General features: G+C 46.3%; 1 pseudogene; it reads left to right on the top strand.

Annotated features, from left to right (window-relative positions):
- Positions 1–5,085: 5,085 nt before the first annotated feature.
- On the top strand, positions 5,086–58,645 carry LOC147098150 (scavenger receptor cysteine-rich domain-containing protein DMBT1-like; annotated as a pseudogene).
- The last annotated feature ends 13,444 nt before the right edge of the window (positions 58,646–72,089 follow it).

Raw genomic sequence — 72,089 nt, forward strand, 5'->3', positions numbered from 1 at the left:
GGATCAGGGGATTTATGTCTGTATGTGGGGGTCAGAGAAGGTCTGCCCCACAGGCATATTCATCATTTTCCACTGGCAATGCCAAGATGCCGGGATGGGGTTGGAGTGGGATTCCAGCCTGAATGCGTGCGCAGTCCCATACTCCCCGATCCCAGTGATAGCCACTGAAATTGTTACCCGCTCCGGAAAGCCCCTGCCCACGACTCAGGCAGCAAGGACACACAGGGAGGGGTGCCCCGCCATCACCAAGTGACCAGGGAATGGGCTGGTACTAGTGTCGGCAGATCAGGATCTGTACCAGGGGGTACACTACGCGGTAGCCTCCGTGATTTTAAATCTCACCGAGGTACATTTACCGGAGTGGTGCTCCAGAGAAATGGAACAACTATACCAGGTCAAGTTAAAGGAGATGTTTAGAAAATTTTATGGGTTCGACTTTGCTAATGTAGACAAAACCGAGCTGTACACCACACACCGTGAGTTTTTGGGTAATAAAGGGAGACAAAGAAGGGGAGCTTGGAATTATGTTTTTACTGCGTTTAACACAGGGTCTTCTGTCATCAACAGTTTAGATGACATAGAATTGCAAACCCAAATAAACGGTTTAAAAACACAGTTAAAGAAAATCTTGATGGATGAGAACAGGGTAGTAGGCTCAGGGTTGCATGAGGACCAGGCCATGATGGTCCATTTAAAAGAGAATATAGCCGAGCTGGAAAGGCACGCGAAGACCGTAAATGCCCTCATGAGAGAGGACAGAAATGCTTCGGATCAGGCTGCACAGAATGAGGTGTGCATGCTGTACAGGGCATGGTTGCTGGGCGAGGGCCGCAGTAATCTGGAGGATTTAATACATGGTTTAGTCCCACCCTGGATCAGCAACAAACACCTCGCATCTCTCCATCCATTTGGGAATGCATTAAGCCCATGTCAACTCCGGCTAGCTTCTGAGGCCTACCCAGTCCCAGTAGATTGTGGGTGGTCCAACCACACGATCATAGGTATAGTAGAGAGAATGCCGGTCATGGGTAGGACAGCCTGACCCGCGCTGGTATACAGGGTAGAGAACATTGGACTCATTCTAGGGGGTGCACACGTCCGTTTCACAGCAGTCCCACCTTATGTCATAAAGTGGGAGCACGCTATGACAGGTACAGACCTCTCTGGTTGCCAGAGCCAGGGAGCACACAATACTGTGTCCCCAGCACATGAACGCCTATTCAAAACCACAGTGCAGGTTTAAAGCTGTTGGCGCAAAACCTATAAATTGTACCATGGAGTTAATGGCACAGGACCATGTTCCCCCACAGGTAGCATATATAGGAGATGGGACATATTGTGTCACCATAGGTGCGCCCCACTACCAGCATGGACAGCATAGCTGGTGTCCGGTAAGTGAGAGCAGTTTCAGCTTTAAACACGAGGCAGAAGTTCCAGTGGCCCAGGAACGAATTGTCCCCATTCCTGAACCCTCCACTGTTCACCTGACTGTAAAAGAGAATCTCACAACTTGCAAAAGTACATAGTGCATTTCGGCAGCGAAATCCCCCCTCTCCCAGAACACCTTACCAAAATAATCAAAGCAGTAATAGTCTTCCAGAAACATTTCAACACTCTGGAGCAGGAAACAGTAGAGATAGGGACTAAGATATTTGATATTGTAGTTCCACCCTGGTGGGATATTTTGAAAACATAGAGGCCCCTTCGTGGTTTAGACTGGCTTCACACATTCTCGTGGTTTGCCAGCTGGGAATAGCATTTTACCTAGTATGCACTCAGTGCAAGGGAAAAGGTCAGATACTAGAATTCCGAAACCAAAGGACCTGGAAGGAACATTATGTTAAGGTGGAGGGAGATACACCTGAATGAATTTGAGTTTTTGTATTTCTGATTAAAGATTGTTTTTTTGTGTTCTTTTATTGTTTCTTTAATAAAGATTTTTGACGTGTTGTTTTAATAAAGATGTATGTGCACCAAGTGGTGCAGGGTTGTTGGACAACCTCCATGCTTGGGTGAGTGTAAAAGACTGTAATTATTCTATGTATGCTTATGTACACTACATTTTTACAGACTGGGAAGTGCATGTGCCATGGGTATCATTAGTGTAGGTAATTACAGGGGAAGATTGACTATGGAGGGTTGGAAATTTTGCTCATCTTGTCAGGATGATACTTAAAGCGAGTTTAGTATCAACAGGGGGGAGTGTAGGGTTCTCAACATTCCCACATTCCCCAAAAGTTATGAATAAAGGGACCCTGCATGGACAAGTTATTAAAAAAGGGTACCCAAAATGGATTCTGAAACCTTGTGACCAAAATGGACAGAATTTTAAACGCAAGGCCCTGCAAAATGGCAGGCCCTGAAGCGAAACATAACATGCATAAAGCTGTGGAGAGATTTTGTAAAGCCAGACAGCTAGGGAAACACAGAATGTGCATCCTACATCTTGGAACAGAAGAAGTAAGAACGGACCTAATCAACCTTTTTGCATACATAATCAGTAAAAGCTCACAGGCAGCTGCCGAGCCAGGAAACCCGATTATTTTTCATAAATAACACACAACCAGGATATTGAAGCCATTAACACAAGGAGACCACCCCCCCCCCAGAAGGTGTTAACATAAATGACTGTAATCATTTAGACGAGCCCACCAAAAGTTAGACAAAGAATTGACCTGATTTGGCACGCAGATAAGGGGTGAAGAACCGAGTATCACTATAGGCCCATCGGTAGTGATCACTCTCTTAGTTCTTCTCTCGGTCTGTCACTTCAACCGGCTGCAACCGGCCAGACAAGACGAGATGAATCAAATGGTAAACCGGTAAAGGCAGAGAAGGGCAGCGGAAATACGCATTGGGGGACAAACAGCCTAGGTATAAGCTGGCGTTTGTGAGAATAAGTTGGCGTTCAAAGCCTTTGAGAATAACCTAGCATTTAAAGCCAGGACAGAAAAATTGGACAGTCAAGCCCATTTAAGGTTATGATGGTGTTCGAAGCATAGGTAGTGAAATCTATTTGACAATATAAACCGCCACCCGAGCCCCAATTGTCGTAAAACCCGTCGGAAACCAAACTGCCCGAGGAAGAAGAAGAAGACCCATCGCGAATCAACAAAGACATTAACGGAGGAGAAGAAAAGGGGTAATTTACTCAGATGACTCCATCGCCGTGCCCTGCGACCAAGTGACTATGGTGAACCCCAACGGACAACACGAGTGAACCTCAAATCCCATTACCAGTTAAATCAACAGGTTTCGAATTGGTGAGCATGAATTCCTGGCCCCTCATAGCTTAATCTAGTTAGGTAGTGGGGGTGGGATAAGGTTAAGGGGATTTAATGCATTTGTTTCCCTCGATGTGCCATGTGTTCCCCATTCCCATCTAAGTGTAATTGTTTTATGCCTGTAACTATATCAGTAATTCTCAGTAAGATTGTGTTGCATTGTTTTTCAATAAAATTCACGGTTTTCTTGTACCAAACCACTTTTCTACTCGATTTTCTGTATCGCTGCCTGTACCTAAGTCTGGTGTCTAGAACCCAGGGGTGTGGGAGCAATTCGAATCACTCAGGGACAGTCAGGGGCAGGGCTGACTGGGCACATGCCACCCCCCCTACAAATCCTAAGTTGATAAGGGAAGCTAGGCTGGAAATAACAGACACACTGACCACAAGCGGTCAATCTCCTTGGACATTGGAGTGGTGCCAGAGGAATGGTGGATTGCAAATGCCACACACCTGTTCAAAAAAGCAGAGTGGAATGAACCAGGAAACTACAGGCCTGGCAGTCTAAAGTCAGTGCTGGTTGGAAAAAACTACTAGAGACCATTGTCAAGACAAAATTAATTCTCATTTGGAGAAGCATAGCTTAATAACGGACAGCCATCATTTAATAGTTAAACTTAATTCACGTCTGAATAACCTGAGTTCTTTGATGAAGTAACAGAGTTGACTGATGAAGGTACTGCAGTACATGTTGTATCTATGGACTTTCAAAAGTGCCTCACCGAAGATTAATTCCGAAAATAGATGCTCATGATATTGAAGGGACGGTGGTAACTTCCGTAGTACATTGGCTAACGAATAGGAGGCAGAGACTAGTGGTGAATGGATTTTTCTGTGACTGGATAGAATATTGAAATTGTGTACACCAGGTGTCGGTATTAGGACCATTGCTTTTCTTGCAGTCTATAAATGAACTGGACTTGGGTATAGGGAATACAATTTCAAATATTGCGGGCAATATAAATTAACACAACATATTAAATAGTGACCATTATAGTAGCAGAATTCCGAAAGACATAGACATACTGGTGAAATGTGCAGACACAAGGAAAATGCAATTTAACGTGGCTATGTATGAAATGTTGGTCTTTGAGAGGAATAATATGGAGAGACAGTACAATCTAAATTGTACTATTTTGAGGGTGTGCAAGAACAGAGGGAACTGGGGTGCATATTGACTAATATTTGAAGGTGACTGGGTAAGTTGAGATGGTAGTTTAGAAAGCGTATGGGTAATTGGCTTTGTTAATAGGGGCATTGATTATATAAAAAATTAGAAAATAATGCTAAAACTTTACAAATCTCTGGTTATGCCTCGGCTGGAGTATTGGATACAATTCTGTGCACCACACTTTAGAAAGTATTATCGGGTTATAGGCAAAAAGCAGGAACATGAAACTAAATTGAACAGCTCTTTCAAAGAGCCGGCACAGGTGTAATGGGCCGAATGGCCTCCTTCTGTTCTGTATGATTATGTGATCCAGATGCGGGGTCGGTGATGCATTTCGCTTATCAGACTCACACAGCTCAACAGCAGTGGATGGAACCTGGGCTGTTTTCTTCTATTAATGGGCAGGTTCCTTCTCATTGGTGTATTTTACCAGACTGCAATTCACGGTTAACACCTTTCAAAATCTATTGGTTATTTTGAAAGAAACGTTGATTTCTGTACAAACTGTTTTCAAAGAACTAAGTTCCAGTTCTGTCGGGGTGTCGGAAGGTGCTGGAGGGTCGGCTCGGTATCTGCAAACAACATTCGGTTAATGTTCAGGTCCCGTCACTGTAACCAGCACCGGCGACGATGCCCCGGTCCTTCATGACTCTCTTTTTACTGCAGCTTCTCAAATGTGAGTCATCGTTGATTATTATTATAATATGTGCCTCATTAATATAATTATTGGTCTTTACTACTGAACACATTGAGGTGATGTGCAAAGTATATGTTGTTGTCTTGAATTTTAATCGTGTCATGTGGAGTTTTATGAGATATCGGGACTGGTTTCTCAAACGCCTTCCACCTGCAGCACTTGTACAGACAGAGCAGATTGGAGTTGTAAATCTAATTGGATTATTTAAACTGAGACTTTTAGAAGTAGAGCGCGTTCACTGATAGAATAGAGTGTATCGGAGTCTGGGGTGTAAGTGAACTCATTGAGTGTAGAACACCAGTCAAAGCTGCACCTACTGCCGACTGAACACACACACACATTTCGGTCACAGATATTTTTCACTAGAAGTGCTGTCTGACCCGGTGTGATAGAGTGAACTGAAATACTTAAAAACGTTTTTAGCAGCATTAGAATTTTGGATGAGGTTTATAAATATTGTATAAGAAAATATTAACTACTGGTGGAACCAATATTGTAACAATTAGCATTAACCATTAGAATAATTACAATTAAATACATTCTCCAAATGTTAATGTTAGTAACATTTCCTAAATCTTTGGAAAATTTGCTGTGTGAGTTTTGTTGTTTAGTTAGTGGTTATCTTCAAAGTTATGAACTTTTAATATTAAACTATTTTTTCAATTTAATACATGAATATGTACAGTCTGATGTAATAATGATGCTTTCTCAGTCTCCCTCCACCTGCTCCATTCTTTTTATACAGTGTCATGTAGAATTTAATGAGATTTTGGGACTTCTTTCTCAATCTCCTTAAACATGTTCCATAGTTTTTGCTGAGATTTTTGGTCGGTGACTCCGTTCAGTATCTTTCTGTTTCCAGTGCGTGTTTGGTTATATTTATCAACATCTATCAATAACAAATGCTGGTTTACTGACAGGGAAACGTTATCGCACTGTTATCAGATAATTTGTGAGTTTAACAAAATATATTTCTGTGGTTTAATTTATTTTATTTTATAAAACTGATTGGATTCTAAAATCCTGTTTTGTAGATAATTTAAAGAACATTTTCTACAAATCATAGAATGGAGAAAAAAATATGAAATGTATATCACTCCCTGAATCATTTTCACAAATCGCCTGCTGATCAAATTCAATCTGAAGAAAACGGGCATATTTTCTTCAAATTTGTCATTCATTGGGATCGCATGAAGTGTATATTGAAATTATTACTTAATTTGTAGAATATTCATTTGATATATATTTTCAGCTGTTTGTTTGATTTTAAGTTCCATCAACTTGAAATAGGGAATCAATTATCAATTTCTGTTGTTGACAATCAGCGCGTTCAGAATATTGTTCATCTGATTAACACTTACTTTAAATTCCCAGTCGAGATTTGTGTCAATCTTAGATTTAAATCCGAAATCGGTCACAATAACGCGGCAATTTTGCTTTATTTTGTCCCCTGCGGCTCTTGTACAGACAGAGCAGACTGGAGTTGAAATTCTATCCGGATTATTTAAACCAAGCCTACTGGAAGTAGAGCGCTTTCACTGATAGAATAGAATGTATCGGAATCTGGGGTGTGAGTGAACTCACTGAGTGTAGAACACCAGGCAAAGCTACACCTACTGCCGACTGAACCCACACATACATTTCGGTCACAGATATTTCTCACTAGAAGTGATGTCTGACCCCAGTGTTTTGCCGAGTCTGGAATTATCATGTTAGGCTGTTGAGCATTAGAGTGCTGTACAAGGTCTTTAATATTGTATAATAAGTATTAACTAGAGGTGAACCAATATTGTTTCAATTAGCATGCATGTTTAGTATTTTTAACTACACTATCCAAAAAGAATATATCACTAAAACTTCCTTCATCTCTGGGGAATTTACTGTGTGGGTGCTGTTGTTTAGTTTATCTATGGATAAGCTTTTTTCTCATAATATGTACCTCATTAATAAAATTACTGTTCTTTACTACGCATTGAAGTGATGTGGAATGTAAATGTTGTTTTCTTGAATTTTAATAGCGTCATGTAGCGTTTAATGAGATATCGGGACTGGGTTCTCCATCGCCTTCAGCCTGCAGCTCCTGTATAGACAGAGCAGACTGTAGTTGAAATTCTAATAGGATTATGTAAACTGAGTCTGTTGGAAGTTGAGCGCGTTCACTGTTAGAATAGAGTGTATCGGAGTCTGGGGTGTGAGTGAACTCACTGAGTGTAGAGCACCAGTCAAAGCTGCACCTACTGCCGACTGAACCCACACACATTTCTGTCACAGATATTTCTCACTAGAAGTGCTGTCTGACCCCCGTGTGAGAGAGTGAACTGATCTATTTAAAAAATCTTTATTGAGCATTAGCATGTTGGATAAGGTTTACAAATATTGTATAATAAAATAGTAACTAGTGGCGGAACCAATAGTGTATCAATTAGCATCAACCATTATTACAATTATAATTAAATAAAGTCTCCAAATATTGTTGTTCGTAATATTCCCTAAATCATTGCAGAAATTGTTCTGTGAGTGTTGTTGTTTAGTTAGTGAATATCTTCAAAATTATGAGCTTTTAATGTTAAACTATTTTTTGTACATTTACATGCACAGACTGATGTAATAATGACGCTTTCTCAGTCTCCGTCCACATGCCCCATACTTTTCATACAGAATCATGTAGAATGTAATGAGATATTGGAACTTGTTTCTCAATTTCCCTCCACCTGCTCCATACTATTTTTTCAGTGTCATGTAAGGTTTAATGATATTTCGGGATTTGTTTTTCAATCTCCTGCCAGATGCTCGATATTTTTTGCTGAGGTTTTTGGTCGGTGAATCCGTTCATTTTCTCTCTGTTTCCAGTGTGTGTTTGGTTATATTTATTAATCTCCACCAATAACAAATGCTGGTTCACTGACAGGGAAACGTTATCTCACTGTTATCAGATACTTTGTGAGTTTAACGAAATATATTTCTGTGGCTAAATTTATTATTTTATAAAACTGATTGGATACTAAAATCCTGTTTTGTAGATAATTTAAAGAACATTGTCTGCAAATCATAGAACGGAGAATAAAGCATGAAATGAATCTCACTCCCTGAATCATTTTCACAAATCGCCTGCTGATCAAATTCAATCTGAAATAAACAGTCATATTTTATTCAAATGTGTCATTCATTGGGATCGTATGAAGTGAATATTGAAATGCTTTATGCAAATCGAAGAATTCTCATTTAAAACATATTTTGGGTTGATTCATTTTAAATTCCATCAACTACAAATAGGGAAACTTTACCCATTTCTGTCAATGTCATTCTATTCAGATGTAAGAATATTTTACATCTGAATAGCACTTATTTTAAATTCCCAGCTGAGTCTTGAGTAAAATTTAGTTTTTAAACAGAAACCAAGACACTACCGCAGCAGTTTTGTTTTGTTTTGTCCCCCTAGGCTCCTGCACAGACAGAGCAGACTGGAGTTAAAATTCTAATCGGATTATTTATACAAAGCCTGCTAGAAGTAGAGCGCATTCACTGTTAGAATAGAGTGTATCAGAGTCTGGGGTGTAAGTGAACTCACTGAGTTTAGAATACCAGTCAAAGCTGCACTTACTGCCGACTGAACCCACATACACATTTCTGTCACAAATATTTCTCACCAGAAGTGCTGTCTGACCCCGTGTGTTTCAGTGAACTGAACTATTTTAAATAGTTTATTCAGTATTAGAACGTTGGAGAATTAATTTCAATATTGTTAAATACTAACTAGACGTGGAACCAATATTGTTTCAATTTGCATTAATTAACAGTATAATCATTGTTAAGTTTACCCTCCAAAAAATGTTACTGAAATTTCCAAACTCTCTGGGATTGTGCATATTGTTGTTTAGTCAGTGATGATCTTCAAAATTATGAACTTTTATCTGAAATTAATCATTCTATTTCATATATTTATATGTAGTGTTTAATGAGATTTCGGGACTGGTTTCTCAATCTCCTTCCTACTGCTCGATACCTTTTGCTGAGTTTGTCGGTCGATTACTTCAGTCATTTTCTCGCTGTTTCCAGTGTGTGTTTAGTTATATTTATTAATCTCCTTCTTTAACAAAATCTGGTTTACTGACAGGGAAACCTTCTCGCACTGTTATCAGATACATTTTACATTTAAAGAAATATGTTACCGTGATTCATTTTATTTGATATAATAAAACTGATTGGATACTAAAATTCTGTTTTGTAGATTTAAAGAACATTTTCTGCAAATCATAGAACGGAGAAAAAACATGAAATGTACATCACTCCCTGAATCATTTTCACAAATCGCGTGCTGATCAAATTCAATTTACAGATAATGGTGCATATTAATGTGTCATTCATTGGGATCGTATGAAGTGAATATTGCAATGTGTTATTTAATTTGTACAATTTTAATTTAATATATATTTTGGGTTGTTCATTGATTTGAAAGTTCCATCAACTTCAAATTGCAAACAATTGTTCAACTCTGTCTGTGTCAATAAACAGGTGTATTATATATTGCATCTGATTAACACTTACTTTAATTTTCAGAGGAGATTTGTGCCAAATTTAGATTTAAAATCGAAATCGAGCACAAATTCCACACCAGTTTGCTTTATTTTGTTCCCTGCGGCTCCCGTATAGACAGAGCAGACTGGAGTTGATATTCCAGTGGGGTTTAAAACCGAGCCTATTGGAAGCAGAGCGCATTCACTGTTAGAATAGAATGTATCGGAGTCTGGGGTGTAAGTGAACTCTCTGAGTGTAGAACACCAGTCAAAGCTGCACCTACTGCCGACTGAACACACACACACATTTCTGTCACAGATATTTCTCACTAGAAGTGCTGTCTGACCGCATGTGATACAGAGAATTGACCTATTTTTTCAAAGATAATTTGTTCAGCGTTGGAGTGTTGGACAAGGACTATATATATTGTAAAGTTAGATATTAACTAGAGGTGAAACCTATATTGCTTCAGTTAGTAATCATTATTAATTGAGCTCTTTTCAAGTACACTCGTCAAAAATGATGCTATTGAAATATCCTAAACCTCCCTAGGATTTGCTGTATGAGTATTTTTGTTTAGTTAATGAGGATCGTCTAAGCTATGAGCTTTTTATATTAAATTAAGCTTTCTATTTCATACATTTGGATGAACAATGTCAAGTAATAATTAATGTTTCTCAGTCTCTTTCCAAATGGTCCATAACTTTTCTACAGAATCATGTAGTGTTTAATGAGATAACGGGATATATTTCTCAATCTCCTTCCACATGTCCCATACTTTATATGCTGTGTCATGTTTTGTTTAATGAGTTATAGGGACTTGTTTCTTATTATTCCTCCAATTGCTCCATAGATTTATAAAGTGTCATGTAGTATTTAATGAGATAGCGGGATTGTTTCTCTATCTCATTCCACATGTCCCATGCTCTGGTAGCTTTGTGTAACAAATCCTGATTTTGTTTGTATATTTAACTACGGCAGATAGCGATCAGAGCACTTTGTCCTGTTCTTGTCAATATTCGATGCGTCTTTGTTGATTTTCTAACCATGGTAACTTATATCCAGGCACTAGTTAAGGGCTATGGAGATATTTTGTTAGAAATTACTCTTTGCGCTGTTGATGCTCAGAGTCGGGATTGTTTGGTGTGAGCTCCCTCTGGTGTTTTACTGGATGTTTTAACGTGCAATTAAAGATTTTCAATTCATTTGCTTCATAAACCCAACGGGAACTCATTTAATTGTGAATGTTGTTCAAGTTGGACTTGATATAGTTTAATATAAAATAATTTTTTTGTAATTCTCGACACACCTGATAATCTGACAGGAGAAGAACTTTCATATAAACGCTGTGTATTGACTCTATTTTGTAATCTCACAATCACCAATTCTAACAGAAGCGTTGAGTTTTTAAAGTTTTTGAGTAAATACAGAAAGATTATTCCCACTTGTCTGTCAATGGATAACAATAAATGATGAATGTGCAGGACAGGAGAGTGTTGGTCAGGACTGCTGAGGCTCTCCTGGAGTGGAAGCTTGTAATGCTCTGTCAACTTTTCAGAACCCGGACTTGAACGAGACCAGAGAGATTCTGTTTGGAAACTGCTCTCAATCAAGAATCCTTGACAAACGCAGCTGAGGACAAGAATCGGTGTCACGTTGTCTGTAATATATAACCTAGGGAATAGAAAGAGACCAGGTGATCTGGAGGGCAAAATATCATCAGCGGGATGGGGAGCAGGTCAACACACTGTCTCTAGTATATAACATTTAGAATAGAAAGAGACCTGGAGAACCGTGGGACACAATTTCATCAGGGGGGCTGGGAGCAGGTCAACGCACTCTCTCTAGTATATAACATTTAGAATAGAAAGAGACCTGGAGATCTGTGGGACACAGTATCATCAGGGGCTGGGAGCAGGTCAACACACTGTCTCTATTATATAACATTTAGAATAGAAAGAGACCTGGAGATCTGTGGGACACAATATCATCAGGGGGATTGAGAGCAGGTCAACACACTGTCTCTAGTATATAACATTTAGAATAGAAAGAGACCTGGAGATCTGTGGGACACAGTATCATCAGGGGGGCTGGGAGCAGGTCAACATATTGGCTGCATTTTAAAAAGGAGCAAAGATTAACCAGTAAATGAGAGGACCATTAACCGAACATCATTAACGGGTAAAATGATGGACCAATCGGTGAGGACAGGTTACAAGAGAATTCGCTCAGCTGGAACTTAATGAGGAACAGCTAGCACGGAGATAGAAGGTGTGAGCCTGTCTAACCAACGGTTCATTTTGATTTGTTTCAGGAATTTAGAAATAAAATAGGTAACAGAAACTTCCAATTACAACTTTATGGAAGCTTTGACATTTCCACATGGAAAACATTGAATTAAACTAAAAGGCTCTAAAACTCATCACACAATAGCATAATCTATAATTTAATTTAAATTATACTAATATTCCATCCTGAACTTGGCATGGGAATCCTATACTTCGCTACTTAAAATCACTGTGAGAGCGCCTTCAAATTTGGCTGCACCCAAAAGTTTGTCACCATCCCCCGCATAATTCATGATGACATGCAAGGCGTTACACTGACCAATGGATCCAACACAAACCCAATTCACGTATGGATCGGTATCAAGCAAGGCTGTGTTATGGCAACAACGTTCTTCTCAATCTTCCTTGCGGCAATGCTCCATCCCACCCTCAGTAAGTTCCCTGCTGGAGTGGAGCTAATCTACAGAACAAACGGGAAACTGTTCAACCTCCGTCACCTCTAGTCCAGATCCAAAGTTGACCCATCCCCTGTCATTGAGTTACAGTATGCAGACGATGCTTGCGTCTGCGCGCACTCGGAGGTCGACCTCCAAACCATTGTGAACACCTTCACTGAAGCTTACGAGAGCATTGACCTTACACTAAACATCCATAAGACAAAGGTCCTCTACCAAGCTGCCCCCGCCACACAGTACTGCTCCCCGATTATCAAAATCGATGACGAGGCCTTGGACAATGTGGAACACTTTCTATACCTCGGAAGCCTACTGTCAACAAAGGCAGATGTCGATAACGAAGTCCAACACTGCCAGTGTGCCAGCGCCGCCTTCGGTCGCCTGAGGAAGTGAGTGTTTGATGACCAGGACCTCAAACACAGCACCAAGCTCATGGTCTACAGAGCAGTAGTGATACCTGCCCTCCTGTAAGCTTCAGAGACATGCACCATGTACAGGAGGCACCTCAAATCCCTGGAGAGATAAAACCAATGCTGCCTCCGCAAGATCCTGCCAATCCATTGGCAGCATAGACACACCAAAGTCAGTGTTCTCGCTCAGGCCAACATCCCCAGCATCGAAGCTTTGACCATGTTTGATCAGCTCTGATGGATGGGCCACATCGTCCGCATGCCTGATACGAAACTCCCAAAGCAAGCGCTCTACTCGGAGCTCCGACACGGCAAGAGAGCCCCAGGACACCCTCAAAGCCTCCTTGAAAAAGTGCAACATCTCCACTGACAATTGGGAATCCCTGGCACAAGACCGCACAAAGTGGAGGAGAAGCATTCGGGAAATCACCGAACACCTCGAGTCTCTTTGCCAGGAGCAAACAGAAGCGAAGCACAAGCAGTGGAAGGAGCGCACGTCAACCCGAGAACTACACCCACCTGCCCCTTCAACCATCGTCGGCCCCACCTATGACAGAGACTGTAGGTCCATAATTGGACTAAGCAGTCACCTGAGAACTCATTTTTAGTGCGGAACCAAGTCATCCTCAGTTCCGAGGGACTACCTAATATGAAGATGAAGAGCACTGCAGCTGTTAAAAGAGCTGCAATGCTCATCATCACCACCGCCTGCTCAGGGCAACTACACACGGGTAAAAAATTGTCAGAGCACCGTCACCACTAATTTTCAGGGCGAAGGGGAAAGGGCAGGGGACAGGGATTAATTGGATCGCATTTCAAAGAGCCAACACAGGCAGGATGGGCCGAAAGTCCTCCATCTGTGCTGTGTCATTCTATGATTCTACGAGGAGCAGGTCCATCACCACCGCCTTCTCTGGGCACCTAAGCACTGGTAATATATAGGGCCCGTGCACTGTCACCACAAGGAGAGAGTGTGCCCAGGTGTCAGTGTGTGTTTGTGTGAAAACAATTCTCGATAAACTGTTGGCACTTTACAAATGTCAGCTTGCTACATAGATTGTATTTGAGGCTTTATAAGTAATGATGAACAGATGAAATCACAGGCCCCGTTTCAGATTTTCACAACGAGACTGGAATTGTTACCCCACAGTTCATTGTATGTGTGCGTTTTCTTTCTGACATTTTTATTAATTTCTTGCCCCAGCGAACTCTAATTCTCAATGTCTCATTTCAGGCAGACCTGGGAACAGTCAGGCTGACCCGTCAGGTAATCGCTTTTCATTTTTACTTTATCTGGTATCTCTCTGCTCTGATCCATCCCATTGAATATTAAGGCTGGGTGACAATCTCAGCGTCTTTTCGATCACCGATTAACCAGCTCCTCGTGTGTCCATCGGACGGGAAGATTGTTTCCCGTGGACTGTTACTAAAGATCTTTAATTCCAGCTGAGAGGCGGCTGCTCCCTTCATGCAGAGCGACAATAAACGGGGCCCTGAAGGGCAGAGTGTGAAGGACCGGCTCCACTGACACTGCTGCCGGTCCCACAGCAGCTCTCACTTTCCACCTCACCAATCAGTGCTGACATTAGGATCACATGACCATCCAGCCCCGCCTCTTCCTCTATTGTCTCCGGGGATTGGGGGGAATTTCTTCCAATCCTCACTGGGGCTGAGCTCGCACTACCTTGGCCAATCGGTACTGATCATGATGGACAGCTGACCATTGCAGCCACGCCTTTTTCTCAACCTCTGGAGGCTGGAATATATTCTGAGCCAATCGCCACCCCGACCCCGTGGGAGCCGCTCTGCTGCTGGGAACTTCCCGCTGACTCCCGGTTCCCTGCTCGTTTACACCGTTAATTAGTATTTTCCTCTCCCTTTTGCCATGTTTAATATTTACTCCGGGTTTTATTCGGGGCCTGGGCACAGCCTGATGTTCCCACTGATTCCTCACATGGTCCCTCTTGCCTGGTGAATGGGGGCGGTGCGTGCGCTGGGAGACTGTGGGTTTAATACACTCTAACCGCTTGATGTTATTTTTGATATTTTACAGAGACGGTGAAGCTGAGACTGGTGAATGGGGGCAGTCCGTGCGCTGGGAGACTGGAGATTCACTACAGGGGACAGTGGGGGACTGTGTATGGTGGTCTCTGGGACCTATGGGACGCCGCTGTTGTGTGCCAGGAGCTGGGCTGTGGGGCCGCGCTGTCAAGACCGGGCGGGGCTCACTTTGGGGAAGGGTCCGGACCCATTGTGACGTGGAATGTTCACTGCGGCGGGACCGAGGCCACTCTGCGGAAGTGTGATTCAGCTCAATGGGGTCACTATTCCTTGTCACACTCCTGGGATGCCGGCGTCATCTGCGCAGGTAAAAATCTTTCTTCTGTCTCTCATCTCCCACCGCCTCTGATCGTTTACGGAAGAAAGCGGAAGTAATATAAACAGTGTCTGTCCATCCCCGGAAAGCGAGAGATTATAATTCCAGTATTCCCTGGTTATTATTAAATTTATATTATTAATATTAGGATTACTGTTTGTGTTAAATTATATTACTTATCTATATATATAAATCGGTACATCTGTCTGTCTGTCTGTCTGTCTGTCTGTCTGTCATTCTGTCATTCTGTCTGTCATTCTGTCTGTCATCGCCTGTGCATCTGTCGGGCTATGCGCTTGAAAGTTACAGGGCGTACCTACGCGTGCGTTACCTCCAAAGAAAGCTTACGCTTCTGAGACGATTTTAAGCGTATTTACATTTCGGCCGGGCTAAAATCGCGCCCGCGGCATCTGAAAAACCTTCAACGTTCCGCTCATTAGCATCTCATTATCCGCTCATTAGCGACAGAGTGACCTCGAGGTCGACCAATCGTACGGCGGCTTGCTGCCGCGTGCGGCTGGGACGATTGACCAATCCTACGCTTTGGTCACCTGACGGTCGACCAATCAGTGCGTGTGTGGGCGGGCCTTATCGTTCTGAACCGAGGTGAGTAGCCGCCATCTTGCTTCCATTCTTTTTCGTGCTTTCTGCGTCTTTCTTTTCAAATATACATTTCCAGCAAAATAAAATTCAATTTATTAAATTCTTTTAAAATAAATCACTCATTGGTAAATATTTTATCTCACCTGAACATTCTTTTTCCTACCTTTGCCCGATTTTTTCTTAGGCCTGGAAGCCTGGGCCTTTCTTGCCCAGCCAGGCCCGAGCTAGGTAACTGGGCTGCTACTAAGCTCCTCACCACACCGCTCCCACCCCCCCCCCGCGTCACGTTACCTGGGGCAATGGCGTCAGCCACGAGGGTCAGGGTGCGCGCGCAGCAGGAGCAGGTGAGACTCTGTTCCGCGCTTGGCTCGGGCGGGGGGGGGGGGCGGGGACGGGGGGGCGGGGCTTGGAGAGCGCGGCTCTCGGCCGGGGGGGCGAGGCTTGGAGAGCGCGGCTCTCGGCCGGGGGGGCGGTGGCTTGTAGAGCGCGGCTCCTGGCCGGGGGGGCGGGCTTGGAGAGCGCGGCTCTCGGCTGGGGGGGCGGGGCTTGGAGAGCGCGGCTCTCGGCCGGGGGGGGCGGGGCTTGGAGAGCGCGGCGCTCGGCCGGTGGGGGCGGGGCTCGGAGAGCGCGGCTCTCGGCCGGGGGGGGCGGGGCTCGGAGAGCTGGGCTCTCGGCAGTGCGGGGCGGCACGGCAGGGTTACCCCGGCAACTGGGCGTGGCCGTGCCTGTCTCTCAGCCTCAAGCCCTCCCTTCCTCCCTCCTCCCCCGCCCTCCCTCCCCCCTCCCTTCCCCCCCGCCCCCCCCGCCCCCCTTCCCCCTTCCCTTCCCCCCCGCCCTCCCTTCCCCTGCCACCCCCTTCCCCCCGCCCTTCCTTCCCCCCCTTCCCTCCCTCCCTTCTCCCCCCGCCCTCCGTTCCCCCCACCCGCGCTCTCTACCCCGCAGTCGCTCTCTCTCTACCCCCCAGTCGCTCTCTCTCTTCCCCCCCCAGTCGCGCTCTCTCTCTCTCTCTCTCTCTCCCCCCCAGTTGCTCTCTCTCTCTCTCTTCCAACAACAACATGCCCTCGAAAAAGCCTTGGCACCGCCGGGCACTTCAGCTAATCTATATATATTAAAGGATACATCTGCCTTTCTGTCTGTCTGTCCTTTGGTGTGTCTGTCCGGCTATACACTGTAAAGTTATAGAGCATACCTACACGTGCGTTACATCAAAAGAAAGCTTACGATTCCGGAACGGTCGTAAGGGTATTTATGTTTCAGCGAGAAAAAAATTGCACCCGCGGTATCCAAAAAACTTTCAAAATTCCTCTCATTAGCATCTCATTATCCGCTCATTAGCATCGAGTGACGTCGAGGTCGACCAATCGTACGGTCGAGCGACCCGACGGTCGACCAATCACTGCGTGGTGGGGGCGGGTTCTTGGCACGTGCGGGCGGGCCCTCTTAGATTCGAGTGACGGGACGATTGACCAAACCTACGCTTCGGTGACCTGACGGTCGACCAATCAGTGCATGTGTGGGCGGGCCTTTTCGTTCTGAACCGAGGTGAGTCGCCACCATCGTGATTCCAAACTTTTCATTTCTTTTTCCCGCTTTCTGCATCTATAAAAAAAAAGATGCTTTTAAAACACATATTGTTTTTAAAAAAAGTTAATTACTTTCGAATCTTTTATCTAATCTCTTTAATTTTCCTACCTTTCCCCGTTTTTGCAGGTAGGCCTCGAAGCCTGGGTGTCTGTTGCCCGCCATGCTGGACGCTAGGCAATTGTTTTCTGGCAAGCTCCCAACACCCCTCACACACCACCCCCCCGCCCCCACCGATGGGCCCGATTTCGAATCAGTGGCCAGCCATCTTGGGAAAGGCTGGCTGGGCTCAATGCAAGCTCCTAGCGCTTCATTCGGGGTGGGGGGCGGGGCTCGGGAGGGGAGGGGGAGCGGAGAGGGTTAGCCCGGCAACTGGGCTCACCAGCCGTAATCGACCATCTCAAGCCGCTCAGGCCCAGTCCTGGAGATCGGGAGGCGGAGAGGGGAGGAGGGTTACCAAGGCAACCAGGCCCGGACAGCCGCAATCGGCCATCTCAAGCTGACTGGCCCGGCCTCGGGAGCGCGGGGCTCGGGCTGACCGGGGCGCTGCGCTCGGCATGTCAGTGTGTGGGGCGGCACGGAGCTCAGCGGAGCCATCGCCAGCAGAGGGGAGAGCCCCCTCCCTCTCCCCCACCCCCCCCTTTCCCCCCCTTTCCCCCTCCCCCCCTTTCCCACATTTCCCCCTCTCCCATCCCATTTTCCCCCATTCCCCCCCTTTCCACACCTCTCCCCCCCTTTCCCCCTCCCTTCCCACCCCTCCCCCCTTTCCCCCCTCCCCACATTTCCTCCCCCTCCCAACCCTTTCCACCCTCCCCCATTCCCCTCCTCCACCCCATTTCCCCCAACTCCCCTCCCCTTTCCCAACGCCTCCCCCCATTTCCCCCCTCCCCCCTTTCCCCCTCTCCCCTCCCCTCCCCTTTTCCCCCTCCCCTTTCCCCCTGACACTTTCCCCCCTTCCCCGCCCCTTTCTCCCCCTCCCCTATCCACCCTTCCCGCCCTCCCCTCCCTTTTCCCCCCCTTCCCCTTCCCCCCTCCCCTTCCCTTTCCCTCCCCTTCCCCCCATTCCACCCCCTCCCCCCTTTCCCCCGCTCCACTCCCCTTTCCCCCCTCCCATCCACTTTCACCCCCTCCCCTCCCCTTTCTCACCCCCTCCCCCCTTTCCCCTCCCCTCCCCTTTCCCCCTCCCCTTTCCCCCTCCCCTTTCCCCCTCCCCTTTCCCCCCTCCCCTTTCCCACCTCCCCTTTCCCACCTCCCCTTCCCTTTCCCGCCTTCCCCTTCCCCCCTCCCCTTTCCCCCTTCCCTTCCCTTTCCCTCCCCTTCCCCCCTCCGCTTCCCCCTTTCCCCCCCTTCCCCCCAGTCGCGCTCTCTCTTCCCCCCAGTCGCGCTCTCTCTTCCCCCCAGTCAAGCTCTCTCTTCCCCCCAGTCGCGCTCTCTCTTCCCCCCAGTCGCTCTCTCTCTTCCCCCCAGTCAGTCTCTCTTCCCCCCAGTCACTCTCTCTCTTCCCCCCGTCGCTCTCTCTCTTCCCCCCAGTCACTCTCTCTCTTCCCCCCAGTCGCTCTCTCTCTTCCCCCCTGTCGCTCGCTCTCTTCCCCCCAGTCGCTCTCTCTCTCTCTTCCCCCAGTCACTCTCTCTCTCTTCCCCCCCAGTCGCTCTCTCTCTCTTCCCCCCAGTCGCTCTCTCTCTTCCCCCCAGTCGCTCTCTCTCTTCCCCCAGTCGCTCTCTCTCTTCCCCCAGTCGCTCTCTCTCTTCCCCCCCAGTCGCTCTCTCTCTTCCCCCAAGTCGCTCTCTCTCTTCCCCCCAGTCGCTCTCTCTCTTCCCCCCAGTCGCTCTCTCTCTCTCTTCCCCCCAGTCACTCTCTCTCTCTTCCCCCCCAGTCGCTCTCTCTCTCTTCCCCCAGTCGCTCTGTCTCACTCTTCCCCCGAGCCGCTCTCTCTCTCTCTTCCCCCCAGTCGCTCTCTGTCTTCCCCCCAGTCACTCTCTGTCTTCCCCCCAGTCGCTCTCTGTCTTCGCCCCAGTCGCTCTCTCTCTTCGCCCCAGTCGCTCTCTCTCTTCGCCCCAGTCGCTCTCTCTCTTCGCCCCAGTCGCTCTCTCTCTTCGCCCCAGTCGCTCTCTCTCTTCGCCCCAGTCACTCTCTCTCTTCGCCCCAGTCGTTCTCACTCTATCCCCGAGTCGCTCTCTCTCTTCTCCCCAGTCGCTCTCTCTCTTCCCCCCAGTCGCGCTCTCTCTTCCCCCCAGTCGCTCTCTCTTCCCCCCAGTCGCTCTCTCTCTTCCCCCCAGTCGCTCTCTCTCGTCCCCCCAGTCATTCTCTCTCTTCCCCCCCAGTTGCTCTCTCTCACAATTCCAACAACAACATGCCCTCTCAAAAGCCTCGGCACCGCCGGGCATCTATATATATATAAAAGGATAGATCTGTCTGTCTGTCCTTCGGTGTGTCTGTCCAGCTACACACTCTAAAGTTATAGAGCATACCGACACGTGCGTTGCATCAAAAGATAGCTTACGATTTCGGTACGGTCATAAGCGTATTTACTTTTCGGCGAGACAGCAATTGCGGCCGTGGTATCAAAAAAAGTCCAAACTCCGCTCATTAGCATCTTATTATCCACTCATTAGCATAGAGTGACATTAAGGTCGACCAATTGTACGGTCGAGCGACCCGATGGTCGACCAATCGCTGCGTGGCGGGGGCGGTTTCATCGCGCATGCGGGCGGGCCCTCCTAGTGTCAAGTGACAGGACGATTGACCAATCCTACCCTTCGGTGACCTGATGGTCGACCAATCGGTGCGTGTGTGGGCAGGCCTTATCCTTCTGAACCAAGGTGAGCTGCCACCATCTTGATTCCAAACTTTACATTTCTTTTTCCCACTTTCTGCGACTATTAAAAAAAAAGTTGCTTTTAAAGCAAATATTTTTTTTATTTAAAGTTAATTACTTTCTAAATCTTTTATCTAATCTCCTTAATTTTCCTACCTTTCCCAGTTTTTGCAGGTAGGCCTCGAAGCCTGGGCGTCTGTTGCCAGCCATGCTGGACCCTAGGCAAGCTCCTCCCACCCATCACCCCCACCCCCCGCTGGGCCCGATTCCGAAACAGCGGCCAGCCATCTTGGTAAAGGCTGGCTGGGCTCACTGCAAGCTCCTGGCGCTTCATTCGGGGGGGGGCGGGGCTCGGGAGGGGAGGCGCAGCGGAGAGGGATACCCTGGCAACCGGGCTCGCCACCCGCAATCGGCCATCTCAAGCCGCTCAGGCCCAGGCCCGGTCCCGGAGATCGGGAGGCGGAGAGGGAAGGAGGGTTACCAAGGCAACCGGGCCCGGCCAGCGGCAATCGGCCGTCTCAAGCCACCTGACCCAGCCTCGGGAGGGCGGGGCTCGGGCTGACCGGGGCGCTGCGCTCGACATGTCAGTGCGTGGGGTGGCACGGAGCTCAGCGGAGCCATCGCCGGAAGAGCGGAGAGGGTCTGCTGGCTCCCCCCTCACTTTCGCCCCCCCGCCTTGCCCCAACTCCTCCACCCCTCCCCTCCTCTCCCCCTCACCCCCTCCCCTCCCTCTCCCCCTCTCCCCCTCCCCTCCTCTCCCCCTCCCATCCCCCTCCCCCCGCTCCCCCCCTCTCCCTCCCCCCTCCCCACTCCCCCTCCCCTCCCCCCCGCCTTCTCCCCCTCCCCGCCTTCCCCCCACCCCCTTCACCCCGCCCGCTCCCCTCCCCTACCCTCCTATCCCCTTTCCCCCTCCCCCTGCCCCCCTCCCCTCCCTTTCCCCCTCCCCTCCCTTTCCCCCTCCCCTCCCTTTCCCCCCTCCCCTTCCCCCCTCCCCTTTCTCCCCCCCTCCACCCTCCCCCTCCCCTCCCCTCTTCCACCCCTGCCCCCCTCCCCATTCCTCCCTCCCCCTCCCCTTCCTCTCCCCCTCCCCCCTCCTTCTCCCCCTCCCCACCCCCTCCCCTTTCCCCTCCCTCCACGCCTCCCCCCTTCCCCCCTCCCCTCCTCCCCTCCCCCTTCCCTCTCCCCTCCCCCCTTCCCCCATTCCCTCCCCTTTCCCCCCTCCCCTTTCCCCCATCCCCTCCCCTCCTCCCCTTCCCCCCTTCCCCCCATTCCCCCCTTTCCCCCCTTCCTTCCCCCCAGTCGCGCTCTCTCTTCCCCCCAATCGAGCTCTCTCTTTCCCCCAGTCGCGCTCTCTTTCCCCCAGTCGCTCTCTCTCTTCCCCCCAGTCGCTCTCTCTCTTCCCACCAGTCTCTCTCTCTCTCTTCCCCCCAATCGCTCTCTCTCTTCCCCCCAGTCGCTCTCTCTCTTCCCCCCAGTCGCTCTCTCTCTTCCCCCCGTCACTCTCTCTCTTCACCCAGTCGCTCTCTCTCTTCCCCCCAGTCGCGCTCTCTCTTCCCCCAGTCGCTCACTCTCTTCGCCCCAGTCGCTCTCTCTCTTCCCCCCAGTCACTCTCTCTCTCTCTTCCAACAACAACATGCCCTCAAAAGACCCTCGGCACTGCTGGGCACTTGAGCTAGTTATTATATATAATAAACACCCCCACCGGGAGCAGTAAATACCTGACACTCGGCACATTTACAATGCAGACAGAACAAGTTTCCATTGAGATTTGCCCCAAAGCCGCAGTGATTGAGCTGACTGGCTGGAAATGTCACAATCTCAATCCAACTCTCCATTCTCAACCCAACAGCCGCTACCGGGCATGCGCCGTGAGCCCGGCTGTGCGCCTGCGCTAATCGCTTGTTGTGCGATCTGATATTATCCACAGACTGTGAATCTGAGACTGGGGAGGGAGGTTTCTCAGCCTCGGGGAGCCTGGGCAATGGGTCCGCGGTTACTGTGGGCAGCACGGGAGGAACTACACTGTAAGACCCCACAGCTGCCTGAATTTACTATTTTGACACTTAGATAGATAATGAAACGGCAATAAGGACAGAATCTTAGACAAGATCAGTAAACGGTTCCAATAAATACACACCATCCCATGGAACTGCTGGTAAAAGAGTGGAGAATTCTCCTGCAAGCCTTGCCCATATCTCACGCCCCATCACTGTTAACACAGATGTATTATCTATTTACTCCATTTGCTGATGGTGGCATCATGCTGTGCTCAACATGTCCCTGAAAAATGCCGGTATAGAGACTGGTGAATGGATGTTAATTTCCCAGAAGGATTATATTAGAACAATTCACCCAACAAGTAAGTACACAGAGGTGTACAGGACCGGGAATACCTGGATATCTGGAGCTTCTGCTGCTCCTGGATATTTCCCAGCCCTCGGTCCGTTTTTCTTCAGGTCTTTATCCATGTCATTCTTGAATTTGCCGAATCTGATTACTGCATATCTCGCGATTCAGTTTAAGTCCTCCCACTACTCAGCACTCTGAAAGATCCGTCCGTGTGAGTGAGCTAAACGCCTCACCAGCCCACAATAATTAGACACTTCCTCTATTTTGTGACCGAAACATTTGATTTAATTTCATCAACATTTCACCGTCTTAGTGCCGATAATGTTGCCGTCCCTGGATTAAATTTTCAACGTTCAAATGAAAACCACCGGATAGATGGGACTATCTAAAAACATTCATAATATACATGGCGATAAGACAGGAATTGATAACAACAACATTTCCCCTCACATGTTGACACAATGAAGCCAGTGTTTAAGGTCTGTCTCACCTGACTAAATAAACAGGACAATCGGATTATTGATGAGATTACAGAAACTCTCACCACATTTTAATATAAAGCGCCTTAAATTGCTCACTGTTTATTTCAATATAATTGGCAGGAAGTGCCAAGCCCAGACTGGTGAATGGGAGCAGTCCCTGTGCGGGGAGACTAGAGATTTACGGGACTGGAACCTGGAGCACAGTTTGCGGTGATGGGACCTGGTTCTTACCGAATGCGGAAGCTGTTTGTAACGAGCTGGGCTGTGGCTCTGCAGCAGCAGCGCCGCTTGATGCTCACTTTGGAGAAGGATCAGGGCCTGTTATTGGTCCGCCTGGCTGCGGACACGAGCGGGATGTTGGAGTAATCTGTTCAGGTACAAACTGATTGTTATGGAAACATACGGGTTACCAACAAGTAGTGTGCGGCCGCCTCGAGTCGATAGCGAAAGATTAGAAATATTCTCATCTCGATAAACGGGAGCGGGGGGGAGGGGAAATTTAAACAGCGTTTAGTTTTACATTTCTTCACTTTCAGTTGAAAAGACAGAATGTTCTACACATGGCCGTTCTAATTCACTGCTAACATTGGCTGATTTGTCCAATCATAAGTTAGTTGCTATTTTTCAATCCTATTACCTTGACGGGACACTACAGATAGGTCAGTGAACCGCGACTCTTAGACGGAATGTTCAATTTCCTCCCACGTGCAGCTAAAATGTCTTGATCAGTGCAGAGAATAGGGCAGTTTCACAGAGCTGAGAAGGGGTCGGCATTTGATCCCCCTGCTGCTGAGCGGGCCCTCACTGCACCTGCTATTGTTTGTGCCGGCGCTGCACCTTGTGCCCAGCGGTCTCAGTGCCTTTAATAAAGTTCCTGTTGTGTGGACTTTCCTTATATCTCCTGTTGAGTGGTTTTCACTGCACCAGCTATTGACTGGGGTTTCCCTGCACCAGCTATTGACTGGGTTTTCCCTGCACCAGCTGTTGACTGGGTTTTCACTGCACCAGCTATTGACTGGGGTTTCCCTGCACGAGCTATTGACTGGGTTTTCCCTGCACCAGCTGTTGACTGGGTTTTCACTGCACCAGCTATTGACTGGGGTTTCCCTGCACCAGCTGTTGACTGGGTTTTCCCTGCACCAGCTGTTGACTGGATTTTCACTGCACCAGCTATTGACTGGGGTTTCCCTGCACCAGCTATTGACTGGGTTTACCCTGCACCAGCTGTTGTCTGGGCTTTCACTGCACCAGCTGTGGAGTGGGTTTTCCCTGCACCAGCTGTTAACTGGGTTTTCACTGCTCCAGTTGTTGACTGGGTTTTCACTGCACCAGAAGTTTACTGGGTTGTCACTGCTCCAGCTGTTGACTGGGTTGTCACTGCTCCAGCTGTTGACTGGGTTTTCACTGCTCCAGCTGTTGACTGGGTTTTCACTGCACCAGCTGCGGAGTGGGTTTCCACTGCTCCAGCTGTTGACTCGGCTTTCCCTGCACAAGCTGTTGACTGGGCTTTCACTGCACCAGATATTGACTGGGTTTTCCCTGCACCAGCTGTTAACTGGGTTTTCACTGCTCCAGTTGTTGACTGGGTTTTCACTGCACCAGATGTTTACTGGGTTGTCACTGCTCCAGCTGTTGACTGGGTTGTCACTGCTCCAGCTGTTGACTGGGTTTTCACTGCTCCAGCTGTTGACTGGGTTTTCACTGCTCCAGATGTTGACTGGGTTTTCACTGCAACATCTATTGACTGGGTTTTCACTGCACCAGCTATTGACTGGGTTTGCACTGCTCCAGCTGTTGTCTGGGTTTTCACTGCTGCAGCTAGTGACTGGGTTTCCACTGCTCCAGATATTGACTGAGTTTTCACTGCTCCAGCTAGTAACTGGGTGAGCACTGCTCCAGCTGTTGACTGGGTTTTCACTGCTCCAGCTATTGACTGGGTTTTCACTGCTCCAGCTATTGACTGGGTTTTCACTGCTCCAGCTATTGACTGGGTTTTCACTGCTCCAGATATTGACTGGGTTTTCACTGCTCCAGCTGCTGACTGGGTTTTCACTGCTTCAGCTGTTGAGTGGGCAGTCACTGTTCGAGTGACAATTGTGGTCTTACCTCACCCTTTAATTAAAACGATAAAGTTAGAAATCACAGTAAGAATAATACAAATATGTTCTGCTTTTAACAATCTGTGGGGAAGCGATAATAAACGAGGGCTAGAAATTAATTATAGCTCAGGAGTTGGCGGTGGCATTAGCAAAGTTGGAGAATTAGCGGCAGGCACTAATGCTTTGGACTGCATGCAAAATTCGTGCTCTCTGTTCAAAGAAATGATTGGAGTCCTAAGTCAAGTCTTAAAACCCAAGCTCATTGGCGTTACATTCAAAGGGTGGGCTGTGCCTGGCAAGGTGACTAGAGTCGGGGACCTGCTCAATGGCGGAGGAGCGGGATGGATGGTGCGGTGCCTGTCTTGGGCCAACGTCCGGCTCGCGGTCAAGGCAATCAAGTCGGTGAAAGTGGCACTGGGCCCCGGCTCCACTAGGTGTATCGAGGCGGCTCGGGCACGTGGGGCGATCCCGTCTGAGCTTTCCCCCATTCGGACAGAATTCCTATTCGGCACCCAGCCCCGAAACTCCCCTCGGGAACCGGCACCTCACAACTTGAGCCATCTCGAGGAAATACAATCCATGCCTTTTCATTCCGCACAGAGGTGTTTCCTGTACGGGCTGCTCCTGCACACTCTCCACATTGCCATCTTCGCCTGACGTCCGGACATGCCTTGGCATGCTGTCTTGCCTGCTGGTGGAGGCGGAGGTCCCCAATGGAGGGCTCTCTACGCGGGAGTCCTCCCTTGTTCTATCAGGGACTTGGCCTGGAGGGTGTTGCACGGAGCAGTCCCCTGCAATTTGGTTTTAAATAGGTTCACGGACTCCCAGGCTGCCTGCATTTTCTGCGGCCTGGACGAGTCAATATTTCATGTTTACACGGAATGTGAGAGGTTGCAGCCCCTCTTTCATTACCTGAAGGGGCTGCTCCTCGATTTTTGTTTGCACTTCTGTCCCACGTTCTTGATCTACGGTCAGCTGGTGCGAAGTGGAGCAGGCAGGTTGGAGGACCTCCTCGTGGGTCTGCTCCTGGGCCTGGCTAAAAAAGCCATCAATTGGTCCAGGCAGCGGCCGGTCGAGGGGGTCGATCAGCCCGATTGCCTGCCTCTCTTCCGTGGCCATGTTTGCGCCAAGGTGGCCTTGGATATGGAGCACGCGGTGTCCGCCGGCAAGCTTGAGTACATCCGTGACCGGTGGGCACCGTGGGGACTGGAGTGCATATTATATTCGGACAACACAATTTTAATTTGGTTTGTTAAGGTTTATTTAAAGTTTGATTAATTTACAGGCAATTTGTTTTTGGTCCAATCAAAAGAGTACACTCAAAGAGTGGGCTGTGACTGGCAAGGTGACCAGAGTCGGGGACCTGCTCGATGGCAGAGGAGCGGGCAGGATGGCACTGGAGGAGCTGACGCGGCACCTGTCTTGGGCCAACGGCCGGCTCGTGGTCAAAGCCATCGAGTCGGTGAAAGTGGCACTGGGCCCCGGCTCCACTAGGTGTATCGAGTTGGCTCAAGCACGTGGGGTGATCCCGTCCGAGCTTTCCCCCGTTTGGACAGAATTCCTCATCGGCGCCCGGCCCTGAATCTCCCCTCAGGAACCGGCCGCCTCACAACTTGAGCCATCAGGAGGAAATACCCTCCGTGCCTTTTCATTCTGCACGGAGGTGTTTCCTGTATGGGCTGCTCCTGCACACTCTCCACTTTGCCATCTTCGCCTACCGTATAGACACGCCTTGTCATGCCATCTTGCAGTCCGGCGGAGGCGGAGGCCCCAAATGGAGGGCTCTCTATGCGGGAGTCCTCCCTTGTTCAATCGGGGACTTGGCCTGGAGGGTGTTGCACGGAGCAGTCCCGTGCAATATGGTTTTCAATAGGTTCATGGACTCCCAGGCTGCCTGCATTTTCTGCGGCCTGGAAGAATCCGTGTTTTATGTCTATGCAGAATTTGAGATGTTGCAGCCCGTCTTTCCCTACTTGAAGGGGCTGCTCCTCGATTTTTGGCTGCACTTCAGTTCCACGCTCTTGATCTACTGTCACCCGGCGCAGAGGGGAGCGGGCAGGTTGGAGGACCTCCTCGTGGGACTGTTCCTGGGCCTGGCTAAAAAAGCCATCATTTGGTCCAGGCAGCGGGCGGTCGAGGGGGTCTTTCAGCCAGATTGCCTGCCTCTCTTCCACGGCCATGTTTGCGCCTGGGTGGCCCTGGAGATGGAGCATGCGGTGTCCACCGGCACGCTTGAGGCTTTTCGCGACCGGTGGGCGGTGTGGGGACTGGAGTGCATTATCAATTTGAAGAACCAAATTTTATTTTGATTTGTTAAGTTTTCACAGAATCAGAGAATCACAGAAACCCCACAGTGCAGATAGAGGCCATTTCGGCCCATCGAGCCTGCACCGACACATATCCCACCCGATCCCCGTAACCCCTACACCAACACATATCCCAGCCTATCCCCGTAACCCCACGTATTTAATCCCCCTAACACGAAGGGTCAATTTATCATAGCCAATCAACCTAACCCACACATCTTTGGACTGTGGGAGGAAACCGGGGCACCCGGAGAAAACCCACGCAAACACGGGGAGAATGTGCAAACTCCACACAGACAGTCGCCCGAGGCCGGATTCGAACCCGGGTCCCTGGCGCTGTGTTATTTAAAGCTTTATTAATTTACAGTCAATTTGTTTAAGCACCCAATCAAAAGACTACACTCAAAGGGTTTACCAATACTGACTGCAGTCTAATCGCAAATCATCATTGTCACAGGCTATTTTCACTTCTTAAAGGGGAGGTTCATTGTTGCTGCAGCACCTCATTCTCAGCATTGCTGGCTGTGCAGCTGCCTCAGCAAGCAGAAACAGAACAAGGAGAAGTAGCCAAAGGACTGAACCAGGTGTGCTCATGTCAGATCCATGTCCCAGGGAGAGAGCCGCAGTTTCTCCAATGAAGAATTGGAGGCATTGCTTTTTGCTGTGGAGAGACGGAGGCTGGTGCTCTGCCCAGAAAGTGGCAGGAGGCCCTCATCACAAGTCTTGCATACCATGTGGAGGGAGGTAGCGGAATACATCTTGGGCAGTACTGTGGTCCCCAGAATCGACACACAGTGGAGGAAGAAATTTAACTACCTCACTCGGGTGGTCAGAGTGAACAAATGCTTCAACAAATGCAACAGAGCGCCATCGATTCCATAATCTTCACACACTGCCCAAAGTATCGGCGCCGTTGTGGGGGGAGGGGGTGGCGGGTGGGTTGATGGCGAGATTTGCCCCACCGCGCTGGAATCGCTGTGGCTCACCCCAGGGATAATGCTCTAGCAGGAGGTGATAAGGTATAGAATTTCTCCCCCTATAATTTTCACCGGATAATACAGAGATTACCCAGCGAGTTGGATATTTGCACACCTGGGGAACGACCTGATTGCAATGATTTTTGAACCTTCCAGAATTTCAACATCACAACAGTGTCCTCCGGTCAATCCAAATACTCCAGAGGCAGACGTAAGTTTACTTTTGATTACATTTGCTCTCTTTTTATTAACTATTTCCTGCAACAATCTAAGACATTACAGCGGCTCTGTTCCTTTCTAATTCTGAAACAGCTGAACCAGTGAACACTACTCACCTCCTGAAGCCCAAAGATTACAAGTTTTCCACAGCCCAGATACTGCTTTCTGTGACAGGAGCAGCGACCAATGCCCAACATTATGAACATGACAATATTTGAACCATTACATATAATCACTGTAGGGTTCCTCTACATAATAAACATTCTGCCAAGGAATTACGGAAAAACTGCACCGTTAGAAAGAGCAGGGATAATCAGCAATGTTCAAATATGTTATTATTTTTAATACCCAATTCACTTCCAGTAAAAGCAGCAGTAGAATCCAGCAATGATTGATTAATTTATTATATTTAATCCCATCTCAAATTCCACTAAAAAATATTTTTAAACAATTGATACTGTTGTTATACCTCAAGAAAGGAATATTAAACACAGCAGAGTTTCATTATTTAGTTAATTTAACAGTCAATGTATAACCCGGAAAAGCAAAACACAACCACTGAAGCGCTTGATTTTTAAGTATATATGGATAGCTAGCTGGCTATAGAAGAGAAAACAGAGTAGGGGTTAACTGTAGTTACTCAGTTTGGCAAATGGTGGGAAGAGGCGTTCCACAAGGAGCGGTGCTGCGACTTCAGTTGTTCACCATTTACATTAATGATTTGGAATCGGGAGCACAATTTTAAATTTGCAGAGGACACAAAATTATGCGTTATCTTAATGTTGTATAGAACTTTTGTGAGACCACACTTGGAGTACTGAGAACATTTCTGATCTCCATATTATAAAAAGGATATAGAGGCACTGGAGAAGGTGTAAACAAGATATACTAGATTGATCCCAGAACTGAGAGGTTATATCTATCAAGAAAGATTGAATAGACTGGCGCTCTTTTCTGTAGGCAAGAGAAGACTGAGGGGTGACCTGATAGAGGTCTTCAAGATTATGAAAATGTTTGATAGGGTAGAGGTAGAGGAGATGATTCCACTTTATGACTAAGACCAGAACTAGAGGCTATAAAAATAAGATAGTCACTAATAAATCCAAAAGGGAATTGAGAACAAACTTATTTACCCAGAGAGTGGTGAGTATTTGGAACTCGTTACCACAGGGAGTACTTGAGGTGAATATCATAGATTCAGTCAAGCAGAAGCTACATTAGCGCAGGAGGGAGAAAGGAATAGAAGGATATGTTGATGGGGTGAGGTGAGGAGTGGTGGGAGGAGCCTATTGTGGAGCATAAACACTGGTATGGGCCTGTTGGGCCGAATGGCCTGTTTCTGTGCTGTAAATAATTTATAACTTTGTAAGTATATTGAATCATCCCGTCACAATCGGTTAATAGAGCAATAAAAAACTTGCATCATTTAATTATTCTGTAGAGTTTCTCTCCGATGTCTAAAGGGGCAGAATTAATTATTGTTTAATCAGTTATAGACAACCTCACATCCCAGGAAATGAGCAGTTTGGAATTGGCCGTTCATTATATACATCGGCCGATTTCACATTTCATTGACTTCAGTACAAAAGGAAAATCAGGCGAAGTGAAAATTTGCCTTTCAGTTCCATGTTGCCCGGATCACGCCATCGCCCAAAGTTAAAATGATTCCATGGTGATCTTTCTTGGTTTAAATCTGAGCATGTGCTTCATCAATTTCAGATAATGTTCATGGGACAGAAACAAACTGAACCATCTCTGACGAATTAATTCCAAGTTTGCAGATCCAATTTTTACATTTGTGCAATAATGTGAAATCGGCAACAGCAATTATGCTCCCCATTTTACGTGTCTCCGGATTTTTATTTCTATAGACATCAATGGATATAAAAATAAGGGGAGATGTAAAATGAGCTGCAGATTCACTATCACAGATTTATATCATCAAGCCAAGTCAATATTCCCCTAAATCACTGAAATTAGAATAGAGAAGTGTGTGTGAAGAAAAGAATGTTATTTCAACCGGGTTTCAGTCAGCCTAATACAAACTGACAATACTCCACCTGTTGGGAGTTGGACTTGATAAAAAGAAAGAAATTCCTGGATTTATATAGCGCCTTTCACGACCACTGGACGCTCCAAAGCGCTTTACATTTCAAGGTGGAGTAACTGTTGTAATGTGGGAAACGCGGCAGCCAGTTTGCGCCCAACGATGACCACGAACAGCAATGTGATAATGACTAGATAATCTACTTTTGTTATGTTAGTTGAGGGATAAATGTTGGCCAGGACACCGGGGATAACTCCCCTGCTCTTCTTCGAAATAGTGTCAGGCGATCTTTTACATCCACCTGACCAGACGGTCTCTCGGTTTAACATCTCATCCACAAGAGAGCTGCACCACCGACAGTGCAGCTCTCGCTCAGCACTTCATTGGAGTGTCAGCCTAGCTGTATGTGCTCATGTCCCTGGAGTGGGACTATGAACCCCCAACCTCCGACTCAGAGGCGAGTGTGCTACCAACTGAGCCACAGGTGAAACTGATGACAAATATAAGGCCCAAAGCTTCAGAGAAGCGAGGAATGTGTGTGTGCAGCTTGACGTGGTAATTCAAGAGAACCTGCCACAAGGCATGCAAAATGGATGCGCGGCGGCCTGGGGGAGCGCGCCATAATATAATCAAGTGGATTGTTACCTGCGATTTTGAACTACGTAAGGCCAGGAACATGGAATGTTGCTTAAACTGATTCACTGCAAAGGACCTACGAAGGGGTTTATTCAAATTATTTTGAGGTAGCGGAGTTGGGCAGCAACACGTGGGCAATTACAGTGCCTTTAGGTAAATGATGCTGGTCATAGAGTAAACACAAACCTAGGTTCAGAAGAAATAGAACCATGAACAATGATGATGATAAATACAACAACCAGTGATTCAGAAGTGAAATAGACAAAGAAAGGTAGAAATTGATCTTAGGCAGGAGCCTAAAATGCGCAAGAGCGACCGTGCCCCGCTTTACACTCCGCCCGATGTTATTTTCCAATGAAGTGGCCCGTTTTGTGCTTCCACCCAAGAACAATTTCACCTCCAATAATTGTGAAAAAAAGAATCTAACGTAATTCAAAACTTTGTAAAAAGGCGGGCACAGAGATTATCAGGAACATGGAATTGAGCGGCGCAGATCCACAAAAGATAACAATGAGAAGTTCAGAAATGTAACATAAAGGCTGAGAAGACGCTAATATGGTCAAAAGGATGGATTGGTGATTATAAAGTAGATGATACACTAAACGATGACCTCCCCAAGCCCCAGTAATTGTTCAGTAACAATGCAATTATTTACCTATTTCGGCAAACAACCCGCAGCTTTGAGAAAAGCATAGGTGCTCAAAACTAACAATGACCCAGGACTGGATGGTGTTTATCCACGGGAGAGAAAGAGGACACGGATCAATATTGCGAGTGGTGACCGTCATTATGAGGCATTTGGGAAGCTCCAGGATGCCGGGAGCGAAAGTGATCCGAGCCAGCAGGATTAGAATGATTGTTCGGTTAAACAGTAAATGAGCACTGGCAGGCCTCCACAGAGGAGGTAGTTCGAGTACAGACTAGACACGTACCTATGAGGGAAAAAGGAAGGGCATCCAAGACTAGAGCTCCCTGGATGACTAACGATAGAGATTACAATGAAACAGAAAAAGGAGGCTTGTGATAGCTGACAGGTTCATAATTTAGTAGAGAGCAAAGCTGAATACAAAAAGTACAGGGAGAACTGAAAAAGGAACTTAGGGAGTCAAAGTGAGCACATCAGTATAGATTAGTGGGTAACATACAAGTTAACATAAAATAATTTTCTAAACATATAAATAGTAAAATAGTATTCAAATGAAGCATGGGCCCAATTACGCATCAAAATAAAATCTTCTTGTAGAGGCAGAGGGCATGGCTTAGGTAATAACTGAGTAGCTTGCATCTGGCTTCACTAAATAAGAGGATGCCACCAATGTCACAGTGAAGGAGGAGGTACTAGAGCAATTGAATAGGATAAAAATAAAGAGGATGCATTAAAATGTTGGCAGTGCTCAAAGTAGATAAGTCACCGGGCCTGAATGTGATGTAAGGCTGGAAATTGAGGAAGCTCCGACCCCAATCTTCCAATCCTGCTTAGATATGGGAGTGGGGTCAGAGGACTGGACGATAGAAAATACTATACTCCTCTTCAAAAAGGACTGAGGGATAAGCGCGACAACTCAAGCCAGTCAACCTAATGCTGGTGGAGGGGAGTGTTTTAGAGACAATAATCCACAACACAGTGAATTTGCACTGGGGAAAATATGAGTTAATGAATGAAAGTCTGTATGGATTTGTTAACATAGAAACATAGAAGATAGGAGCAGGAGTAGGCCATTCGGCCCCTCGAGCTTGCTCCGTCATTCAATGCGATCATGGCTGATCATCCAAATTCAGTACCCTGTCCCTGCTTTCTCCCCATATCCCTTGATCCCTTTAGCCTTAAGATATATATCCAACTCCTTCTTGAATATATTTAATGAATTGGCCTCCACCGCCTTCTGTGGAGGAGAATTCCACAGGTTCACAACTTTCAGGGTAAATAAATTCCTCCTCATTTCTGTACTAAATGGCTTACCCCTTTTCTTTAGACTGTGACCCCTGGTTCTGGACTCCCCGACCATCGGGAACATCCTTCCTGCAGCTCGTCTGTCCAGTCCTGTCAGAATTTTATAAGTTTCAATGAGGTCCCCCCTCATTCTTCTAAACTCCAGCGAGTATAAGCCCAATCGACCCAATCTCTCCTCAAAGTCATTCCTGCCATCGCAGGTATCAGCCTGGTGAATCTTTGCTGAACACCTTGCATGGCAAGAAGATCCTTCCTGAGATAAGGCGACCAAAACTGTACACAATACTCAAGTTGTGTGGTCTCACCAAGGCCCTGTACAACTGAAGCAAGACATCCTTGTTCCTGTACTCAAACCCTCTCGCTACGAAGGCCAACATACCATTTGCCTTCTTAACCGCCTGCTGCACCTGCATGCTTCCCTTCAGAGACTGGTGCACAAGGACACCCAGGACTCCTTACACTTCCCCCTCTCCCAATCCATTGCCATTCAGATAATAATCTGCCTTCCTGTTTTTGACACAAAAGTGGATAACCTCGCATTTATCCACGTTATATTGCATCTGCCATGATGCTGCCCAATCACACAACCTGTCCAAATCATCCTGGCATTCCTCGGCTTCCTCTTCACAGGACACACGCCCACCAAGCTTTGTGTCGTCTGCAAACTTGAGGATATTACATCTAGTTCCCTTGTCTAGATCATTAATATATGTTATGAATAGCTGGGGTCCAAGGACCGATCCTACGGTATCCCACCAGTCACTGCCTGCCACTCGGAATAAGACCCGTTTTTTACAAATGTTTGCTTTCTGTCTGCCAACCAGTTCTCTATCCAAGTCAATACCTTTCCCCCAATCCCATGTGCCTTAACTTTACACGCTAATCTCTTATGCGGGACCTTATCGAAAGCCTTTTGAAAGTCCAAATACACCACATCCACTGGTTCTCCCTTATCTATTTTACCAGTTACATCCTCAAAAAATTCCAGTAGACTAGTCAAGCACGATTTACTTTTTGTAAATCCATGTTGACTTTGCGCGATCCTGTCACTGTTTTCCAAGTGCACTGTTATTACATCTTTAACATGTACTCTAGCATTTTCCCCACTACGGATGTCAGGCTTACTGGTCTGTAATTCCCCGTTTTCTCTCTACCACCGTTTCTGAATAGTGGGCTAACATTAGTTACCCTCCAATCCATGGGTACTCTTCCAGATTCCATCGAATGTTGTTAAAGTAAAATCGTATTTGACTAACCAGATTGAAATCTTTGATGAATTACCAGAGAGAGTTGATGATGGTATTCTGGTTGTTGTTTTGTATATGGACATTCTATAGGCGTTTCATAAAATACCACATAAAAATTAAATAGACTTGTTCGCAAAATTGAAGCCCAAGGAATTAAAGGGGTAGTGGATGCGTGGATATGAAATTGGCTAATGGACAAAAACAGAGAGTGGTGTTAAATGAATGTTTTTCATACTGGAGGGAAGTGTGCAGTGGTGTCCCCCACGGGTCGGTTTGGGACAACTGCTCTTTTTGAAATATATTAATGACCTCGATTGTGTATAGAGGGCATAATTTCAAAGCTTGTAGATGATATAATACTTGGAAATGCAGTAACCAGTGAGAGCGAGAGCAACAGATTTCAGGAGGACATAGACAGACTGGTGAAATGGGTAGACACATGGCAGATGAAATGTACCGCAGAGCACTGTGAAATTATTCATTTTAGTAGGAACAATGAGGAGAGGCAATATAAACAAAATGGTTCAATTGTAAAGGTGATGCAGAAAGAGAAAGACCTAGGGGTTTATGCACGCAAGACATTTAAGGTGGCAGATCAAGTTGAGAATGTTGTTAAGAAGGCAGCGGGGATCCCTGGGATTAAAAGTAGAGGCAATGACATTATGCTAATCCTTTATAAAAAAAACTGAATAGGCCCCAGCTGGAGTATTTTGGCCAATTCTGAGCACCACATTTTAGTTATTATGTCGAGGCCTTAGAGAGTGTGGAGAGGAGATTGACCTCAATGGTACTAGGGCGAAAGACTTCAGTTACTGGCAGAGACTAGAGAAATTGAAGGTGTTCTCCTTAGAGCAGTGAAGATTAAGGGAGATTTCATAGAGGTGTTCACAATTATGAAGGTATTGATGAAGTAAATAAACGTAATCTGTTTCCAGTGGCAAGAGATTTGGTGACTATAGGACACAGAATTAAGTTAATTGGCAAAATAATCAGAGCCGACATCAGAAAAACTGTTTCTGCAGCGAGTTGTTTAGATGTGGAATGCACTGCTGGAAAGGGTGGTGGAGGAAGAGTCCATAATATCTTCCAAAAGGGCATTGGGTAAATAATTGAAGTGGAAAAATGTGCAGGGCTATGGAGAAAGAGCTGGGGAGTGGTTCGAAATGGCTCTATCTTTCAAAGAGGTGGCACAGGCACGATGGCCGAATGATGTCATTCAGTACTGTATCATTCTATGTTTATATAAATGTAGGTGAGGTGTAGTGGATTTTTTTGAGGAGGTCCCTGAGAAGGAGGACAGCTTTGGATGTTCCTATATGGTCTTCCAGAAAACATTAGATAAGGCTTCGGACAAGAGATTATTCGCATAAATAAATGTGTCCGATATTGAAGATGAAGTTGTAATGAATTAGAATGGATAAAGGATTGATTAACAGACAGAAAACAGAGAGTAGGGAAAAATTGGTTATTTTCAGATTGGGAGTTTGTAACTAGTGGGGTGCCGCTAGGATTAATGTTTGTGCCTCAGCTATTCACAATCTGTATTAATAACTTGGATGAAGGGACCGAGTGCAATGTGTCCAAGTTTGCTGACGATAGATAGCTAGGTGGGAAAGTAAACTGTGAGGAGGACGCATAGAGCGTGCAAAGGGACATAGACTGGTTAAGTGAGTGGGCAACAAAGTGGCAGATGTGGTATAATGTGCGGAAATCGGAGGCAATTCACTTTGGTAGGAAGAATAAAAAAACAGAATATTGTTCAGTGAGATTTATGTGTCCTAGTGCAAGACCCACAGTGCGTTAGCATGCAGGTACAGCAAGCAATTAGGAAAACAAATAGCTTCATCGCTATAGGGTTAGAGTACACATTTAAGGAAGTCTTGCTGCAATTATACAGGGCTTTGGTGAGATCAGGCGTGGAGTACTGTGCACAGTTTTGATCTCCATAGCCATGGAAGGATATACTTGCCTTAGAGGTGGTGCAACGAAGATTCACTAGTTTGATTCCTGGGAAGAGTGGGTTGTCCTATGAGGAGAGATTGATTAGATTGGGTCTATAGTCTCTGGAGTTTAGAAGATTGAGAAGTGATCTCATTGAAATATATAAAGTACTGAGGGGTATGACAGGATAGATGCTGAGACATTGTTGCACCTGTATGGAGAATCTAGAACGAGAGGGCATAGTCTCAGGATAAGAGGTCGGTATTTTAAGACTGAGATGAGGAGGAATTTCTTCACTCAGAAGGTAATGAATATTTAGAATTCTCTTCCCTAAAGAGCATATTCAAGGCTGAGAGAGATAGAATTTTGGAATCTAGATGTATAAAGGGATATGGAGATAGAACAAGAAAGTGACGTTGAGGTGGATGATCAGCCATGATCTTATTGAATGGCGGAACTGGCTCGAGGGGCCGTATGGCCTACTCCTGCTCATAATTCTTATGTTCTTTTGGGTTGGAAATTGTTTTAGAGGTAGGACACAGGGATTACGGATAAAGGGAGTAGCTCTGATTAGCGGGTTAAGACAAGTTTTGCTCTTTACGGAACTGTACTGGGGCCTTAACTTTTTACCTACATATTTAGTGATGACTTAAATGAAGGAATGGAGAGTAGTATGACCAAGCTTGCAGGTGACACTAAGTTAGCAGGTGCACAAGTTGTACAGGTGGGATCAGAAAGTTACAACAGGGCACAAATAGATCAAGTGAGTGACCGAGTCTGTGGCAGGTGCTGTTCAATGTGGGCAAGTGTGAAGTCATCCAAGAAAGACCAATCAAAATATATTCTTAATGGTGAGAGAACAGGAGCTGTGGGGAAGCAAATGGGTTTGGGTGCCCAGACAATAAAGCTAGTGCACAGGTGCAAGAAGAAGTAAAAAAGGCGAATGAAATGCCAGCCTTCATATCAAGGAGGCAGGAATACAATTGAGAGGAAGTGATGCTTCATTGTTAGTCAGACCCCATCTGGAGTGTTGTGTTCAGTCATGGAAGGATATAGTGTTCCTGGAGAGGGTGCAACGAAGATTCGCCAGAGCGATACCAGGGCTAAAAGGTTTAAATTATGTGGACAGTTTCATAAATCTGGTCTGTATTCCCTTGAGGTTAGAGGTTGAGGGGTTATGTATTTGAGATGGTTAAAATGATAAAAGGATCGATGAGTAGATATGCAGAAAATATCTCCTCTGGTGTGGGAATCCAGCACAAAGAGCACATTCTTAAGGTTGGAGCTCGGTTATTCAGGAGAGAAATCATAAATCTGGAATTCCCTCCCCAAAAGGCAGTTGTGAATTTCAAGACAGAGATTAATAGATTTTTCTTAAGTAAGGGAATCAAGGGATATGGAGCAAAGTAGGAAAAGTGGAGTTGAGGTGCAGATCAGATCAGCCATGATGGATGAACAAACTCACGGGGCTGAATAGTCGACTCCTGTCCCTATATTACAGGTAGTCGTAACAGCAGTAGCGGCAGTAATAGTAGCGGTAAGAACAGCAGCAGTACTGATACTGAAGCTAATAGTTGTAGCAGCAGTAAGAGCATTAGCAGTATTAATAGTAATGGTAGCAGAAGCAACAGTAGCAGTAATAGTGTACAAGTAATACTAGCAGTAGTGGTGGGATTAGCAGTAGTTGTAATGGTGGCAGAAGTTCCATAGAAGTAGTAATGGTGGGAGTAGTAATGGTGGGAGTAGTAATAGTTATTGTTGTTGAGCTGGAACCAGATGCGATGTGAATCCACCTTAAAGTGTTTTCCATTGTGACTCTGATAATTAACACGTTATTCGTTTTTAATAATATAATAATATTACTTGGTATTGTTATAATTAACATTTAGGTCACAGAGATCTCAGGCTGGTATCCGGGGACACCGGGTGCTCCGGCCGGGTGGAAGTGCTACACGGAGACCAGTGGGGGACGCTGTGTGATGTTTACTTTGGTTTAGAAGACGCCAGCGTGGTCTGTGAGCACCTTCAGTGCGGGGCAGTCACCGCAACCCCGGGAGCAGCTCACTTTGGGGAGGGAACCGGCCTAGTGTGGAAGGAGAACTACAGTTGCCAGGGGAACGAGTCCCGATTGTGGGATTGTCCGGTTTCATCCTGGGATCAGTTTCGCTGCTCACATGGAAATGACACCAGTGTCATCTGCTCGGGTGAGTCCACTCAGTGTATTGAACTGAAATACACCAACTGTAGATGTTTCCATTGCCACTGAGCGAGTGTTTGTCGATCGATTTCTCGCAAGTGAGTTAGTAATGAACCAAAGGGCTTCAATGCAGCACAAGTGTAATCAATGACTGCCTCGTCTTCCGGTGTTTATCTCTGTCCGGGTGATTCCAGAGCATTACCCAGAATTCAGCAGAATTGGCTAAAACGTTCAAACAACGACAGTGGCGACACTGCTATAGAATGGTCAATCTGCATTTGTATTGAAACCACAATAAATGCTACCAGTTAAAATATGAATCAACACTATAAAATGATGAGGGTGTTCCATACGATAGATGTAGATAAGATGTTTCCACTAGTTTGGATGACCAAAACTAGGGGACATCAATGTAAGTTTGACACTAATGAAGTCAGTAAGTAATTCAGGAGAAAACTCTTTATTTAGAGAGTGGTGTGAACGTGGAACTAGCTACCAGAATGAATAGTTGAGGGGAGCAGCATAGATGCATTTAAGAGGAAGCTAGATAAGTGCAGGAGAGACAAAGGAATGGATGGATTTGCTAATGGGGTTAGATCAAGTAAGGAGGGGGTATTCCTATGGAGCATAAACACCGGCAGAGACCTGTTGGGCCGAATGGGCTGTTCCTGTGCTGTAAATAAATTATAATACTTGAAACCATTCTAAATGCTACCAGTTTAAAATATTAATCTATATGCGATTCCCCGTAGAGATCAGTTGTATTGTCATTGAAAACGCCAAGTGTTAATATATTGCTCGATAAATAGTATGAGGTGATTTTAATATTCAATACACTGAGTGCAATATAATTACTAGTGATTGAAATACCTCAGGTTATATATCAGTGTGCTGGACCTCTGATTATTTCACGGGACCTCACAGTTCTCCCGGTGTCCTGGGTCACACTGATCGCTCACCAGCGCCGCCATCTGGTCCGTTATGTCAGTGCTGTTTTCAGGGCAAATTCGCTTCAGCGTTTCACACATTGGCACATGGGAACACTGGAGACAGGTGGAGGCCCATCAACCCGTCGGCCGGTCCCCCAGTGCCTATAAAGCAGAACTACTTCACTGGCTGCGAAGCGGTTTGGGACGTCCTGCAGTTTTGAAAGGCTTTACCAATTTAAATTTCTGTCTGTTTCATTCCGTATTGAATAAGATAAACTTTGAGCAGCTAGAACCCATTTCAAACCCGTGCTCCTGCCTTTGATCACAGCTCATATCAATAGCCGGCCTGGGCCGCCCGCCCCCAATTTGTTTTTAGCCGCTTTCCCCAGATTAGCCTCCAGAAGCAGCTCGACATCTCTCTAAAATCAATTAACCGAGAAAAGGTAATGGCGGAGAGGATCTGCCTACAAGCCTTGTGGGTAATTATTACAGAAATGTAATCATTAAAATTAATAATATTATGGGATATTTTGGCTCAGTTTAACCGTTGCTCTCAATGTGTTTCTTTTTGTAGATGAAGGTTGGCCGCCGAGACTGACTAACGGGGAAGCCGCTGTGACGGGCGAGTGGAGATTTACTACAACGGCAGCTGGGGGAGAGTGCGGGACAACCTCTGGGACCTAAATGATGCCAACGTGGTCTGCAGACACCTGGGCTGCGGCTCTGCAATAGCCGCTTATAACTCTTCAAAGTACGGAGAGAGTGAAGGGCCCGTGTGGGTGAATGATGTCCAGTGTGAAGGAAACGAGTCTCAGCTCCGGAACTGCAGCTCATTCACATTGAATCCATCTCTCAATGACAGCATCGGCGTAGGGGTCCTGTGTTCAGGTGAACAAATGGTTCTATTTTACAGAACCATAAAGGGGAATATCTAATCTGCTGAGAACTGTTTTAATACAGGTCACATATTCCTCTTTGTCTCTCCAACCACTTATTTAACTCAGGGGGTGACAGCAAAGCTAGAGCACACCGGCAGAACTGAAAAATAACAAGAACTTGCATTTATATGGCGCCTTTAACGAAAGATAAACGTCGTAAGATGATTCACAAGGAGAAAACTGACATAGAGTGAAAGCCCAAGGTTATAGGACAGGCGACTAAAAGCCTGGCCATTTGGGTCGGTTTCAAGAGCTGGTATTAAACCAGGAGAGGCGGCAGGTTTAGGGAAGGAATTCCTGATCTTGGGACCGAGACGGCGAAATCCACGGCCGCCAATTGTGGGCGAAGGAAGTCGGTGATGCACAAGAGGCCACATTTGGAGAAGAGTAGAGTTCCCTAAATGATTAGGGATGGAGGCGGTTACAGTGATAGCAGGGGGGGGTCGAATCAATGAAGATATTTGAACCTGAGGATGGTAATTTAAAACTACAGGTTTTGGCGGACAGGAAGCCAATGGAGACCAGTGAGCAGAGGGAAGCTGGTGAGTGTGACTTGGTGCGGGTCAGGATATCAGGAGTTTTCGGTTGAGCTGAAGGTTATGGAGGGCGCAGGATGGGAGGACGGCGTTTCAGCAGCACATGGGCTGAGGCAGGGACGGAGGTGAGCGATGATACAGAGGTGGAAGTTGGCGGTCTTTGTGACGGAGAGCACGTGGGATAGGAAGTTCAGCTCGGCTGTCAAATGCGCGCTGAGTTTGCAAATCAGTTCCTTTGTGCAGCATATAAGTGTAGACAGATGTGCTGGAGATTCACTGGTGTAAGTTTCATTACGCTGTGTATAAGTGTGGACAGATGTTCTTCAGATGTACTTGTGTAAGTTGCATAATGCAGTGTGTAAATTTGGACATATATTCTGGTTACGGACTGATGTCAGTTCCAACATGTTGTATTTACGTGTAGACAGATTTTGTGGGCTTGTACTTCCGTACGTTGCATTCTGCCGTATGCAATGAGCAGCGGAAATGATAAATAAAGCTCTGGATAAGAATGTAAGCTAGTAAGACGGGTGGGGGGGAGGAATCAGGTGAAATTAACATAGGCCTGAAGATAAAATAAATAGGAGATGTGAGTAAATGTCAGACCAAGGTAATGAAAACTGGATACATTAACGGTTAGGGAGCAGATACACTTATAGAGCAGAAATATAAATTGATTGTTAAAAATAAAGTGAGTGGAACAACTAATAAAAACAAGTTAAATTGGCTGTAGAACAATGTGCACAACATTCGAAACCAATCGGGAGAACTGGAGGAAATAAATCTAACGATGGAGAAATGAATAGAATGTTATGCTGAAAGGATTAGAGGAAGTGGGGAGGGAGGAGGCACGTGTGGACCATAATGCCGGGTTGGATATTTGGGCCGAATGGCCTGACTCTGTGCTGTACATTCTATATAATTCTACGTAAGATGTAAGTGCAGAGAGATGTTCCGGGATATAAAATCATGTACCTGTCACAGACACATAAAAAGCACTTTTTTATTAAACTGCAGAAGCAGCAATGTTTGGATTGAGTGATTAGATAAATGTATATTGGAAGTATAATCCTCCTGCATTGTTCTCTAACAGGACACGTGCAGTTAAGGTTCTCCGGCGGTGGAATTCCATGTGCTGGGCGAGTGGAGGTTTATTACAGTGGGACCTGGGGCTCAGTTTGTGACGATTCCTGGGACCTGGCCGACGCTGATGTGGTTTGCAAACAGCTGGATTGCGGAAATGCGGTGGAAATGGAACTTCCTGCTGCTTGTGGACCAGGCTCAGGCCCGGTTTGGTTGGATGAACTGCGCTGTTCGGGTAACGAATCGTTTCTCTGGGAATGTCCCTCAGCACCGTGGGGAAACCACGACTGTGCTCATAAAGAAGATGTGAGGGTGGTGTGTTCAGGTAAGGGCGCTTTCTATCTGCTCATTTTCTGCAGGGTTATATGCGAGGCTTTACTCGGGAGTGTTTACATAGAATCTACAGCACAGAAACCGGCCATTTGACCCAACTGGTGTGTGTGATGTTTATGTTCCGCACGTGCCTCGTCACTCCGTACTTCATCTAACTCTATCTGCACATCCTTCTGTTCATTTCTCCCTCGTGTACTTATCTAGCTTCACCTAAAGGCATCTACGCTATTCGCCTCAACTACGCTATGTGGTAGCAAGTTCCACATTCTAACCACACTCTGGGTAATGAGCTTTCTCCTGAATTCCCTGTTGGATTTATTAGTGACTATTTTACATTTATTGCACCTAGTTTTGGACTCCCCACAATTGGAAACATATTATCTATGTCTACCCTATCTATTCCCTTCATAATTTTAAAGATCTCTATCGAGACAGCCTTCAGCCTTCTCTTTTCTAGAGAAAAGAGCCACAACCTGTTCAGCCTTATTTGATAATTCTAACCTTTGAGTTCTGGCTTTATTCTTGTAAATCATTTTTTGCACTTTCTCCCGTGCGTGTATATCCTTTTTGTAATATGTTGAACGGCATTAACTACAGCCCCAACTTGGTGACCTCCATAAATTTTTAAATTGTACTTCCAAATCCCAAGTCCAAATCGTTTATGTAAATGATGAACAGCAGCAGACCCTGCACCGATCCCTGTGGAACACCAATTCTGAGCTTCCACCAGTCTGAATAACTACCTTTAACCGCAACTCTTTATTTTCTGCTTTGTAGCCAGCTGGCTATCTATTCTGCTACTTGTCCTCTGACTCCACATCGTCTGACGTCAGTCATGATTCTAAGAAGTGTTAACTTATGGAAGGCCATTTTAAAATCCATGTATATTACATCTACCACATTAACCTTGTGTACATTTTCTGCAACTTCTTCAAATAATTCAAGTAGTTTGGTAGAGCATGAACTTCTCTTTGAAATCAAGTTTGCAGACGACACACAGCTAGCTGGGCGTGTGTGCTGTGAGGAGGATGCCGAGAAACTCCAGTATGATTTGGACAGGTTGGGTGATTGGGCAGATGCAGTATAATGTGGATAAATGCGAGGTTATCCACTTTGGTGGCAAAAACAGGAAGGCAGATTATTATCTGACGGGCAATCGATTGGGAGAAGGAGAAGTGCAACGAGGCCTGGGTGTCCTTGTGCACCGGTCGCTGAAGGTAAGCATGCAGGTGCAGCAGGTGGTTAAGGAGGCAAATGGTATGTTGGCCTTCGTAGCGAGAGAGCTTGAGTACAGGAGCAATGATGTCTTGCTGTAGTTGTACAGGGACATGGTGAGACCCCACCTTGAATATTGTGTGCAGTTTTGGTCGCCTTATCTGAGGAAGGATGTTCTTGCCATGGAGGGAGTGCAGCGAAGATTCACCAGACTGATACCTGGGATGGCAGGAATGACGTATGAGGAGAGATTGCGTCGATTGAGCTTATACTCGCTGGTGTTTAGCAGACTGAGAGGGGATCTCATTGAAGCTTATAAAATTCTAACAGGACTAGGTAGACTAGATGCAGGAAGGATGTTCCGGATGGCGGGAGAGTCCAGAACCAGGGGTCACAATCTAAAGATAAGGGAAAAGCCATTTAGGACAGAGATGAGGAGGAATTTCATCACCCTGAGAATGGTGAACCTGTAGAATTCTCTACCAAAGAAGGCAGTTGAGGCCAATTCATTAAATATATACAAGAAGGAGATAGATATATTTCTTAAGGTTAAAGGGATCAAGGGATATGGGGAGAAGGCAGGGACAGGATACTGAGTTTGAATGATCAGCCATGATCTCATTGAATAGCAGAGCAGGCTCGAGGGGCCGAATGGCCTACTCTTGCTCCTATTTTCTAAAATTTCTATGTGCTGACTATTCTTTATTATATACAAAAGCAAAATACTGTGGATGTAGGAAATCTGCAATAAAAACCAATTAACGTGGAAATATTATACAGGTCAGGCAGCATCTGTGAAAATTCAAACGTTTCATGTCGATGACCTTTCGTCAGAACTGGAAAAATATGTAACAGTTTTTTAAGCAATTACAGAGTCAGGAAAGCGGGGAGGGGAGGAAAGAACAAACGGGAAGTCAAGAAAAATTAAATGACAAAAGGGATGATGGTGCAAGGCAAAAGGTCACGACAGTGGGACAATAAAGAAACAAAAGATGGGCCTAGAGAAGGTGTAAATTGGAATAGCAGAATCATCAGCAATGCCCGCTGTCTGATAATATTCAGGTATATTTATTATCTGAAATTTTTCAAATCAGTATTGAGTCCAGAAGGCTGAAAAGTGTCTAATCGATAGACACGGAACTGTTCCTCGAGGTAACGTTGAACTTCCAATCTCATCCCTTGCTGTGTTTTCACTATCCCGTCTGACCTATCCATCACTGACCCCGTAAGATCAGCATCCACTTATGCCCCATCTCAATGAACTTCGAGCTCGGCACAATGCTGAGCTCTTTTTCCATCACCTTCACCTCCATACGCACTTCTCTGGCCAGAATCTTCCCCCACGTAGAGTATCCTTTCTTCCATCTTCAGTACTCTCGTTCCACCTGGATCCCTCCATCTAGACTCTTACACGCTCTAGATATTTTCATTGGGAATTGCCGGCATGACATCAGCCATTTCAATTTCTCTACTCCACTCACTCACTCTAATCTACCTCCCACTGAATTTGCGGCGATCCGTTTTCTCGGATCAATTCCTAATATTGTCATTAAACCTGCTGACAAGAGTGGCGCTGTTGTTGATTGGTGAACTGACCTCTAACTTGCAGAGGCTGAACGCTAACTCTCTGAAACCACCTCCTACCTCCCACTGCAGCATGACCCCACCACCGAACATCAGCCCATCATTTTCAAGATGGTCAATGGCCTCCTCTTCCCTCAATGGTCTCCAACGTCATAATCCCCCAACCTCACACAGCCCGATTCTACCTCCATCTCAAGATCCACCAACAGGACTGCTCTGGTACACCCAACGTTTCAGCTTGTTCTTGCCCCACGGAAATGATTCCTTCCTATCTCGACGCTTTTTTCTCAACTAATCCAGGCTCTTCACACCTGTATCCATGAATCTTCTGACGCCCTCCATTACTTGAACCGTTTCCAGTTTCCTGGCACTAACCATCTCCTTTTCACCATGGACGTCCAATCCGTCTACACCCCATCCCCCACCAGGCCGGCCTGAAGATTCTCCACTTCTTTCCTGAATAGTGGGTCAACCAATCCTCATCCTCCACCATTCTCCCCTGCCTGACTGAAATTGTTCTCACATTGAAAAATAACTCGTTTGACTCCACTCACTTGCTCCAAATAGACGATTCTGCTGTGGGAAGCCATATGTGTCCTAGCTGTACTTGATTTTTCGTGGGATATGTGAAACATTCTTTGTTTCTTTCCTACTCAGGCCTTCTCCCTCACGTCTGTTTCCGGTACATTGATGACTGTATTGATGCCATTTCCCCCTTTGGTGCTGAACTGGAAAATTTCATCAACTTTACTTACAATTTCCATCCTTCCCGGGCCTTCACATGGTCCATCTGCGACTCTTCCCTTCCCTTCCTCAAGAACTCTCTCTCCATTTCTGGGGAAAAGCTATTGACCAATATCCACTATAAGCCCACTAACTCCCACAGCTAACTTCACTTCACTTCCTCCCAGGCTGCTTCCTGTAAGTATTCTATTCCATTCTCCCAGCTTCACCATCTCCGTCACATCTGTTCTGCTGATGCCACCTTCCATCCTAGTTTTTCTGAAATGTCTTCATTTTTCCTCAACCGAGGACTCCCCTCCACCATGGTTGAAAGTGCCCTCAAAGTGTCCTTTCCATTGCCCGTATCTCTGCGCTCATCCCATTCCACCCTTGCAGAACCACGATAGCTTCCCCTTGCCTTTACCTTCGAACCCACCAGCCTCCACATTCACAGAGCAACCTCCACAATTTCGGCCATTTCCAGCATGATTCCACCAACAAACACATCTTCCCCTCCCCTTTCAGCATTCTGAATGGACCGTTCATTCCATGACACTCTGGTCCAATCCTCAATCACCCCAACACCCCCTCCCCTTCCCACAACTCTTTCACATCGAAGTGCAGGAGAAGCAACAGCAGCCCTTTTCACTCCTCCCTTCCCACCGTCCAGGGCTCCAAATACACCTTCCAGGTGAAACAGAAATTTACTTGTACTTCTTTCAATTTAGTACACTGTATTCGCTGCTCAAGATGCAGTCTCCTCACATAGGGGAGGTCAAACGCAGATTGGTGACCGCTTTGTGGAACCCCTCCGTTCAGTCTGCAAGCTGACACCAAGCTTCCACTTACCTGTGATATTTATTCTATGCCCCAATCCCACTCTGACCTCTCTGTCCTCAAACTCCTACACTGGTCAATGAAGCTCAACGTAAGCTCGAAGAAAAGCACCTCATCTTTCAATAAGGAACTTTACAGCCTTCTGGACTCAACATTGTGTTCAACAATATCAGATCATAACCTCTGCCCAAATGCTTTCGTGCAGTAGCTATTGCTGATGATGCTGCTATTCCCATTAACACCTGCTCCAGGCAAATATTTTGTTTCTTTTGTCCCATTACCATCTCCTTTTGCCTTGCACTATCATCCATTTTGTCTCTTAATCTGTCCTGCCTTCCATCCTATCACAAGCCTTCCCTTTTGTTCCTGCCGTCCCCAATTTCCCCCTCCTGTACTTCCTTAAAAACCTTTTCCATCTCCAACTTTTTCCAGTTCTGACGAAGGGTCACCGTCTTGAATCGTTAAGTCTGTTTCTATCTCAACAGATGCGGACTGACCTGCTGAGTATTTCCAGCATGTTCTATTTTTATTGTTTGTTTAATGTTCGATTTCCAGCTGTATTTCTATTAAATTTCTGAATAATTATCGACACTAGTGAACACACCCGGTGCAACATGTTTTGTGCAGTATGAACACACAGCAAGTTATCAATTGAACCACCTGGATATTTCTTGCTTCATTGACAGAGCACAAGGAGCTGAGACTGGTGAAAGGAAAGCATCGCTGTGAAGGAAGAGTGGAAGTGTTCTACAATGGGACCTGGGGAACAGTGTGCTCGGAGAAACTGGATCGACATGATGCAGAAGTGATCTGTAAACAGTTACAGTGCGGCCCCCTCATATCTATTGAGTATCACACTCGGTTATTCGGAGCGGGATCCGGACCCGTTTGGCTCGATGAGATGGAGTGTGATTCGGACGAATCCTTCCTTTGGCAGTGTCAGACAGACCCGTGGGGTGAACACAACTGTCATCACGGGGAGGATGCAGGTGTTGCTTGTTCAGGTAACACAAGGAACCTCTCAATGTGCGGGTGTTATTTCAAACATTGATGTCCAATACAGTCAGCATATTTCTCCTCTTAACAGAAGCCAAAGTGCAGGAGAGATCCCACAGTTCAAGGGTCTGCGATCGAGAATCTGGGTCTAAACATGAACATTCACCAGGTGCTTCAACCTCTTCATTATACCAACTATCTGATCTGTATTCCAGGCTTGTACTAAATAAATAACAATAAATGATTCCCTTTGATAGACTCGGGACAACCGTTGCGCCTGGTTGGAGGCAACACCAACTGCTCCGGGAGAGTGGAGATATTGTCCAATAACAGCTGGGGCATGGTGTGTGATGACTCCTGGGATATGGCCGATGCCAATGTTGTCTGCAGACAGCTGGGTTGCGGCCCCGCTCTATTGGCCGCAGGAGGGGCCGCAATTGCCCAGGGTGCCGGTCTTATCTGGCTGGATGAGGTGAAGTGCACCGGAAGTGAATCCCTTCTGTCCGACTGTCGTTCCTCACCACCAGGTCAACATGACTGTGATCACAAGGAAGATGCCAGTGTGATTTGTTCCGGTAAGGGTCGCAGGGGGTTTCCTCGTTCTGTGAATATGACTCATGGATTTAGGAAAATAAGAACAAACTTTATATTTACAATGCAAAATCTTAATGTTTGAAGTTGCTGAAATGTTTGTGCAATATGTTCCACAGAACTCGATTTGCCTCCTACTGCTTCTCCGTTCACACCTGCAGGTACTTATCATTATTAGTACTATTATTTTTATTAATGTTAGCGTTCATATTAGTGGTATTGGTGTTATTGACATTTTCTTGGTTTGTTAATTTCTGAAGTTAACGTGAGCAGTTTTAAATTGACTGGAACATTTTTAAAAAATACAAGGCGGACTGTGTCTGTGTTAAATCTTTCTGTAATCTTGTGATTAAGGACAGGGAGGTAAAACCATCTCCATCCCTGTTGCCATCTGCATAACCCTCGGAGTCCTTCTAATCTGTGAGTTGATCGCACTGATGGCGGTAATACAGAGAAAGTCAACACGAAGAGGTGAGGCTCAAATCTTACCGCTGAACTAACACTTGATCTCACATCGCTTCATATCCTGGCGAGTCTGCAGTTCATTGCACTTTTCCATATGACGTACATTGGCTCCCGGTTAAACGATGCCTGGATTTAAAAATTCTTATCCTTGTTTTCAAATCCCTCCATGGCCTCACCGGTCCCTGACTCTGTAATCTCCTCCTGCCCCACAACTCCCCCCCACCACCCAGATATCTGAACTCCTCTAATTCTACACTTTTGAGAATCCCTGACTGCAATCGCTCAACGATTGCTGGCCGTGCAGTCTGATGCCGAGGCCCTCAACTCTGGAAATCCCAGCCTAAACCTCTCCATCTTTCTTTCATCCTTTAAGACGTTCGTTAAAACCTACCTCTTTGACCAAGCTTTTGGTCACCTGTCCTAAAATTTATCTTTATGTGTCTCAGTACCAAATTTGTTGTCTTAAAATACTCATGTGAAGCGCCTCAGAACGTTTTACTACCTTAAGGGCACTTCATAAATACAAGTAGTTGTTGTTTTTGAGTGTCACGTGATCTTGTTAGAAATAAATCTGAATCCGCTTTTGGCGAATTGTTCCATTCAATGTGCTGCCCGAATTAGTAAAATGGGACACTTAAAATGGAGAGTTATTTAAAGTGTCCACATTCACTGTCCCAGTTCATCAGCCGGTACATGAGATTCCAGAAGAAGTTACTTGCTGCAACAGTGGAACAGAAAGTTTAATTGAACTGTTTGGGCTGTGCTTTCACTTATTTTCTGTTATTCTTCCTTTATCCATTGGGTATCCATTCCACCCTTTCAGTTTCTGGGTCCGGTTGCCCAATCTCGAACTCTCTGACCGCGTTCTGCCCACCATTTTGAGAGATGACAGTTTTAAAGGCCTTTCTGCATTCTCCGCTGATGATTCTACCTCCCAACACAACTATTCCACTCATATCTCACCCACCCAACACATTCCTGCTCCGTGTACACAGCAAGGCTCCTCTCACACTGACGGGACATGCCAAAGAACCATCAGCTCCTCACTCGCGCTTTCAAACTGATGCTGTCCGCAGAGATCAGTCAACTTCACCCAGATTCTCTTCAGCTGAACTCCCCGTGTGGCCCCGTAAGCGAGCGATCAACTGGAGCTCATTTCTCCTGATACCCCCTCATTCCCTCTTCCCGAGGTCAATACAACTGGCCGCAATCTGCTGGAGGTGAACATGTGTCTGCACAGAGACACAGACACACACACGGAATCACACACACAACTAACCTCCTACACATCCATGTTGACTGATTCTGGCCACTGACTATCACTATATCTGTCATTTGGATTTATTCGCTGATGAATTCCTGTGAAACGCGCGTGAAGTGAATCAACATGTTAATCTCCCCGCCCTCCCTCCAACAGGTGCTGTCACTCGCGGCAGGGAGTCACCTGCTGGTTTGTACCAAGCAATTTATGAAGAGATTGAGAATATTCCCCCCGGCGAGGATTCCGCTCAGACCCAGGGTTCAGGTCTGTATTTTCCGTTTGATATCGAATCTTGACTGGACAAATATCGCCTCCCCTTAAATACCCCTTTTAATGGTCAATGCACTGACTGGACACGATCAGCAGTCCGCTCACTGTCCCCATGTGAAGGAGTCCTGTCACAGTGAGAGTGTCTCTGTGTCCGTGTGTATAGTGAGAGCAGCAATGGTTTGGGGAAGATTCCCACTGGTCGGTATTGTTCAAAGAACGGGTTTTTGGGTTGTTTCTAAATAGCGAGCAGAGACGCTGTTTCCATTTCCCACCCGGCTCCACACGGACTCCCTCAGATATCTGAGCCCAGGAATAATAAACCCATCGGCTGATTGTATTCTTTTATTTTATATTCACTCAAACATGACATGAAATCACAGATCGATTGAAACCATCTTCATTCCTTCACTTATTGTCTTCCCTTTAAATATTGGGCCGAATATTCCGATCCCAATTGTGTGTACGCGCTGTGTAAGGCCTGCTTTTACCAGGATGAGTTGAAAAAAGTAACAAAAAATATTTTCACCCATTTATCATTTAAAAATTCGTTTAAAAAAGGTAAGTTTATTTTAAGCTCCGTAAAAAGCTTTAATTATTTTTTCAAAAAATTACATTTTTGTTTAAAATATTAAATTTATTGAAATTTGAACTAATTTAAAAAAGGTGAAGTTTTTTAAAAATTTATTTAAAGTTTTACAGTGTTTTTGGGGTGATCTCCATTCATATATTTGACAGGTCCGTCTGTCAAGTGCATGAAGGGAGATTCCCTTCTTTGATTGGCTCCCCATGGCCCACTTGATCCCAGGGACTCTTGTGTCTCTGGGATACCTGGGCCCTGTGTACTTGGAGTTGGAAACGCCCAGGAGCGGAATTATACGCACCTCAGGAACCCTCAGGTAAGTGCGTAGATTTTTTCCAGATCAAAGGTCTCCGCACGCGGGAAGCCTCCGATCGCTAAATACGGCCCATTGGCCTCGACGTTGCGGTCGGATGCTTGCTGTAGACGAACGCATCTGAACCGCAAGAAAAGGACGCAGCTCCCTGCTGCCTCCAGATCCTTGGTCTGTTCCACTCCTGGGCCTGTAGGTGTCCGCCTGGGTAAAGGCCCCGTATCCCAGGGGCGCAACCGGTTAACAAGCAGCGGGCCAGTCCAACCAATCACAAAGGGGGATTCCTAATTTGCTTATGGGGATTCCATTTAAGTATAGAATCGCCTTAATCATAATGGCCCAGATTTTCTGGGCCGGATGACCGAGTACGTGGTGTGTACGCAGCCATTCGTGCCCCACAACTTCCGGGTTTCCACCATGCGCAAAAATTCGGAACTTGCGATCTTTCAAGTTTCAGCTCGACAGATCCACCGCATCCCGGGAAATGGACACAAAGCTGGCGGAGAGCTGGGCTATTTAACCAAATACTGCCCAGCGAATGCCCGTGAAACTTTTACACCTGGTAAAAGCAGGGGTAAGGACTTCTTTTTAAGAGTAAGACATTAAATAAATATTAAAATAGTTTTAAAAATTATTTAAACATAATAAAACTTTAAAATTAGTTTAGGTTATTTTTAGCCCCTTAAAAAGTTTACATTTATAGTTCAAAAAATTAAGCTTTGGCTTTAAATGTTTAATTACATGGTATTTTAATTAATTTTGAATGTGAAATGATTTGTTTTTATTTAACTGGTGTGCAATTGTCTTTTTTAGTGGATTCCTATTCATGATTATGGGGATTCCGTCCGTGAACACATTAGCATAGTGGCGATTCCCCTTTATGATTGGTTGGGCTGGCCCACGTGATCCGAGAGGTGCTTGTGAGCCACGTGCGCCCTGGGTGTGCGCGGAGAGGCCCAGGACCACAAGTGTCCGAACCTCCGAGACCATCAGGTCGGTTCGCACTATTCTTGCGGTTCGGAGGCATTCACCCGCGGGAAGCCCCCGACCGCAAATTGAAAGCGCAGTTTCACACCACTTAAATAAAAATAAATAATCACAGGTTCCAAATTAGTTAAAACACAATTTAATTAAACATTTAAAACAATTTTTCTTGTAGAATAAATATAAACATTTTTAAAGGTGCAAAACATTACCTGAAATAAATTAAAATATATACATCACTCTAAGAAATGTATTTCAAGAATTATTTAAACCCTTATGCTGGTAAAAGAAGGTCTTACCGCTGCGTTTACCCGGTCTAAGGGTTTCGTGGCCATTCGCTGGGCAGTACTTCGGCAAATAATCCAATTCTGCACCAGTGAATGTCAATTTGCTGCGGATTCGAACGATCGGTTAAACAGAATCTGGACAGATTGCAAGTTCTGGGTTGTCGGGCATTACACGCGGAACCCTGAACTTGCAGGAAACTTACGATGGATGGTGTGTACACCGTCATTGGCCGCGGAATATCAAGGCCATCATTTCCTGTGTTAGCTGACCTTGGAGTCTCTGTCACGAACATTTCATTTTATTCCCTTTAAGCAATCCAATAAAAACTCGCTGCTTTTATGATTCGACAGTCGCATTGTCCCAGATTCCATTTCTATCGGTGACTGGATTCCTGTATCTGGAACACGTTCCTCGCAGGAAATCCTAACCTGTGATTGATTGTTTCTATCCGACTTATTCTAATAGATTGTATTCTGATATTTAACATTAATTTACACATTGTGCTTCAGGATATTATAGCAATAACGCTTATCGAATCGATGAAACCTTTGTATGGGCTATTTTTAGGGAGGGATTTAACCGTTAACATAAATCATTCCTTTAAAAACAGATGGATGAAGGATTCGGATATTGTCCTCCTTGCACTATTTTCTGACCCATGTGTGGGGCGGGGGTGGGGGGTCAGTTTGTGCCGTCACCGCCGGCGGTTTTAGAGTCTCTGAAAATGAAAGAGACGGTGGAAGGCTGGAGGGATCATGATCAGGAAACACCGCTCACTCGCTCTGTACTAAACAACTATGCTATACACTATTTTCTCTGCTCTGATATCCGAGATATTGCCTGTACTCATAGGCTGTACTGTATATTATTGTGTCTGACCGCTGGGAGGCCGTCATTTATGGTCCATCCTTAGTTGTACTGATAAGGTGGTGATGGGCCCTCCTCCTAAACCACTGCAGTCCTTGTGGTTAATAATCTCCAACAATGGTGTCAGTTACCTAATTCCAGCACATTGTCACAGGGACGATGAAGCTACTGGGCCGGAAATTGCGGTCGGAGGCTTCCCGCGGGCGAATGCCTCTGAACCACAAGTAAACTCCACACCTACCTGGTGCCTCTGGACCTTCGGACACTTGTGCTCCTGGGCCTCCAGGCATATGCCTTTGTCAAGGCCCACGTATCTCATGAGCACATGCGGTGCGCAAGCATCCCTGGGATCACATGGGCCAACCCAACAAATCAAATGGGGATTCTCATTATGCTCATGGTGGCATAGTGGTTAGCACTGTTGCCTCACAGCGCCAGAGACCCGGGTTCGAATCCGGCCTCGGGCGACTGTCTGTGTGGAGTTTGCACATTCTCCCCGTGTTTGCGTGGGTTTTCTCCGGGTGCTCCGGTTTCCTCCCACAGTCCAAAGATGTGCAGGTTAGGTTGATTGGCTATGATAAATTGACCCTTAGTGTTAGGGGAATTAAATACGTGGGGTTACAGGGATAGGGTGGGATATGTGTTGGTGTAGGGGTTACGGGGATCGGGTGGGATATGTGTCAGTGCAGGCTCGATGGGCCGAAATGGCCTCTATCTGCACTGTGGGGTTTCTGTGATTTCTGTGAAGGCTTGTATTTATATAGCGCCTTTCACGACAACCGGACTGAAGTACTTTTGGAGTGCAGTTACTGTTGTAATGTGAGAAATGCGGCAGCCAAGTTGCGCACAGCAAGCTCCCACAAACAGCAATGTGATAATGACTGAAAAATCTGTCCTTGTTATGTTGATTGAGGATAAATATTTACATACGCAATCCACATAAGTATAATAGGAATCCCCTAAATAATACATTTTAACAAACCTGCAATAAAAGTAAATCATCACATGGTCAAAATTCATTAAAATAAAATTGAATTAAACATTTAAAACGAAAATTTAATTTTTGAATAATAAATGTAAACTTTTTTCAAGGCGCATAAAATAACGTAAACTAAATTTAAAGCTGTTTATATGCTTAAATCATTTAAATAAATATATTTTTCTATGTATTTAAATGCTTACACTGGTACAAGAAGGCATTACTCCTGCTTGTACCAGGTGTAAGGGTTGTGTGGGCATTCGCTGGGCAGTAGTTGGGCATATAACTGAACCCGGCGCCAGCGAATGTCCATTTCCTGCGGATGAGCATGATCTGTCAAACAGAATCCTGACAGATTGCAAGTTCTGTGTTTTTGTGCATGTGCATCACATGTGGAAACACGGAACTTGTGGGAAACTTATGACCATGTATGTTGTGTGCATGCGATCATAGGCCCTGGAAAATCCGGGCCATTATGTTGTCTGCTCCGATGTCCTGAACAACCTCTCCAATAACCATCCATATTCTGTGTTTGACAGTTTTTGCTTCCATTGACTCGCTCAATCAGATTGAATATTACACCAGTAACATTTTGGGTGACACTGACCCGGGATCAGAAAATCCTGAAAGGAACTCCTCCAGTATTCAGGGTGGGTACATTTTTACTTCCTACAATCGCTTTTTTGGACTTCACACTTTCTACTACCTAAAACCAACAACTAAAGATAACAGAGCTTACTTGCCGATGAATGACACTGCCAAGAACCCGTAGTACCGGACAGTGGTTTTAGTTACAAAATATTGTAGAAATAATTTGGATTTGAAACAAAATCATGTTAATTTCCCCCAATGGTCTAATGGAATTTTTTTTCATTCCTGGATTGGCTGGCAAGGCCAGGATTTATTGCCCATCCCTAATTGCTCTTGAGAAGGTGGAGGTGAGATGCCTTCTTGAACCGCTGGAGTCCCTGTGGTGAAGGTACTCCCACAGTGCAGTTACGGAGGGAGTTCCAGGAGTTTGACCCAACGACGATGAAGGAATGTTGATATATTTCCATGTCCGAATGGTGTGCAACTTAGAGGGGAACTTGCAGTTGATGGTGGTCCCAGCTGCCTGCTGCCCTTGTCCTTCTAGGTGGTAGAGGTTGCAGGTTTGGGAGGTGCTGCTGAAGAAGCGTTGGCAAGTTGTTGCAGTGCATCTTGTAGATGGTACACACTGCAGCCACGGTACGCTCGTGTTGGAGGGAGTGAATATTTAAGATTTTGGATGGGGTGCCAACCAAGCGGTTGCATTATCCTCGATGGTGTGTATCTTAGAGTGTTGCAGGAGCTGCACTTATCCTGGCAAGCGGAGAGAATTCCATCAAACTCCTGACTTGTGCCTTGTAGATGGTGGAAAGGCTTTCAGGAGTCAGGAAATGAGACAATCGCCACAGAAGTACCAGCCTCTGATCTGCTCTTCCAGCCATAGTATTTATGTGACTGGTCAATGGTGACACCTTCCATTACTTTGCTGGTGATTGAGAATAGACTGATGGGGCGGTAATTGGCCGGATTGGATTTGTCCTGCTTTTTGTGAACGGTTCATACCTGGGCAGATTCTACATTGTCGGGTAAATGCCAGTGTTGTAACTGAACTGGGACAGCTTGGCTAGAGGTGCGGCTGGTTCTGGAGCACAGGTCTTCAGCTGGCAAGTTGTCAGAGCCCATAGCCTTTGCTGTATCCAGTGCATTCAGCCATTTCTTGATATCACGTGGAGTGAATTGAATTGGCTGAAGACTGACTTCTGTGATATTGGAGACCTGAGGAGGAGGCCGATATGGATCATCCACTCGGCACTTCCGGCTGAAGATGGTTGCAAACATTGCAGCCTTGTATTTTTCACTCACGTGCTAAGCTCCGCCATCATTGGGGATGGGGATATTGATGAAGCCTCGTCCTCCCATTAGATATTTCATTATCCGCCAACATTCACTACTGGATGTGGCACGACTGCAGAGCTTTGATCTGAACCATTGATTCTGTAAGTTCTGTAACCTTGCTGCCTTCAGTGCTTCTTCCAAGTGGTGTTCAACATGGAGGAGTACTGATTCAGCAGCTGAGGGAGGGTGGTATGTGGTAATCATCAGCTGGTTTCCTTGCCCAGCTCGACCTGAAGCCATAAGACTTCATGGTTCTGGAGTCAATGTTCAGCACTCCCATTACCACTCCCTCCAGAATGTATAGCACTGTACCGCCACCTCTGGTGGGTCTATCCTGCCGGTGGGACAGGACATACCCAGGGATGGTGATGGTGGAGTCTGGGACATTGGCTTAAAGGTATGATTCTGTGAGTATCACTATGTCAGGCTGTTGCTTGCTAGTCTGAGGGACAGCTCGCCCAATTTTGGAACAAGTCCGCAGATGTTAATGAGGAGGACTTTGCAGGGTCGACTGGGCTGGGTGTGTCGCTGTCGTATTCAAGGTGGATCATGATCAGGAAACCCCGCTCACTCTCTCTGTACTAACCGACTGTGTTATACACTATTTTCTCTGCTCTGATACCGGAGGTCTTACCTGTACTAATGGACTGTACCTTATTGTGTCTGACTGCTGGGAGGGCCGACATTTATGTTCCATCTCTAGTTGCCCTGATAAGGTAGTGGTGGGCCTTCCTCTGAACCACTACAGTCCTTGTAGTGAATGATCGCCCACAATGGTGTCAGTTACCAAATTCCAGGATATTGTAACAGGGACGATGAAGGTATTTTGTTGTCTGCTCCTATGTGCTAATCAATCTCTCCAATAACCATCCATTTTTTGTGTTTGACAGTTTCGGGTTCCATTGACTCCCTCAATCAGATCGGATATTACACCAGTGACATTTTGGGTGACAATGATCCGGGTTCAGAAATACCTGAAAGGAACTCCTCCAGTCTTCAGGGTGGGTACATTTTTACTTCCTATAATCTTATTTTCGACTTCAAGCTCTCTACCACGTAAACCAACAACTAAAGACATCAGAACTTACTCGCCGAAAAATGAGACTGCCAAGGATCCGTAGTACTGGACAGTGATTTTAATTACAAAATATTGTGGAAATACTTTTGATTTGAAATAACATCTTATCGACTTCCCCCAATGATATAATGGAAGGAAACATTCAGTTCATTGTGTTTCCTCACACGGCTCTATGGGCCGTGAAATGTGAAATGTATGTGTAGGTTGGGTGGGTGATTCAGTGGGAAATGTGTGACTTTAAAACGGAGACTAAACTGCCTCGACACGACACAGTCCAATCATTGCCCCAGATAAGCCCACTTCACCCGAAGACCACATTGGTCCACTCTCCCGCCCTGCAAGGCCCGGGTAGATTGATTTATAATAATATCATTCTGAGCACTCAGTGCTGGCATTTGGTTTCAGTGGAAATCTCTATTTCCTCCCAGGTCTGGTTCCGGGCGATTATGACGATGTCGAGACTGGAGTCACTGACACTCAGGGCGGTCACTTTCTGCTGGACGGTGGTCCTGATGATCTCCTCACACTCAGAAGTGCCGGCGGTGATCTCTCCACTCTCGGTGAGTTACATCTCTGACATTCCCGCAGTCAACAGCCCTCTGTGTAGGAATGGGCTGGCGCTGTTTTAAATTCCTTTCAATCGGCGGTGACACAGGGAGTTGGCTGATTTAAGTCCATGCTGTGATTACAGGAAATGAAGTGTTCTAGAAAAGAGATGTCCTAGAAAAGAGATCCTGATGCTGTTCAGTGTGGATTATCTTCCTTGTTAATACTCGCACCAGGAATCATTCCAATGCTCAAACTGAACCGCCCGATTCTCGGATATTAGATGCACCTCGTCTGCTGTCACCCAGCGGTAAAACCCAGCACGGGGGTGTGGGTAGAAAACAATTCTCTTCCACTCACAGACCAACAAAGTCCAGCCCCTTCACCAAATTGACAGATATATGTGACCCACACTGATGCGGGTTTTACCGCCATCATTAACCCATAATCTGTCTCTCCCACAGTGTACAGCTCTCAGACCCGCACTGATCCCGGTTTACCGGTTCCTTCCACTCCTGGTAACAATGACCATGTTCACTGTGACACGTTCACAACCCCGGACATTCCGCCACCGATGGGCAGTGACTGTGTGGCTCAAAATGTTACATCTACGTCAAGCCGGTAAGAGCAATGTTTTATTATCTGCTGCATTGTTTGTGCCCCAGTGCTGGGGAATGTCCAGTCCCGGGTGGATTCTACTGTGTGACAATGGGCAGTGTGTTCAACCGGTAGTGACACTGAAACTAGCAGAGAGAACATGCTGTGTATTTACTGTGGAAATAAACACCCCATTATACTGGCTGTAATTAATTCAATTCTGTGATTGTGGGGAGTGTCTTTAACGGCAAACTATATTGAAACTATCAGAGAGATTATGTTTATTTATTAGTTAAATAAAAGTCAAATAGAAGTGACATATCAGGGAGAATATTGTGAGTAGTGAAAAAGACTCCATTTGATTGTATATTGTGTTGGTGAATTGTTTAATCCTCTCTCTCTCTCTCTCAAGCTGTTTGTTTTTTCCTTTCAGGTAAAAGTCAGCGGAAAATCCCGGATGCGATGTCCCGGGGCGTGTCACAGAGTAGCGGAAAATATTGTGTGTGAAATCTGAGAGAATATACATTAACTTTTCCAACAGTGTGTACATGCTGAATGTGCTTCTCTTCACGATATAAACAACACTTTAGTTTATCAATCGCCATGTTAATTTGTTTTGAAATAAATAGATTTAGCTCTTCTTTATATTTTGGCTGCATTCTGCTTAATTAAAATTATAAAACAAAGAATGTATTCGGATCATTGCTCTGTCTATATTAATACTGTAAGACACTGCTCTGCGTGGATTAATCAACTCTGTAACAGAGATTAAGAACCTATGTTTATTGTTGAAGATTTTATATGAACTTCATTTTGTAACCGCTTCACTTTTTCATCCTCTATTTAAGATGGTTCTCAACCTGCAGGGGGGTCAAGTGATGTATATAGCGTTTAAAAATATAAAATGCATTTTATAAATATTATGTTTGAAATTTGTGCCTTTGTCGATGTTCATGTTTTTATTATGTCCCATGAGTAAACACACACAAATTCCTAGATACAGCAGAATATTGTTTTACTGCACGACACCTGCCCCTGGGAATTCGGCGTATGGCGGGAGACCCGGAGAATCTGATCAGAGTTCCACGGCCACTGTTATTGGACTTTAATTCTAAAAGCTAAATACTTCAGTTATTCAGACGCAGTGAGCAATGGTCACTCAATCAGCAAAACGACTGTACCGTGCAGTGTCCGCCAGCAGGTGGCGATGCTTATTCCATCAGTATGACCACTGCAATGGCAAGTATCCACCAGCAGAGGGCGAACATTATTATAAATAAAAACAGAAAATGCTGGAACCACTCAGGTCAGGCAGCATCTGTGGAAAGAGAAACAGTTAACGTTTCACGTCAGTGATACCTTCAGAAATCTAAAATGTTAGAGATTAACCGCTTTTAGTAAATAAAGAGCCAGGGAAAAGGGGGCATGAAAAGATCATAAGGCTGAATGTCTGTGATTGGATGGAGGGCAGGAGTGATTCAGTGAATCCTCGCTTCCCTCACTCTGATCCATGTCCCTGTGAACTTGCAGCATTCCATTCTCTCAGGTACAAACCTGACATTAACATTAAATCTGCTGATAAGGGAGTCGCTGTTGTTGTGATGAAAATAGCGCCACCTTGTGGAGTCTAAACACAAAGGCCCACAATTTGCGATCAGAGGTTTCCCGCGGGTGGAAGCCTCCGACCTGTGAAAAATCTCCGCATTTCCCTGGTGGCCCGGGAGATTTGGAGGCTCGCGATCCTGGGCTTCTCCGAGTCCGCGCGGGCAGAGGCCCAGGGATCTCAGGTGCGTATGCGGCTCACAAGCACCCCTGGGGTCACATGGGCCAGCTCAACCAATAAAAGAAGGGAATCCCCATTCATACTTCTGGGAGTTTCGTGCGTCCGGAGCGCCCATAAATATGAATGGGGATCACTTTAAAAATACACGAACTGATAAAATAAATAAATAAATTACATAGTTAATAATAATTAAAATGCCTTTTAATGCTATTGAAATCGAAAAATTAATTTTTTGAACAAATATGTATTAACGGGACTAAAAATAATCTTAACTTATTGGACAGGGTTGTTAATGTATAAATGTGTGTTAACATTTTATTTAGCTTTTTTAAAACTCTTATTCTGGTAACAGCAGGCCTTACACCTGCATTTATCAGGCATAAGAATTTCACAGGCATTCAGCGGGCGTAAGTTGGGCAAATAGCGGAAATCTCCACCGGCAGAGGCCCATCTCCCTGGGATACGGAGGATCTGTCAAGAAGATTCCGATGCCTAAATCTGGAACCAGCGCGGCCCCTACGGTCACGTACACATCTCGTACACACCCGTAGGTGTCGCAAAATACACCCCAAACTCTGACATCTCCTCGTCCCTCCCCCGCACCGTGACCCCACCACCGAACATCAAGCAATCCTTTCCCAGACAGGCACTGACCTCATCTCCTCTGGAGATCTTCACCGCATGGCCTCCAAACTCATAGCCCACTAACCTGGCACAGCCCCTGCTGCCTCCTTTCAAACATCCACAGATAGGACCCCGCCGGTAGAACAATCATATCAACCTGTTAATGCCCCTGGAACTGATTTCTTCCTATCACAACTGTAAATGTTCTCCCCTTGTCTAATCTCTTGCGACGCCATTCACCTTTTTCACCATTCCAGTTTCTTGGTCAGAGCCGTCTCCTTTTCACCATAGATGTCCAGTCCTTCTACAACCTCACTCCCACCAGGACGCCCAGTCGCTCTACACCTCCACATCACCAGGATGGGCTGCGGTCCCTGCGCTTCTTCCATACATGGCGGCTAAACCAATCCTGATCCACAACCACCCTCCTCCACCTGGCCACACTCGGTCTCACATTAAACAGCTTTTCCTTTGACGCTGCTCACTTCCTCCAAATAAATTTGTCACTGGTGAGCCTATATGGGTCCAAGCTATGCCGGTCTTTTAACGTTATATATGGAATATTCCTTGCTTCAGACCAAGTCAGGTCACATCCTTGACATCTTTTATCTGGTGCGTTGATGTCTGTGCGGCTTCCTGCTCAAGCCGTGAACTGAAAAATTTCATCAATTTTGCTTTAAATTCCACCGTTTCACATGGCCAACTCCAACTCTTCCCTTCCGTTCTTGACTTCCTGTCTACATGTCTTGGGTTAGGTTGTTTAAAGTGAATCCCACAGCTACCTTGATCATACTTCCTCCAAACCTGCTTCGAGTAAGGTCTCCATTCCATTCTCCCAGTTTCTCTGTCTGTATCACACGATGATGCCACCTTCAATACTGGTGCCTCAACAATGCCCTCCTTTTTGCTTTCCAAGGATTCCCCTCCACAGAGGTTGACAGGACCCTCGACTGTGGATGGAGAGAAAACACAGCGAACTACAAGCCAGTTAGCCTGATATCAGTCATCGGGAAAATGCTGGAATCCATTGTTAAGGAAGTGGTATCAGGGCACTTAGAAAATCATAACATGATTAGGTAGAGTCAACATGGTTTTATGAAAGGGAAATCATGTTTGACAAATTCATTAGTGTTTTTTAAGCATGTACCTAGCAGGGTAAATAAAGGGGAACCAATGGCTGTAGTATACTTGGAATTCCAAAAGGCAATTGACAAGGTGCCACGTAAAAGGTTATTACATATGATTAGGGCTCATGGGATTAGAGGTAAAATAGTAGTATGGATTGAGGATTGGTTAACATACAGAAAACAGTAGGAATAAAAAAATCTTTTTCATGTTGGCTGGCTGTATCTAGTGGTGGCGCAAGGATCAGTATTGGGGCCTCAGCTATTTACAATCTATATTAATGACCTAGGTGAAGGGACCGTGTGTAATGTATCCAAGTTTGCTGCAGATGCAAAGCTAGGTGGAACAGTAAGCTGTGAGGAGAAACAGTCTGCACTGGGATATAGATAAACTAAGTGAGTGGGTAGTAAGGTGGCACATGGAGTATAATGTAGGGAAATGTGAGGTTATTCACATTGATTCAGCCAGGTGTGTGCACATAGCGACCTTGCATTAACCTCTTCAGCAATCTCCAGCCAGGCAGCCTTGGTCTGTGAGGAGGCTTCCTCCGGTCTTCAGGAGTCATAGATTCATCGAGTCAGAACGGCACAGAAGGAGGCCATTCGGCCCATCGAGACCGGACCGGCTTTCTGCAGAGCAATCCAGTCAGCCCCATTCCCCTTCTCTATCCCCGTAGCCCTGCAAGTTTATTTCCCGCAAGTGCCTATCCAGTCTCCCCTTGAAAACATTGAGTGTCTCCGCTTCCACCACATCCGTCGGCAGTGAATTCCAGGTCCTCACCACTCGCTGCATAAAAAGGTTTTTCCTCACAGCACCCCCGTATCTCTTGTCCAAAATCATAAATCTGTGTCCCCGTGTCATTGTACCATCAACTAGTGGGAACAGCCTTTCCTCGTTAGCCTATCCAAACCTGTCATAATCTGTACACCTCCATCAGATCACCCCTCAGCCACCTTTGCTATAATGAAAACAAATCCAGCTTCTCCAACCTGTTCTTGTAGCTAAGATCCCCATCCCCAGAACCATTCTGGTAAATCTCCTCTGCACCCTCTCAAGGGTCTTCACATCCTTCCTAAAGTGTGTGGTCCAGAACTGGACGCAATACTCCAGTTGTGGCCTAACCAGCACTTTATAAAGATTCAGCATCGCGTCATTACATTTGTACTCAATATCTCTATTTATGAAACACAAGATCTCATATGCTTTGCTAACCACACTCTTAATATGTCCCGCCTCCTTCAGGGACCTAAGCTCATTAACTCCCATGTCCCTCTGACCCTGCACACTCTTTAAAACTGTGCCATTAAGTGTATATTGCCTCTCCCGGTTCCTTCTGCCAAATTGCATCACCTCACACTTCTCTGTATTAAATTCCATCTGCCAATTGTCTGCCCATTCTGCTCGCTTTCCTATGTCCTGTTCCAGTTGATTGGTATCATTCTCACTGTTTGCTACACCCCAAGTCTGGTGTCATCGGCAAATATAGAATTTCCAGGTCATTTATATATATCAAAAAAATCAATGGGCCCAGCACTGACCCTAGGGGAACACCACTGTACCATCCTCCAGTCTGAAAAACAGCCATTATCCACAATTCGCTGTTTTCTGTCCTTAAGCCAAGTCCATTTCCAAGCTGCCACTGACCCACCTATTCCATGAGCCTCAATTTTGTTAACAACCTTCTATGTGATACTTTTTCAAACGCCTTCCTAAAATCTATGTAGACAACATCCATTGCATTCCCTTCATCGATCCTCCGTTACTTCATCAACAATTTCAATTCGATTAGTCAAACATGATCTGCCTTTTACAAGTCCGTGTTGGCTCTCCGTAATTAGCTTAAACGTCTCCAATTTTAGGCTTGATTATTGTTTCTAAAACTTTACCCACCAGTGATGTTAAACTGACCGGCCTGTAGTAACTAGGATTGTCCTTACACCCTTAGGGAACAGAATCTCCCTGCGTCCTCTTACTCCCTGCAAAAGAGCTTGCAGCGAGTCCTCAGTGAATCGGGGAGCAGCCTTGGATTTTGAGCACTCAGGGTCACCTTGGCCCATTCAAGCTGCAGCAGTAACGAGAAATGAGAGGCTGAGGCTACATGGAGCCCTTAAAAACAAGTGTAGCTGTGACCTCATCAGTGCAGACCAACAGGCCCGCTCCCAGCCACTGCAGCAGGCAGCGCGCACCACGGGACTAATTGGTCCAATTAAATCAAAATGGGACATCGGGAGCGGCTGAAACCGGCAGCGGGTCCGAAACCCGCCCACCAGGCAACCCGGCTCCATCCCGCCTCCTCCACTAAAATCAAGGCCGGCTGCAAATTTGTCCCGAACTCCATCAAAGTTCTGTTTTTGCTCCCAGCCTGATGTATAATTACCCTGATAACTTTAAGGAAGATAAATTATCTTAACGACAATGTGATTCTGTCTCAGGGAAAGTGCGGGCTCTCCAAATGTGTCACTCGCTAACTTGTGGCCATGGCAACGATGCATCTACTGGTCCTTATCGTCAGTCTGATATTGAGGCAGATTCCTATTGCTTTTTGGGAACAGATTCGTTTTGTGGAGTCCATTCCACTGTGTAATATCCACACGGTCCTGCTTTATGCAGCCACGCGCTGTTCTGTCTGGTTCACAGTCACTTTCACCTTTGATCAATTTGTGGTCATTTGTTGCCAAAAGCTCGAAACTAATTATTGCTCCGAGATAATGGCGGCTGTGGTTCTAGGAACAGTGACTATGCTGAATTGTTTAAAGAACATTTTCCAGTTCTTTATGTTAACAGATTGGAATATGCTTGGGAACTCGCCCTGGTTTTGTTTTGTCACAAGCTGGGTTCGCATTTCACGGGTGTGGGGAGCTATCGAATTCCTTCATTATATTCTAACCCCGTGTGTCCCATTTATTCTGATTTTGCTGCTCAATGCTAAAACTGTCAGATACATTTTCGTCCCCAACAGGACCCGTGCCTGCTTCCGAATTTTAGTACCTGCATTTTGCACTGACATTATTTTAAAGGCAATGTTATACCTAAATCTAAATTAGTGAATGTTTGGAGAAGTATATCCATCAACATAAGTGTATGGACTTGACCCTTGACACTGTCCTGCAAGCTGATCGATCAGATTGGGTCAGAATTTGATTTGAGGAAGATTTAGATATAAAACAAAATTATAAAGATAAAATGCCTGATGGTCCAAAGCTTATTTATGGCCTGTTACGCTCTCTCTAAACAGATAGAGGAGTGTGAAATCCAGTGTGATGAGCTGGAATCTGCTAACTTAGCAGAGAAACAAAGCTTGCAGAGTGAGAAGCAGTCGGTTAAACAGACTCACTGGCTCCCCAGGTTAATATGAAACAATAGGTTTGGAGGAGGTGAATGCATGAGTCCAGCGTGAGAATTCATAGCTGAGCGATGATGTGTCAGAGCTAGATCGAGCATTCAGAATGGTGCTTCAGGACAGAAGTGATGGCACCCCAGCCCGGCATGAGGTTGAAAAGGCCATCCGACAACTGAAGGACAACAAGGCCTCAGCAGCAGATGGAATCCCCGCTGAGAAATTAAAGTATGGCAGACAAGCACTACTGGCGTGAATTCATGAACTCATTTCTCTTATCTCAGAGACGCCGTAATTGTGACCATCTTCAAGAAAGGTGACAAGTCTGATTGCCGTAACTACAGAGCAGTTTCCCTGTTGTCTGACACAGGGAAAGACATCGCAAGAATCCTCCTCAATCGCCTTTTCCCAGTGGCCGATGAGCTCCTCCCAGAGTTGCAATGCGGATTGCGCCCAATAAGGAGCACAATGGACATGATCTTCACCGCACTTCAATTACAAGAGAAAAGCGGGGAACAGGGGTACATGGCCTTCTTTGATCTCACAAAGGCCTTCAACACTGTCAACCATGAGGGATTCTGGAGTGACCTCATCAAATTCGGCTGCCCTCAAAAGTTTGTCACCATCCTCCGCCTGCTTCATGACGACATGCAAGCCGTGATCCTGACCAACGGTTCCACAACAGACCCAATTCACATATGAACCGGGGTCAAACCAGGCTGTGTCATCGCACCAACGCTCTTCTCCATCTTCCTTGCTGCAATGCTCCATCTCACCCTCAGTAAGCTCCCACTGGAGTGGAGCTAATTTACAGAACAAACTGGAAACTGTTCAACCTCCGTCACCTCCAGTCCAGATCCAAGGTCGTCCCATTCCCTGTCATCGAATTACAGTATGCAGACGAAGCTTGCATTTGCGTTCACTCGGAGATCGAACCCCAAACCATCGTCAACACCTTCATCAAAGCATACGAGTGCATGGGCATTATACTAAACATCCGTAAGACAAATGTCCTCTGCCAACCTGCGCCCGCCACACGGTACTGCCCCCCAATTATCAAAATCCATGACAAGGACTTGGACAACGTGGGCCACATTCCATACCTGGGGAGCCTACCGTCAACAAGGGCAGACGTCAATGACGATGTCCAACACCACCTTCAGTGTGCCAGTGCAGCCTTCGGTCGCCTGAGGAAGGGAGTGTTGAAGACCAGTACCTCAAACCCAGCAGCAAGCTCATGGTCTACAGAGCAGCAGTGATACCTGCCCTGCTGTATGCCTCAGGGACATGGACCATGTACAGCGGGCACCACAAAGCACTGGAGCGGTACCACCAATGCTGCCTCTGCAAGATCCTACAAATCCATTGGCAGGATAGGCGCACCAAGGTCAGTGTTATCGCTCAGGCCAACATCCCCAGCATCGAAGCTTTAACCACGCTCGATCAGCTCCGATGGACTGCTCACATTGTCCACATGCCCAATACGAGACTCCCAAAGCAAGCACTCTACTAGGAGCTCCGGCATGGAAAGAGAGCCCCAGGTGGGCAGAGGAAACGCTTCAAGGACACCTTCAAAGCCTCCTTGAAAAAGTGTAACATCCCCATTCACACCTGGGAATCCCTGGCCCAAGGCCGCTCAAAGTGGAGGAGAGGCATCAGGGAAGGCGGCAAACACCTCGAGTCTGACAGTTTAAGCATTGCGCAGGCAGCGCAAGGAGCGCACTTTAACCCAAGCACCCCACCCACCAACCCCTTCAACCACCGTCTGTCCCATCTGTGACAGAGATTGTAGGTCCCGCATTGGACTCATCAGTCACCTGTGAACTCATTTTTAATGTGGAAGCAAGTCATCATCGGTTCCGAGGGACTGCCTAAGGGTAGTGTGGCGAGCTGTAACATGGAGACAACATACGCTGCCTCTGTGTCCGAGGGCCGATCAGCGGTGGCTTCCCTGTATCCCCCAGTAGCTGCCCCCAGAGCTAGTAAAAGAGGGTAATCAGTTGGGACAGGGCTTGAGATCTGAATCTGACAGTGAGGGTGATGTGCTTCTGATAGAGGCAGTGCAGAGATCAGGACAGGGGCCGGTGCCTCCGGTATCGGGGTTGTTGCGGTCAGTCCTGCAATACCCAGATGCAGATGCAGATAATGTGGAGCCACCAGCAGCTGCAGCAGATGCTGCTCCGACCTCAGGGAAAATTTTAAAAGAATTAGCAAAGGATGGAGGGATGTTCGACCCTGACAAGTGATCGATCTTTGAGCATGTTAGGCAGGTGGAAGATGTGAGGATCAGGCTGCAAATACAGCCGGAGGACCTGATACGGCTTCTTCCTCTCAGCCTCCCTGTGGACAATGGCGCTCGATTCCCGCTCATGGTCAAGAGGGCAGGAAAACTCCCCAGCAGTTGTTGGGAAGTTACAGCAGTCTCTACAGCCGGAGGAATCAGGGTGGCCTTGGTTCCTGGGACTAGGCAGAGTCCCAGTGAAGTCCCGGTTGAGTATTGTGATGGGTTATGGTGCTGATGGACGCGTGTCCCTGAACTGCCCCAGGCTGCCGGTAACTTGTCTCACAGAAAGTCGCTAGTTCGAGGTCTTCAGCCTGCCCTGCAGCCGCGCCTGGAGGAATCATGTCACTGGCAAACGCTCTGCTTTTCCCATTTACAAGCGGCTCTGATTCGCCTGTGGAGCAGCCGGAGACAGGCACCGGGATGGAACAAGCCTAAAATAGCCGGGTTTGAGGAGCCCAACCAGCAACAGCAGGTGGAGCCACTGATAGCAGAGGGGCTGATCAGAGCGATAATTGGGGGCCGGATCTGGAATCCACCGCCTCACAGCCCTGGGTGGAATCAGGATCGCGGGAGCGGACCCGGCCCGGGAAGGTGGAGCACAAAAACCTGATGCCGGGGAAACCCGGGCAATGGACCCCGCCCACAAATACTGTCTGACCAATTAGATCACAGCAACACTCCTGTCGCTCACTGGCGTTTGAGAGCTCCGCCCACATTGTGACATAGGGGTCTGAGAGCCCCGCCCACATTGTGATGGATGAGCGGTCTGGGAGCCCCGCCCACATTGTGACGGATGGGGTGTCTGGGAGCCCCGCCCACATTGTGACTGATGGGGTGTCTGGGAGCCCCGCCCACATTGTGATGGATGGGGGGTCTGAGAGCCCCGCCCACATTGTGACAGATGGGGGTCTGAGAGCCCCGCCCACATTGTGACAGATGGGGGTCTGGGATTGACGGTTTCGGGCCTCGCGGGTGGTCCTGGCACCGCTCCAATTTGACGACGAATGATTGCTTGTTTAATCTCACCAACGACTGCTGATATTCCCAGGAAAGGTGACAGAGGAGGTTACATGAGAACATAAGAAATACGAGCAGGACTAGGCCATACCGCTCTCGAGCCTGCTCCACCTTTCAATAAGTTCATGGCTGATCATCAACACCAGCTCCACTTTCCCACCCGATCCCCATATCCCTCGATTTCCCAGAGTGCAAAAATCTATCGTTCTCTGTCTTGAATATACTCAACGACTGAGGATCCACAGCCCTCTGGGGCAGAGAATTCAGAAGATTCATAGCCCTCTGAGTGAAGAAATTCTTCCTCATCTCTGTCCTAAATGGCTGACCCGTTATCCTGAGACTATGACCCCTAGTTCTAGACTCTGCAGCCATTGGAAACAATCTCTCCGCATCTACCTTGTCAAGCCCTCGAAGAATTTGATTCGTTTCAATTAGAACACCTCTCATTCTTCTAAACTCCAGAGAATATAGACCATTCTACTCAATCTCTCCTCATAGGAAAGCCCATTCATCCCAGGAGTCAATCTAGTGAACTTTCATTGCACCCACTCTAAGGCAAGTATATCCTTCCTTAGGTAAGGAGACCAAAACTGTGCACAGTACACCAGGTAAAGTCTCACCAAATCCCATATAATTGCAGCAAGACTTCCTTATTCTTATATTGCAACCTGCTTGCAAAAAAGACGAACATACCATTTGCCTTCCTAATTGCTTGTGGTACCTGCATGTTAACTTCCTCTGATTTGTGTACAAGGGCTCCCAAATCACTCTCAAGATCACCATGTACTCATCTCGGACATTTTACGAAATATTCTCCTTTCCCATCTTTCCTGCCGAAGTGGATAATTTTACACTTCCACACATTATACTCCATCTGCCAGCTTCTTGCCTAATCACTTAACTCATCTATATCCCTTTGCAGCCACTTTACGTCCTCCTCACAGCTTACTTTCCCACCGGTTATATGCAATCACAACACGGTTGCAGTGGCTATAAAAGATGGAGACCTGGGTCTGGATGTTCTGCTCATGTGTCTCCCAGAACTGAAACAATTAGAACCCACGGCGGAGTTTCATACTGACTTCATCACTCATAAACCTGACTGTGGCAGGGCCAGTACAGAAGGTAAGTCTCTCATCCTGACCCACTTCACCAGAGACAGCAACCCTCTCTGAGAAAGACAGTACCCTCACCCCATAGATTGGCCGTACCCCTACCCTAGAAAGACAGTACCCTCACCCCATAGCCTGACAGTACCCCTACCCTAGAGAGATAGTACCCCTACCCCAAAGACTGGCAGTAGCCCTACCCCATAGATTGGCAATACCCCTACTTTAGAGAGAGAGAGTACCCCTACCCCATTGACTGGCAATATACCTATACTAGAGAGACAGTAACCCCGCTCAAAAATTGGCAATAAGCCTATACTAGAGAGACAGTACACCTACCCCATAGATTGGCAGTACACCTATACTGGAGAGAAATTTCCCCTACCCAAGAGAGAGAGACTATCCTCCCGAGAGAGACCGCAACACTACACGAGCGAGGGAGTAACCTAGTTTCGAAAAACTGTACCCCAGACAAGAGAGCCAGTAACCCTACCAGAGAGGAGAGTGAGAGGCAACATTGCTAAGTTAGAGAGAGAGCACCCCTGACTGACAGAAGCAGTTTGGCTTCCCGAGAGAGAAAGTACCACTACCGTGAGAGACATTATGCCTTCTGCAGAGAGACAGAACCTCAGCCGAGAGAGAAAATGCCCGAATGAGACAGTGCCCGAAGGAGACAGTGCCACTACCCGAGAGAAACATTACCCTTACCCGAGAGAGACAGTGCCACGTCCCGAGAGAGACGGTGCCCATACAGGAGAGAGACAGTGCCCCAACCTGAGAGAGACATTACCCCTACCCGAGAGAGAATGTACCCCTACATGAGAGAGACAGTACCCCTATATGAGCGAGACAGTACACCTAGCTGAGAGCGACAGTGCCCCTACCCGACAGAGACAGGACACCTACATGAGCGAGACAGTAAACCTACAGGAGAGTGGAAGTGCCCCTACCCGAGAGGCATTACCCCTACCCGAGAGAGACAGTGCCCCTTCCCGAGAGGCAATACCCATACTCGAGAGAGACAGTACCCCTACCCGAGAGAGACAGTGCACATACCCAAGAGGGACAGCGCCCCTACCCGAGAGACACTGTACCCCTACCATAGATTGAACACCTCCCTGATAGAGACAGTTCCCTTAACCGGGAGAGAGAGTACATCTACCCGAGAGAGACTGTACCTCTACCTGAGACAGAATTTGCAAAATGGGACAAACATCCAATTGAGATCCTACATGCAGAATTCTGTAAACGTATCCTCCGGACTCAAAGGAAAACCGTAAACAATGCATGCAGGGCAGAACTAGGCCAATATCCATTAATAATCACTATCCAAAAAAGCGCCACCAAATTTTGGAAACACCTAGAAATGAGCAACCCCCAATGCTATCATTACGAAGCCCTGAAATTCCAAGAGAGGACCATAAAGAAGAATACCCTCAGTCAACTAGTCCTGGGACTCAGTGAAGTAACTACCAACACTACTAACAATAACCAGCCCAAGGACAGTGACAGTGTAACACAAAGGATTCGACCCAACATAATCGTCGCTAAGCAAAAGGAAAAATATGTCATATTGGGCAGAAACAACAAAAACCCAAAGCAAACTCAATTGCTACTTGGCCCTAAACAGACAATACAACTTGGCTGATTACCTGACCAGGGTAAAGCATAGCAAAATGAGAAAAACCTTGACAATGTACAGACTTAGTGAACATAGCCTGGCGATCGAAAAAGGTAGACGCAGGCAGACCCAGCTACCAAGATAGGATAGCATATTCTCTCACTGCAGTCAGGGAGTGGTGGAGACAGAGATGCACTTCCTCACAGCGTGTAGAAAATATCAGGGCATAAGGGAGAATTTCTACCCAAAATTCACAAAAATATGCCCGGAATTCAGGAATTTGAATGACGACCCAAAATTCCCATACCTACTAGGTGAAGAGAGAAATTGTGTAACCTTAGCGGCACACTATGTTACAGCTTGCCATAAACAGAGGGACAACCACTAAATATAAGAAAAGAGTATATAAAAATTATATGAATGTATACTTATACACTCAGGGATACATCTGTTTGTACACTGTATGGATAGATCTGTATTTTTGTGTGCAACCGTGAATGTTATTCGATGCTTTGGCAACATAAGATGTACCTTGTCATGCCAATAAAGCGATTTGAATTGAATTGAATTGAATTGACAGAGAGTACCCCTACCCGAGAGAGACAGTACCCCTACCCAAGAGAGACTG

The sequence above is a fragment of the Somniosus microcephalus genome, chromosome 30, assembly GCF_052327205.1.
Source record: "Somniosus microcephalus isolate GS21.2 chromosome 30, FLI_Smic_1.0, whole genome shotgun sequence".
Lineage (NCBI taxonomy): Eukaryota > Metazoa > Chordata > Chondrichthyes > Squaliformes > Somniosidae > Somniosus > Somniosus microcephalus.